At 47.9% G+C, this 70,708-nt stretch overlaps 2 protein-coding genes across 6 annotated transcripts; one reads left to right on the top strand and one right to left on the bottom strand.

Moving 5' to 3' along the window:
• Nucleotides 1–16,781: 16,781 nt before the first annotated feature.
• On the bottom strand, nt 16,782–37,019 carry PTPDC1 (protein tyrosine phosphatase domain containing 1). Of its 5 annotated transcripts, none has more exons than XM_058845346.1 (11): nt 36,970–37,019; nt 34,928–34,995; nt 26,446–26,538; nt 23,693–23,864; nt 22,913–22,993; nt 22,572–22,690; nt 21,679–21,816; nt 19,976–21,177; nt 19,099–19,284; nt 18,281–18,391; nt 16,786–17,471 (listed from the first exon to the last, which is right to left on the bottom strand). In XM_058845346.1, the coding sequence occupies exons 3-11, from the start codon at nt 26,528–26,530 to the stop codon at nt 17,355–17,357; spliced, it is 2,211 nt and encodes a 736-aa protein (XP_058701329.1). In that variant the 5' UTR covers nt 26,531–26,538; nt 34,928–34,995; nt 36,970–37,019; the 3' UTR covers nt 16,786–17,354. The 5 variants fall into 5 exon arrangements, with proteins under 5 accessions (XP_058701333.1, XP_058701332.1, XP_058701331.1 ...); XM_058845347.1 differs by having other exon boundaries at nt 36,965–36,989; XM_058845349.1 differs by lacking the exon at nt 34,928–34,995 and having other exon boundaries at nt 16,785–17,471; nt 36,965–37,007.
• Nucleotides 37,020–54,577: 17,558 nt separating this feature from the next.
• Nucleotides 54,578–57,717, top strand: BARX1 (BARX homeobox 1). The gene is made up of 4 exons (XM_058845313.1): nt 54,578–54,782; nt 56,589–56,874; nt 56,994–57,078; nt 57,553–57,717. Exons 1-4 carry the CDS (start codon nt 54,578–54,580, stop codon nt 57,715–57,717), a joined length of 741 nt encoding a protein of 246 aa, XP_058701296.1.
• Nucleotides 57,718–70,708: the final 12,991 nt, after the last annotated feature.

Raw genomic sequence — 70,708 nt, 5'->3', positions numbered from 1 at the left:
AGTCACAGGAGGTAATTGCTGTGCCTCTGGGCCTGAGCCCTGCTGAGGCTTGAGCTGCCACCTCTGCTGCTTGGCAGTGCAGGCACAGCCTGGACAGCCCAGAGGAATTATCCCCAGCAGGCTCAGGACACTCGGCTACTGAGCAGTCCTGCTGGGCTCCCTCCATGGGAGACACGTCCCAAAACCCAGCAGTGGCTGCAAAAGGGTGCCCATGGTGGGGAATGGGCAGAGGGGGAGGGCAAGGCTCCACTGCATCCTGAGAGGGCCTGGCTCTGTCCCCTTGGGCTGCAGGAGCTGTCCCAGCAGAGGGAGGGCAGGAGGGATGGAGCGGGGAAGGGATATTTGTGGCACTGCCTGCTGCTGTTTTCCCCAGGGCTTTAGGGAGGGTTTTCTCTTTGGGAGGGGAGAGAGCTCCCAGGAGCCCCAGGCTGTCTCACTTTCCTCTCCAGGGATGTTGCACAGGGCATAGAAAGAGGGTGGAGAGTGACCAGGAGCCAGCCCAGAGCCCGCCTGGCCCTTTTGCAGATTTGGCCATGTCCACTGTCATCTGGCTCCCAGGGCCTTACCCAAACCCCTTGCAGTGCCCAGTCCTCTAAGGCAGAAGGGGATCCCAGAATGGACTGAAAAGGGTTCTCATGTGTGCTCCATTGTAGATTGGGATCGTGATATGGATTATCTGGAAGCCCTGGTGGAAAATGCCTTGAAATTCTTGGAGGATGTTGGAGGCAAGTTCTCAATTCCCCTTTTTACTTACAGAATAATCAAGGTCAAGGTGGCAGGAGCTCAGCCACATGCCATTTCCCTTAAAATAATCTCAGGGGTGATGGATTCTGGAAAAACTGTCCCACTCCCTTCTGCAACCTTGAGTGATCCCACAGCATCACTGTCAGTGGGAGGAAGGAGCATTTAGCTGCCAATTTTCTTCCCATGTGCAATGCCAGTGTCTCCTTCCGTGTGCTCTGTGCAGCCATGGAGAAGAGCAGAGAGGGAAGGGGCCAGGCCCAGGGCTGTGCCCCGGGGCTGTGCCTTGTGTGGCTCCTTTGCTGGCCCCAGGGAGCCTGAGGATCTCCTACAGAGCCACAGGAGCTGTTCTGTCCTGCCTTTGCAGCCAAGGCTCTTGGAGACGGTGATGCAGCTTCCCAACCCACACCCAGGACTGAGCCTCAGGGAGATGGTGAGGGTAGGTCAAGGCCTTTCCCCCAGGGAGAGCTGCCAGCTCAGAGCCCAGAGCTCGGCCAGGGTGGCCTTGCTGCAGGTGCCAGGACAGAGCCGTGCACGTGTGTGCCCTCGGCCTGCGCGATCCCCTCACCGCTCCTGCAGCTCAGTGCTGCCTGTGCAGATCAGCAGAGATGAGAGAAGCTTCTGTGGCTGTTTAGTTACAGGTGTGTCTGCAGGGAGCGCTTCCCCAGATCTTGAGGTGGTTACTGCAGCCAAGCCCAGCTCCCATCCTAGCAGTGAGTAGTGTGTCCCTGCTGACCCCACAGGCTGGGGATTGGTTTTGTGGGATCCATTGCTGGGAAATTGAAATACTTTGTGTTAAGGTCCTCCAAAAAGAAAGATCCAAGATACTGGAACCAAAAAGTCTCTATCATCAAATGATTTCCTGAGACCAACAGAGAATGAAATGCAGGCAGCACAAGGTGGGTCCATGTCCCTCAGCCTCCTCCTGAGACTCAGCAGCCGGGGCCTTTCTCTGCACATCTGGACACGCCGTCCCCGGCACAGCAGGAAGGGATCCATGGCAGCCTCGCTGCCCTGCTGCTGCTTTCATGGCCTGCAGGGCTCTTTCCCAGCCTGGCCTGGCTGCAGCTTCTCCCCAGCCTCTGCAGGAAGGCATTTGGCATCAGCTGACAGGGAGCCCCAAGTGCACCACAGGCCATGCACACCGAGATCCCCTGCAATTTCCTGATCTTGGGGCAGATCAGGAGGGGCAGCTGTTTGCCAGAAGGAGTGCTTTGGCCCAGCCCCAACAGCCTGGACATTTTCCTGATCTTTACCTGTGATTTTGACATGCATTACCTCTTGAAGATGCTACCTCCCCAATGGAGAATATTTCCATCTGATCCAGCTGTCCTTCTTCCTTCCTCAAGTGATGGACCAACAGCCTAAGCAAATGGAGGCACTTCCCAGAGCAAGCAGTGGTTCATTGGCAGCCTCTGCTGCAGGAAGGAAGGCGATGCCAGGCACGGGCCCAGACACAGGAGGTAACTGCTGTGATGGGCTCAGCCCTTGGCGGGGCTGTGTGCCAGCAGCTCTCCCCCCAGGGCCGGCACCAGCCAATGCTGGAGGCGCCTCAGCTCTGAGGCCTCTGGAGCTCGTTCCCACCCCTTGGGAAATGGGACTTGTGCACCAACATCCCTCCCTCTGCAGGTGCTCCTGGAGATGGCCCTGAGCGCCCAGAGGCCCAAGGCACAGGAGCAGCCCCAAGTGGGAGCCCAGCTGTGAGCCCAGGGCCAGAGCCAGCCCTGGCACACAATGGGAATGATTCTCATCTTGGTTTACGTCTAGATTCGGATGCTGGGAAGGCTCCTCCAGTAGCCTGGCGGTATGAAGTTTTGAAGCCCTCGGGGTCACCTGCAGGTACGTTCTCACTGTCCCAACAAGAAATATTCATTGTCAACATGTCAGGAACCAGCTGACAGAAGTTTCTGTGGCTATTTAGTTACAGGTGTGTCTCCAGGGAGAATTTCTTCAGCCCCTGGGCTGGATGCTGCACACAAGCCTGGCTCCCATCCCAGCGGTGAGTAGTGTGTCCTTGCTGACCCCACAGCCTGAGCACTGCTTTTCTGAGATCCATTCCTGGGAGGCTGAAATATTTCTTGTTAAGTTCCTCCAACAGAAAAGACCAAACAAATATCAGACAAGAAATCCCAGAAGCCATTTGAAGTCATGTGGAAAATGCTGAAGGAAATGCTGCAGGGAGGACAAGGTGGGTCCATTTCCCTCAGCTTCCTCGTGAGACTCAGCAGCCAGGGGCTTTCTCTGCACATCTGGACACGCTGTGCCCGGCACAGCAGGAAGGGATCCATGGCAGCCTCACTGCCCTGCTGCTGCTTTCATGGCCTGCAGGGCTGTTTCCCAGCCTGGCCTGGCTGCAGCTTCTCCCCAGCCTCTGCAGGAAGGCATTTGGCATCAGCTGACAGGGAGCCCAAACTGCAGCACAGGCCATGCACACCCTGAGATCCCCTGCAATTTCCTGGTCTTGGGGCAGATCAGGAGGGGCAGTGTTTGCAGGAGGGAGTGCTTTGGCCCAGCCCCAACAGCCTGGACATTTTCCTGATCCTTAACCATGCCTTTCACAAGCATTGCCTTCTGAAGATGCCACCCCCCAGTGGGGAATGTTTCCATCTGATCCAGCTCTGCCTCTTCCTTTCTGCAGAAGTGGATGAAGAGGCTGTGCTGAAGGCAGCATTTCCCGAAGGAAACAGTGGCTCATGGGCAGCCTCTGCTGCAGGAAGGGAGGCCATGCCAGGCACAGTCACAGGAGGTAATTGCTGTGCCTCTGGGCCTGAGCCCTGCTGAGGCTTGAGCTGCCACCTCTGCTGTTTGGCAGTGCAGGCACAGCCTGGACAAGACCGGCACAGCCCAGAGGAATTATCCCCAGCAGGCTCAGGACACTCGGCTACTGAGCAGTCCTGCTGGGCTCCCTCCATGGGAGACACGTCCCAAAACCCAGCAGTGGCTGCAAAAGGGTGCCCATGGTGGGGAATGGGCAGAGGGGGAGGGCAAGGCTCCACTGCATCCTGAGAGGGCCTGGCTCTGTCCCCTTGGGCTGCAGGAGCTGTCCCAGCAGAGGGAGGGCAGGAGGGATGGAGCAGGGAAGGGATATTTGTGGCACTGCCTGCTGCTGTTTTCCCCAGGGCTTTAAGGGAGGCTTTCCTATGTGGGATGGGAGAGAGCTCCCAGGAGCCCCAGGCTGTCTCACTTTCCTCTCCAGGGATGTTGCACAGGGCATAGAAAGAGGGTGGAGAATGACCAGGAGCCAGCCCAGAGCTCCCCAGGCCCCTCTGCAGATTTGGTCATGTCCATTGACACATGGCTCCCACACCCTTCCCCAAACCCCTTGCAGTGCCCAGTTCCCTAAGGCAGAAGGGGATCCCAGAATGGACTGAAAAGGGTTCTCATGTGTGCTCCATTGTAGATTGGGATCGTGATATGGATTATGTGGAAGCCCTGGTGGAAAATGCCTTGAAATTCTTGGAGGATGTTGGAGGCAAGTTCTCAATTCCCCTTTTTACTTACAGAATAATCAATGTCAAGGTGGCAAGGGCTCAGCCACATGCCATTTCCCTTAAAATAATCTCAGGGGTGATGGATTGCAGAAATCTTGCCCCACTCCTTCCTGCAGCCCAGAGGGATCCCTACGGATCACTGTCAGTGGGAAGAAGGAGCATTTAGCTGTCAATCTTCTTCCCATGTGCAATGCCAGTGTCTCCTTCCGTGTGCTCTGTGCAGCCACGGAGAAGAACAGAGAGGGAAGGGGCCAGGCCCAGGGTTGTGCCCCGGGGCTGGGCCTTGCACGGCTCCTTTGCTGGCCCCAGGGAGCTGAGCAACTCTTACAGATCCATGGGAGTTGTACTGTCCTGCATTTCATTACAGCCAAGCCTCTTGGTGAAGGTGATCTGGCTTCCCAACCCACACCCAGGACTGAGCCTCAGGGAGATGGTGAGGGTAGGTCAAGGCCTTTCCCCCAGGGACAGTGGCCAGCTCAGAGCCCAGAGCTCGGCCAGGGCAGCATCGCTGCAGGTGCCAGGACAGAGCTGTGCACGTGTGTGCCCTTGGCCTGCGCGATCCCCTCACCACTCCTGCAGCTCAGTGCTGCCTGTGCAGATCAGCAGAGATGAGAGAAGCTTCTGTGGCTGTTTAGTTACAGGTGTGTCTGCAGGGAGGACTTCGCCAGCTCCTGGGATGGTTACTGCAGCCAAGCCCAGCTCCCATCCTAGCAGTGAGTAGTGTGTCCCTGCTGACCCCACAGGCTGGGGATTGGTTTTGTGGGATCCATTGCTGGGAAATGGAAATATTTTCTATTAAGGTCCTCCAAAAAGAAAGATCCAAGATACTGGAACCAAAAAGTCTCTATCATCAAATGATTTCCTGAGACCAACAGAGAATGAAATGCAGGCAGCACAAGGTGGGTCCATGTCCCTCAGCCTCCTCCTGAGACTCAGCAGCCGGGGGCTTTCTCTGCACATCTGGACACGCCGTGCCCGGCACAGCAGGAAGGGATCCATGGCAGCCTCGCTGCCCTGCTGCTGCTTTCATGGCCTGCAGGGCTGTTTCCCAGCCTGGCCTGGCTGCAGCTTCTCCCCAGCCTCTGCAGGAAGGCATTTGGCATCAGCTGACAGGGAGCCCAAACTGCAGCACAGGCCATGCACACCCTGAGATCCCCTGCAATTTCCTGATCTTGGGGCAGATCAGGAGGAGCAGCTGTTTGCAGGAGGGAGTGCTTTGGCTCAGCCCAAACAGCCTGGACATTTTCCTGATCTTTACCTGTGATTTTGACATGCATTACCTCTTGAAGATGCTACCTCCCCAATGGAGAATATTTCCATCTGATCCAGCTGTCCTTCTTCCTTTCTCAAGTGATGGACCAAGAGCCTAAGCACAACGAGGCAAGAGCAAGCAGTGGTTCATTGGCAGCCTCTGCTGCAGGAGAGAAGGCGGTGCCAGCCACAGGCCCAGACACAGGAGGTAATTGCTGTGCTGGGCTCAGCCCTTGGCGGGGCTGTGTGCCAGCAGCTCTCCCCCCAAGGCTGGCCCTTGCTCGGCCCAGAAGCAGCCAAAGCTGGAGGTCCATCTGCTCCAAGGCCTCTGGAGCTCATTCCCACCCCTTGGGAAAAGGGACTTGAGGAACAGCATCACTGCCTCTACAGCTGCTCCCAGAGCTGGCCCTGAGCACCCAGAGGCCCAAGGCACAGGAGCAGCTCCGAGCGGGAGCCCTGCTGGGAGCCCAGGGCCACAGCCAGCCCTGGCTCCCAACTGGGCAGGGCCTGCACTGGCTCCTGACAGGGCCTGGCTCTGTCCCCTTGTGCTGGGGGAGCTGTCACGAGGAAGGGACGGTCAGTGGTGGCTGTGGCTGCTCAGGGATGGCTTTGACTCGAGTCCCTGGAAGGAGCCCCTGCCCAAGCAGCTGCGCTGTCCCTGGGCTCTGCTCCCGGCCTTCTGGGCTCTGTTGGGTGGCACAGCCTGTGCCAAGGGGCAGCAAGGTGCCTGCAGATGCCAGCTCTGGGGGAAACAGACAATGTATGGGACATACCCACCATGCTGCCAGCTCAGCAGTGCAGCACAGCACGGGCTTACACTGCCCATTGCTCCCACAGATGCAACCAGCACAACACAAGTTCCTGATTCCCAAAAGGACATTGAAAGGGCTTCCTGTCAGGGAATCTTCTGTTGGCTAGAGCTAATAGCAGCCGTGCTTTGTATGGAGATAATCTTCATGTTGTGCTGCTTTGCAATCTGGTATGCCTGCAAGAGAAAACGGTGAGTGTTTTGTTCATCTTTCCCTCCAGCAGCTTCTTTAGAAAGCCTATTGTAGACAGAAAACATTTCCAGGGAGGCTGCTGTGGACTTGTGGGTAGTCAGTGGTTCCCCAAATAACTCTACTGAGAGTTCTGCTGCTGCCCAGGCCTTTCATTGCCCTCCTAACTGCTGGGCCTTGTCCTGGGGAGCCCGCTTGTGCTGCAGCCAATGCTGGCTCCCACGGAGGCTGCCTGGCCAAGAGCAGCCCCAGGAGCAGCAGGCAGAGGCAAAGCAAGGTGGGCAGGAGGAAGAGCGGGAACGAGATTGCCCTTGAAAGGAAGAAGCGCTCTGAGACCTGCTCCAGGCCAGGGACCCTGCCCAGAGCCATGCCCTGCTCGCCGGGCTCTTGAGGGGCAGCTCTCCAGCTGGGCCAAGCTGTGCCAGCAGCTGCAGCCGTGCTGGGGAGCCTTGGCCGCTCTGGGCCCTGCTGTGCAGGAGGGGCCCTGTGTGCCAGCGGCAGCTGGGGGCCTCAGCCACCTCCTCACTCCACAGGAGCACTTATGGAGCCCTCTGAAGAACCCTGTGAAGAGGATCCCATAACTGCTGTCTTTGAAGAAACCTGTTATACCCTGTAGATCCTGTTACCTCTCTGTCTCTTTTCTTTGCCTCCTTTGGGCTCTATTCTCTATGAATATAACTTTTCTCCAGTTTCCCAACCTTCTCTGGGCTGAATTCTCTGTAGATACAGCTTTTCTCTAATCTCCCAGCCTTCTCTGAGCTGAATTCTTCTGGGATCCTCCCTCATGGGGAGTTCCACCTATCTCAGTCCTCATTATTTGAAGTAAACTCTCGAGCTCGTTAGAATCTTGTTTCTCGTGTTTATTGAAGGATCCTTACAAAACTTAACAGGTCTCTCCAGGCTGGTTACAAGGTTAATCTTTGCAATTTGGTACATTTCTTTCTTCTGATGGTACAAACAAGGCCTTGTGGCACACTTCATGTCTGATACACAAAATGGCCCCGAACTACGCAGTTCTTTTATCTTTATACTTATTTTTATCCAATTAACAATAGACACGTATATTATTTTTCTTAATGACCCAATGACCCATCACCTCTGTGATGCACTGCGGCATTTTCTATCCAATCACTAACTATTACCCAAAAACCTGTAGGAGAAGAACATGAAGAAGAAAGAAGGGACAAGGGACAACACCCTAAATCCTCCATCTTGTCTCCTGTTCTCTAAACTACTTTTTCACCCAGTGATTTAAGAAACTTTCTAATCTACACACCTACTTTTCTTATCTAACTTTATCATTTGTTTTCATGTATCACTATGAAAACATGCTCATGAATTTCATATAATATGAAATTCAGTGTTCTCTTGAATCCCAGAACTAAACATTAAAAACAAGGGCACACAGTCTGTATTTCAGACTCCAACATCTGCCCCTCTCTTTAAAAAAAAAATAAAAAAAATCAACCCAAAGCTTTTCTTTAATTACTTTTCAAGAAGGGTTATTTTTCCTTCACTCATGCCTTATGCACCAACAACAGAACTGCTGCTCTGTTCCACAGAGTGCTCTGCCTCCAGTTTTGAACATTAGTTAACTAACTACCCAAAGCTAGAGAAATAGATCTAGGTTGTTTACTTGGCTAGTAGCTTAATTTGTCTAATTGCTCTATAGTTTCTGCAGAAGCTACTTGAATTGAAAGCTAAGTTGTTATAAATCTCTATCTAAAATTTCAAAAGTCAAACTCTTCACAATCAGGTGTAACTAAGATTGATATAAGGTTACATTAAGATGTTGCCTGTTTGTATAGAGCATGATTTGGAGTAACATTCATTATCTCATCTTCATTCTGTTTTAACACAGAAAAATTGGATGTTATACTAAAATCTATTTTCACTGAGATAAGGTATACTTTCTTTTGAGTTAACTAAAAGAAGTGATGCAGGTGAAATTGCATCACAAAATGATCAACAAAATGATACAGCTCAAGGGTGATACCTGATTCACCTTCATATTCAAGGACTTTATCTCTCGTGCAAGATTCTGAATCTTGACACAGTTCACACCATGCTTTAACAAATGAGGCTTTAAAATATTGACTTTCCCACTGTTTCACATGAAACCCAAAGTTCACTGTTCTTGCATGTTGGATCCAAGCTGTTCAGCTGTTAACTGTGGTCTTGATACAGTTCACATCTGCATGCTCGCTCTTCTGCTCTTTGGGCTGTCTGCTTGTCTCTGCAGCTGATGAGTTTTCATGTTCTTTGCTAGGAAGTTACTTTTGCTTTGAACCTGTGAATACACAAACATACACTTTCCTCCAAATTATTAATTGAAATAGATTTTTTAATCTTCTTGCTTCTGAACTTTTGACCAGAACCAAAGAATTCTCTCTCAAATTTGCTTGAGTACTGTTAGAACAATACCTGATAATTGATGGTACTGGCTTCGTAAAAGACTTGTTTAAAAAGGACTGTTCAAGAATTATTTGCAATAGATATAAGATCTTTATGCTTTTTCCAAAAATTTAAGATATATTAGGTTTTTATACTTCCGAGGCATAGCCTTGGTTCCCCCCCCTTTTTTTTTTATAATTAAGTAAGGTTTGTTTTTTTTTTTGGTTATGAAAATGAAAAATCATTAAATTAAAACACTTGCACATGTATACACATAGGAAATGACACTTTTACAGAAATCAAAAACTTATTAAGAAGATGCATAATTAATATTATGTGACATTAAACTTATCTAAATAATCTGTAATATGAATGGCTAAATGTACTAAATATATACTCTCATCCCAGAGTCTGCCACAGCTGATAAATCAATGGAAGATTGGAAAATCATGTCCGGATAACAATTTTCCAAGCCCAATGTAAAATCCAGCTGCTATATTAATTCACTAATTGCCAAGTCAAATTGACCTGAATATTGTTTTGATGCAGAAAACTTCTGGGTTTATTGGTAAATTCTCCATCCAGGTAAAGTCAAGGCTTGGCCAGAGCCTTAGGCTTCATCTGGAAAGATGTCTCCTAACTCATTTTCAAAGCAAGGGGTTTAAAAATAACAGCTATAAGATGCTTAAAACACAGCAAACTTTTAAAAGGCATTTGTATAAAACAAATTACCAGAAGCCTTAGGTACCAGACCAATTAAACTATGCAGCAGTTGGTTTAACCTGAAGCCTTTCTCATGGCAGCTGACCTTCAGCAGTGGTACATCTTCTTAAAATTTTGGAAATACTGAAAAATAAGAAAGCTATAACAATAGCAATAACAATATATCAACAATATAACAATATAACAATAATAATATAACAACAAACAATAGAACTCCTGATGAAGTCAAAGGTGTCACAGACTGCATTCACTTCTGTCTGCAAGCAGGTGTTCATCTCTTTAGGAAAATAACTATACTTTGCAATTTAAACAAACATCTTCAATAAAACATAAAGCAATTTAAATTTAAACCTGTTAAAAATTAATTGTGATAGGAGGAAGTAACAAAACTTAAAATCAAAAAATACCAAAGTTATAACTTAACTTAAAAACACTCAAACTCAAACATAGTGAAATTTAACTTTGATTAATTCTATTAACTCTTAATCTATATCAGACGACAACACAACTTAATCTTACTCTATTATTATAAAAAAAAGGTAACTAAAAGTTTAGTATACACATCTTTGAACACAATATAACAGGAATATTGGTTCACTATAGAGATTATAGGGATGTAACAAATTTATCATCATTCTGTGTTATCTGGTTTTGAGAATAACTCATAATAACTGTAGATGTTATTAAAAATACCAATTTATAACAAGAATTTGCTTGGTATATGTTTACATTTGTTAGGATTTTTAGAATGCAGTTTCACTAGAAAAAAAAATACAACACCACAGATTTGGTAATTTGCTATTCAGCTTTTGTAGTACTTTTCAAAAACATTAAGTCTAACTTTTTAACTAAAATTCAAAATCTAAATTGATATATATGCTGTTATACATGTTTTTTATAACAAAAGGACTCACATTAAAATTGCCTAATTAAAAAAAAAAAATACCAAGCAAATGGGTAATATATGGTTAACATAATTTTGAGATTACTGAAAACTGTATTGAACTAACTCCACAATACAGTTACTCAAATGAAAGGTTATAAATGAAAGAAACTTGCCATTCAGTCTTTTTTCTGTAGGGTTAATCATATGATCTTTCAACTCAATTTTAAAGAAATGCTTCTTGCAGAAACTGACTGTAACTACTGTAATAATGCTTGATGATCACTCCATATGATACAGTATTACATTATCAGTAGATGTATAGAGAAGATAACATTTTCAAAACCTTCATGTATTGGGAATACTGAAACAGAATAAAAATCTTTTAAACTTCTTGGGATGTATAAATATCATTTTCCATGCTATTTTGTAAAAACAAAACCAGCAGATATTATTAGAAATACAACATCTATATATATTTCACTATAAAATATCTATAAACTTTTTGATCTATTTTTGAAGGCACTTCATTCAATAGAGACTTCTTTTTAAATGTCAATCATGATTACAGCAATTTGCTGATTTACCAACAATACAATTTGCAAAGTTTCTAATTTTTGAATTGTCCAATTAAAACACTCTCTTTTTTTATCCCTCTCTGAGATGTCCAGCTTTCTGTTCTTTCTCTTTTGTTTTGTTGCTTTCTGTAGCTTCATCGAAGTTGCTTGAGTTGTTTCACCGGTGGTTGCCATGGCGACAGCGTTTCTAGCTGCTGTGTGCTGCCATGTGCTGCTTTTGAATCTGAGAAAAAACTCTAAAAACTTATATTTAGGGAGAAACTCCTTTTCAGGAGATAAATCCCTTTTTGGGTGACTGCTGTTTGTGCCAGAAAACGGACCCACGACCCTGAGATTAAGAGTCTCAGGCTCTGCCGACTGAGTCGGGCTGACTTCCCGAACTTTGCCGGCTCGGCTTCAGTGCCGAAACGCGCATGCGCGGCTCGACAGGGGCCCCGCCAATCTCCCCTCCGGAGGGCCGGGTCCTCCTCATGGATCGCGGCACTGCTCTCCCTGCGGGGCGTGCCTTTATAACTTTGGCCAGCCCCTTTTCTTTCGCTGTCTGTCTATGGCAGCGTTCTAATATTTTTTTTTCTAATCTCTCCCCCCTTCGCTCGGGGTCACTCCGCGGCGCGGCCATCCCGCCGTCTCCCGCTGCTCTTCGAAGCCTCTCCTCTTTGGGCAGCTTCTAACTCCACCTGATGGGCGGGTATTTTCGGGGTCGCCTGCTGAGCGAACACCCCCCTCCGTGTCCCCTCTTGGGCAGACACACCTTTACCAGCCTTTTTTAACATCTCTGTGTTATTAAATTCGTCAGAGGGCGGGGTAGGCTCCCTCCCTCGCTCTGGCTCCTCTGACGTGCATGGAGGGTGCAGGGGGCTGTTCTAAAGGCGTGGTTTCAGAAACAGCCTGGAACTTTCCTAACTTTTTTTTTTCCATCCCCCCCCGCGATTTCTTTTAACTGCAATAATTCCAAAAAGACTCTATATAAACCATCATATCTCTCCATGCAATTTTTTAACCTCTAACAATATAACAAACTGCTCACTCTGCTTCCTGAAGTAACACAAGCTTCCCGGTGTTCAGTTTTCCCTCGCATTCCTCCCTCGTCCCCCCACGTTCTCTGAAGGGACAGGGACAGGGGAACCACGCCGCTGGGGAATTATCTGGGTTTCCCGCGCTTTCAGAAAGGGCAGTTCATCTCCCCATATTCCCGGGGCTCCTATCTCTTTAAACATCATATTTATATTTTCCCCCATATCCTGGGTTTAAACAATCTCTCTTTATAAATATTCAACCCCATTATATAGACTGTATACAGCTTACCAGACCTGGCTATCTTCAGATTACCGACCAGCAGAATCCAATGTTCCGAGTCCAGGGCCCTTGGAAATTCGGAATGTGATAGCAGATGTTTTTCTCCAGACGGATTTCTTTCAGGAACTGGTTGCTGTGATCCTGCAGGTGTTGATTGAAGCTTCTGTGAGTTTTGGTCCTCACACAGGGCACCACTTGTTACCTCTCTGTCTCTTTTCTTTGCCTCCTTTGGGCTCTATTCTCTATGAATATAACTTTTCTCCCGTTTCCCAGCCTTCTCTGTTCTTTTTCTTTTGTTTTCAGACTCCAACAGATCCCACTGCCCCCTCTTTTCCCCATAGATATCCCCAAGCTGCCTTCACTCCCTTTTTTTCATCTCCCTCTGCCCCAGCCTATCCCGTTCCTTTGTTCTTGTAGAGACCCCAAGAACAGCCCAGCACCCTCCAGCCCCAACGGAGACCAACATGGCCCTTCCTCTGTCCCTGAGCCCCCTGGCCCTGCCCTCTAAACAATACTGAAGGTGAGCCCATCTACCAATGTAGGTGATGGCCCCTTCTTCTCTTCAAATAAATAGTTTTAGCTGTTAGCCCAGTGTCCGCCTGGTACCGCCAGCAAAGCCCACACAGCACCAGCCCTGGCTGAGCTCCATGTCCAGGAGCTGCCGGGGCTGACCACGGTGTGGGCAGGCAGGAGCCAGGCAGGGGCTGCTGTGACCAGCGGCGGGGCCCCAAGGGGCTGGGGGAGTCCAAACTGAGTGTCCCTGGGGTGAGGGCACATTTCCTTCAGTGGCACCACCTGAACCTGCACCTCCTCCACTGGAGTGCCCAGGAAATGTGGGAACCATCAAGACCATCTCTAGGGACACAGCCTGACCAGCAATGTCAGCAGACAAAACAAAGTCTCTCCCCACTTAACACCCACTTGATAGGACCTAACCAATGGGCCATCACCAATCCTGCAGGGTGCTGCACAGGGTCTGCTGCTCTGGGCAAGGGTGGGAAGGGAAGGGAAGGGAAGGGAAGGGAAGGGAAGGGAAGGGAAGGGAAGGGAAGGGAAGGGAAGGGAAGGGAAGGGAAGGGAAGGGAAGGGAAGGGAAGGGAAGGGAAGGGAAGGGAAGGGAAGGGAAGGGAAGGGAAGGGAAGGGAAGGGAAGGGAAGGGAAGGGAAGGGAAGGGAAGGGAAGGGAAGGGCCATGTAGCTGTGGGCCCCAATGGGGCTGACAAACAGCACTGGAGGCACAAGAACCCAGCTGCAACTACACTTGATTTCCAGGTCAAAATACTCGGTGTAGCTGGGCTGGGCTTCCCTGTAAGGCACATGGGGGCTTTGGAGTCCCCCATGAGGGGCACGGGAGGCTGGGGTCCCTTGTGTGACACACAGGGATATTTCAGGTTCCTTCCGAGGTATGGGGTTCCCTGTAAGTCATGCTGTTATAAATAGAAATCCTGATGTCTAAGTTATATGTTCTTTTTAAGGGGTTTTGGTGTTATAAGTCCCAAAAGAGTTCATTGTCAAGAAGTTCTTACTTGTTTTATATTCACGTTTGTACCCCCATTCCTTACTCCCTCCCAACTTGTCGGGTGATTTGGCCGCTGCTGCCCAGGAGGAACTTCTGCATTCCCATAAAGACTTGCACATGGGTGCATATTAAAATCATATTACCACCTGGGAACGGAGATAGCTCTGGACAACGAGCCTCTCTCAAAAAACATCCAGAGGACCACACTGCGGAGACAGCGGGGACCTGGGGAGACTGGATGCACCGATCTCAGTCCCGCAAGCTGGTCACCATAACCTGGGCAGGACTCGAGAGAGAAGACACCCCTAGACATTCGAGCCTGAGACAGAGCCTCCAGGCAATCCCAGCGAGGATAGAGGCTCCAGTCCTGCCGACAGTGGGTGACGACAGGCCTGTGTGATCCTCCTCCTCGACGTCGACCACGGGGAGCAGTGGTGGCGGCACGCACCCCGAGCCCCCACCTCTAGGCCCAGTTCTAATAAAAGCTTATTAATGGGAGAAGAAGGTCTCCTGGCCCGTTAATTTACATCAGTGCAAGGGATTTGGAATCCTATGTGAGGCATGCAGGGGGTTTGGGATCTTTCCCAAGGTGTGCAGGGTGATGGGGTCTCTCCTGAGGTACATGAGGGGGATTTACGTTCTTATTTGAGATGTGGAGAGGGCTGTGGGCTCCCATCAGCCTGCTGGTGCTTTGTGTCCCTCCTGCTGCATGCAGTGGGGCTGGAGTCTCTTCTGAGGCACTCAAGGGACGGGGTCACACCCGGGATCTCTCCTGGGGCAGGTCCGGCTCGGAGCTGCCACAGCCCAGGGGTACCCAGGGACAGCCGCCGTGCTGGGATGGCGGTGCCGAGGGGCCGAGGTGACGCTGCACGGGCACGGCTCAGGCAGTGCTGAGCACCCCGAGATGAGGCGCCACAGCCCGCACTGCCTCCATCCGTGCTGGGAACACAGACAGCCCCGCCGGCAGAGCGGCGGCACCGGGCCCCAGCCAGCTCTGAGGGGAACAGAACCGATGGCAGAGGAGCCGTGGGGCCTGCCCGGCTCTCCGGGCCTGTGGGCAGCCCGGGCGGGAGCGGCTCGCTCTGTGCCGCGCTCTCCCCACAGAACGGGGCTCCGAGTGAGCACCTTGGGAATGCTGAGGGGGATTCGGGGCCACAACTGGACATGCCAGGGAGAGAAACAATTCATAGGAGACTTCTTTAGGCCTTTCTAAAGATGAACTGAGAAACAACTTCAAATCCCAGGCTATATAGTGTGTTCTAATGAGTGCAGATTTTTTGAAAACAATTTGTTTGCAACTCCCTGTCATGCCCGTGGTGCTGTCCCAGCCAGCACCAACACCCAGGAGCTCTGCTGTGTGCAGCACAGCTGGGACAAGGGAAACGAGTTCACATCCCTACAGATGCCCTCTCTGCCTTTAGAGTTAACATGCAGTAGCAATATTCCAGCAAGTGCAGGTATTTTTACACCCTCAGGATGGTGTGCTCTTGTGGTCCTTGTGGTGGATCAGAGAGGAAAGCCAAATTTGATGGACTAAACTTGACTGTAGGAGAGGGATAGCTCAGCAGAGGGCCTGGGGACACAGTGACTGGCACACAGCAGGAAGACCCCAGACTATCACAATTCAGCTGGGAGGGTATAAAAGCCCAGGGGTTCTTGGTTCAGGGTCCCCCAGAGGCACCAGCTCAAGCTGCCACTGTTGCACCATGATAAAATTGTTTGAAGGATCCAGTGGTCTGACAGTCTGCTATGGAGCACATTCTACATTTCCAATCTTTTGGGCATTTGGGAGCTTTTGATTTTGCTTTGCACCTAAGATAAATAAACCCCCAAAAGTGCACAAATAACTCCTTTACCATTTCCTCCTTTTGTTTTCAGCTGATTTTTATATTGTTCTATTTGCTCTGCTACCTTGTCCTCATCTTTCTAAAATTCATGGGCCTAGTCAAGTCCAGCCTGGGATGGTGCACACATTTTGTTTAGTTCTCTAGTAACTTATCCCCAGCAATCGTGCTGACCACAGCCATTTAAAATACTGCAAAAACCTAACCCTGGCCTGCAGTATGTGAATCACACTCCAGTGTGTGAGATGGCAGAGCATCAGGGCAGGCACTGAAGAAGAGGGTATTCCGTAGAATAGATTTGTTTAATCTGACTGCTAATGCTAACACAGAACTGCCTGTCATGTTGCCTTGCCTCTTTGCTAAGCTGGATTTGTGTTTGTGATTCACATGTGATACTTTCCTTTCAAATGTGCCTATTTTAGGGTGATTCTGCTAAAGTGGCTGTTTGAATTTGAATTTGATATAAAATTATCCAACAGTTGAGGCATGTATAAATTGCCTATATTTCAAACTGGTCTATTTTTAACTCTAAATGTTAGTCATTTACAGAAACGAATAAATTTCAGAAAAGGATAGATTTTTGTTGAAACTACTTAAATCTATCCAACTAGATGAACTGCTCATTCTGCAAACTGGCATTCCAGTCCAGATCCTAAGGCTGTGACCCAAAACTCTGTTTGGATGATGACCCAGCTCTTTCTGTTTTATTAGATTAAAATGCCTCTGCAAAGTGTATTGCAGCTAATCATGCTTTGATTAATGTTTTTTTTTTAGCATTATTATATCACACTTCCTTCTGTAAGTATTTGCTGGATGTAAGTATGGACAGAATCATATCCTCATAAAGATTTCATGATGAAGTGGTTTTTTACTTAGGAGCAATAAAGGTTTAGCAAATAAAGTAAGATGTTATCCTTATTGAAAGCACTTAAAATGCCTCAATCAATTTTCTGTTAAAAACAATTTGAAGCTTTCTCAGCCAAAAAATTCTAAATTAGGGCTTGATGACTACTGCTTAGCAGAGTGCATTTCTCTACTGCAACACCTCCTAGAAATACTTTGGTTGCAATTATTTAAGAGATCTGAAGGAAAATATTGTCTGCTGTCAGTAACAGATCTCAAGATCTGTCAATCTATCCATTATTACTGTTGGTCTTCAAAATTTCTGAAAGGAAAAGCAGTTTCACAGGTTCAATCAATATTTATTTTCTGCAAAGTGAAATCAAATATCATTAATGTAAACATATGTAATACATAATTATTAACTCAATCCATTAAACCTTTGGGGATCATGGCACTGAACTTATGGCAACCATGTAACTTGAAAATAGTTTCTTGCCAATAACAGAGGTTTCTAAATCAATAAACACATTTGAGAACAGGAGAACCCTTCACAATATAAAAGAACAGTGCTTGAAACCAAATGCTACAGAGAATGGTCACATGGAACTGTTTTTAAAACTATGTAGACTGAACAACTGCCACTAAAACTGCGTCTACAAAAATAAAATGCTTTGTTAATAACTTCTGTTACCTAAAGTTATGTAGATCATGCCAGGTAGCACAAAATACAGTAGCTGGAAAATGCAAAATGATTTGGTAAGCCCATTTAATGCTTCAGCAGAGCGGTGAAGAAATCAAGAAGTATTCTCTGTTCCTTCTTTAATACTTTTCCTTTTTTCTTCCAGTGCTTGTTTCAATACAGTTTTCAAGGTATTGTAAACATATGGCCCATTCTCAGAATCGAAGCTTGTCTAAAAGAGAGAAGTTTCAGTGAAGTTGTTAGAGATGCTATGCAGCAAAACGCAAAGTAGATGCACAACTTTGAGATTTATCAAAAATCTTTGAGATTTATCAAAGAAAATATGTGTTTTTGATGGAGTGCTTAATGGTAAGTGTTTTCAGTTTAATGCTGACTAGGCATTAAAATAAAGCAGAAGAAGCAGAAATGTGGTGATTGTTTTAACAGGCAGATTTACAAGAGATGGGGAAGCAGCATGGTGAACATTCCGTTCAAGCTCAGATTTCATTGGCTGAATCTGAGAAGAAATCTGAGCTGAGCAATAGCTTCACCTGTCACTGTTACAGAATGAGCCCAAAGCAGAAATTAGTTATTCACATCCTGTGCTACAGGCCTGGAACAGAACTGATTTGCAGTGTAATTTCAGAAAATTATTTAATCTGATGGAAAGATTTCACATAGTACAGAATCTACCAAAGCCTTTGGTAAGTTACTCCCAGTGATTAGTCAGTGTCACTCTTTAAAATTATTTTTCCCATAATTTGAAGACGTCCATGAACTGGCAGTGGTCCAGAAAGAGAAAAATGAGACTCCAGGATTAAGACTGTAGTGACAGAATTTAATTTTGTTGAGAATATTTCTAACCCTTTATGCATGTGATTATTAAAAAATGTAAACTCTGAAATAAATAAGCTTCACACTGAAGTGTGAAGGAATTGCTGTAGCCTTTCTCACAGTGGCCTCCCTCTGTTGACTGATTCACCCTTCATGATTTAAACCAAGTAAATACAATATCGTGGACAATTATTTGGGATTACTTGCCTTGGTGAAAGCTTTAATAGCACGAGCAAGTAAGGCCTCCTCCACATCAGCTGGCAGCACTTGCAGGTTCACCACGCAGTGTAAAATACAAAGGATGGTCTGACACTGCTCCTGGTGGGGAAAAGGAACAGCAGCTCATTAGAAGAAATACTTCCATTAAAAACAGCTTAGCACCCAGATTTTGTTAACAGCTGTTTAAGCACCAGGTTGTGCCTTCCTGTGCTGAAACCTTCATGTGCAGGATTTGGTGGGGAATTCCCACCAGCCCAAAGAGCCTCTGCATAATTATTTCTGTCACGATGGGAAAACTCTTCTCCCGAGTACCATAATTCCTTGGAATTTCTGTGAATTTTCAGATTTCCTCCATGAGCCATAGCCTTCCTGTGAATTGGCATAGGAAAGATGAGATTTGATCTTTTCAGCCCAAAATGTTGTGCAAGTTCAGGGCTCTTTTCCCCATCTTGCACCCCTCTCTGTTCTTCCAAGTCTCTGTAACCACTGGAAGCTGTCAGAGAGACACCTGAGCAGTGCTTGCAAGGAGGAAGAAAGACAGGAACAGATCTTTGTGGCTGCTCCTTCCCATCCCTTTTCCAGCTTAATTAAGGGGCCGGAGCATGTCACACAAGCAGCCTGCTCTAGGTAACTCTGTTTTGAGCAAGACACTTGGACTGGAAGATACCCAGAGATATCCAGACAACTCATGCAATTTGATGCACAACGAATTCTCATTCTGATTTTGAAAGAGACTGAAGTGGCTTTTTTAAAGTGCAATTCCCTTGCCTAAAGTTAAAGAATGAATTTTCAGATCCAATATGTACCTTTCCCAACAAGTAGAGTGCATCCTGGGATTCTGTGCAATTTTTTGCCAGCATGTCAATATCATCTTTGGATATAATAGGTTCTTTCAGCTGTTCTATCCACGACCACATCAAGCTGCAGAGGATAAAAGGGTCTCTCTCAGTGCAGATTTTATCCCAAGCTCCATCTCGAGAATTCAGTTCTTTCTTAAAAACAAAACAAAAAAAAACCCTGAAAATACATTATCTATTTACCTTTGCCAACATTCTCTTTGATTGTAGCAGTGTTTGGCTGCTTATGTTCCAACAAAAAAAGACTTAAGAGTTACCCAAAAAGTTTGTATTTTTTTTCAGAGTACCAACATTCATCAGCAATAATATAAATGATCCTTTAAAACAGAAGGATGACAGCAGCAGTGCAGCTGAGAACCTTACAATACTCCACTGGAATACATAAATCAGCTCTGCATTCCAGCTTCAAAGCAAATGCTGCTAAGAGGATTTTATTTTGACGATAAGCAATTAAGTTTCTACTAAATTCTTTCTCTTTTACTCACAAATCCTCTGATTAGTTCTGAGAAAGCACTGATGAAAACCAACTCAAACCCTTAAAACCTGTACTACTTCTGTGCCACCAGCAGCCACATTGCAACCAGAGATAATGGCATTCATTTCCTGCAGTTAGGAAACTGAACATAACCAGAACCTCCACCCTCCTGCTACAGACCAGAATGTTTAAGTGCATTTTGCCAGCCTGTGAAAGAACTGACCTGGGACCTCATAAAAACTGCTGTCCCAATAAGCCATTTCAAAGCTCCACACATCATTTTTGCCATTCCAGAAATTCACTGAGGTGAAATATGCAGAGCCCATAGCATGAAATTGAGTTAAAAATTACCTGCCACATTTCCACTTTCTGCTTCACTTCATCCTCTCCCAGAAATTCATTTATGTCTGCAAGTGCTTTGGCTGCCAAAACTCTTCGGGCTTCCAAACTTAATTCTGACTGCACAACAATGTGTGGAATTGTCTCTGACACCTCTCTGCTACCCTGGCTTTCGTATCCAATGGTAAAGTTCACTTTAGAAGAGGAAGAAGAAGAGTCAGAGTCCTCGGAGGTATGGACTCTCCTGCCATATATGTTGGTCTTGTGGTCCTTCCTATGATCAGTCTTGTTGGCAAAGCTGTGCCTCAGCATCACAGGTTCTTTAGGATTGTGGATGGACGCGAGGCCTGAAGAAAAGGTCCTGCTGCGTTGTACTTCTTTGGCAGAGTTCCTTCTGTGATAGGAGCCATCCCTTTGTCCATCCAAACTAAATCTCCCTTGACTCCAGAACATGCACGTGTTATGCACTAATGCTTCTTTGTTTAACTCCAGCTGTGGCTTTACCTCACCTGTGGCAGAACATTCCTCCCCACTGTTCTGCTTGGGTTTGTTCACTAACATCTGAGCAGGCACTATCCAGGCAGTGTCATCGTGTTCCTCAGGAAACTCAGTTCTCCTTAGGTCTGACTCACTGTAGCTCAGACGCCTTCTCAGATGAGTAAAAGGCTGAAGGCATTCGACATTCCTTCTTTCACAAAAAGAATCACATTCGTGTCCCAGGGAGCAGTGCGAGTCCTGGGCGTCGAGAGCAGAGGAGTGGACGTGGGACGAGTCCGACGCGTCGCTGTCGTGCCTGGCCAGCTCCCGCTCGAGTTCCGTGGGTTCCAGCTGGGACACGGTCTTCTCGATCTCAGCTGAGAGGTCTGGGATGTCCAGCAGCTCCGCCTCTACCACCTGTCTGTTCTCAGCCAGGTCCAGCAGCAGCTTGCACACCAGGTGGATGAGTTTTGGCACGTGTTTGAGGTGCCTGCTCTCGTAGCCGTGCAGCAGGTGCCTCTGGCGGGTCAGGTACTGGGACAGGGTGACTGCGTGTGCCTTGGGCTCACAGCACGCGAAGACGTTGCGGAGAGGGACCAGGAACTGGGAGAACTCCCTGACACACAACAGCTGCCCCCGTGTCTGGATGGAATTGGGCCTTTTGGCTCTGACAAACAGAATCGCTTGGTCAGCACTCATTCTGGTGGCAAAAACTAAGTAGCAAGCTATTAGAACACCTGGAAAATATAAACAGGGATTAGTGAAGGAACTGTCAGACTAAAACAAATAGTGGAAATATGGGATAGAAATTAATACAGGTATATACACAGTGTCCTCTATTACATGATGCTGTTACTTTAATGTAATTGCCTGTGAAGAAGGTGCTCCACCAAATCTACCTGATCCAACAGTGAGTGGCAGGTTTGTGAATGTGTTAGAAATACTGGACAATGAAAATGTACTAGGTGTGTTTTTCCCCTCCAAAAGCAACTGTCACATTTGAATGTAATGGAACAATTATACAGATTAAAAACTTCTCCAACCTTACAGGTCTTTGGTTTTAATATACTAAAACTAAATTTCTCTAGACATCGAGGACTTTTGGACAAAGCAGTTTAGCACTTTTAACCATTTTGTAGAGGTCCACCTTGCAATTATAGAGAATTATTAATTATATTAATAACCCATTTATTGCTGGTTTATAACCAGAGATGGCTGAAGTTCCTAGAGGCACATACCTGTCCTCCCAAGTCCTGCGTGGCAGTGAACAGCCACCCTCCCCTCCTGCAGGGCGAAAGACATCACCTTTACCATGTCAAGGATAGTTGTCAGAGATGCCACTCCATAATCCTTCCATCCAAAATTATAAAAATAAACTGAAATAAAAAGAGAGACAGTGATTTTTCTGCCACACTAAATGTGAAAGGTGTAGTACTATTTGCAGAGGAGAGATTACTAGTAAGAAATTACAGTGCTAAAATTTCATAATGGAGCTTCAAATCTGACTACATCTTGTTTGCAAGAGATTATTTCCCCATTTCAGTGTATGCTTGCTATTGAAACCTAATAGATACATGAAGCTAGCAAAGATTTGTTAAACTCAAGTTCAGTTAGAATATAAAAGGTGTAAAAAAGCAGTGATTCATGCAAAATTACTGAGCTATATATAGAAAGAGGGCAATTTTTTATTTTCAGAAATAAAAGCACCTCTTCAGTCAACAGCTGCTTCTTACAGACAGAACTTTCTCTCTTCTCACCATCACATGGAAATACAAAAGTTCTGTCAGGAGCAGTGTCCTCACATGAAATAACTTTTATAGTCTAGGTAAGAAAACATGAGTGTACCAGAATTTAACACACCGTTAATGGCTCAGGTATTGGTGAATGCAGAAGAAAAAGAAAAAGGGAACAGCTGTCCTTCCTTTAGAAAACTTGAACACAAACCCTCCATCTCTCTCTGTATAATACACAATCTTCAATGTGTTATTTGCTCTTCATTGTATCTGCCAGGTTTCACGTTTTCTGCAATGTTTCCTACACAGCTGTGTTTAGCTCACAGGAATTCCAGTCAAAATATCCTTAAATGCCAAAGTCAATAATTAATGAGGAACAGCAGCAGGAGGGAACTTACTGCCAGCCTCCATAAAGGCTTCAGGAAGGTAGGTGAAGCCACTCTCCTGCTCCAGGGGGTTCCCACAGCTTGCGTGCTCCCCAGGACGCTGAAGGTTAATTATGGTTTTTATGCCACATCTTAAGGAAGGAATAGATGAGTCAAAGTATTACAGACAGCCAAAATCTCATTATCCCTGATTTTCTGAAACACACATTTATTCTTAGTGGAGAATAAATCTTTACCTGTAGAGTGTTAAAATGAAAGGATCTTTATCAACAATCCAAATCTACGTTGAAAGAGAAAATGGATCAGGAATGACACCAGTAATGCTTACAATACATAATGACTAAATTTGTTACCTTTCAAACTGCTCAATAATGTTGTACTTCTCAATTAATTCTGTTGAGGGTCGAGCCATAGCCAGGATATTATCTGTTATCCTGAAAAATTAGAAAAGTCAATAATAATGTTATCATGAAGAATTTCCTGGGTATGAGTCTTCCAAAATATAAAATAAAAATAGAGAGAAATACCTTGGTGATTAATTAGAAATTATTTTTAAAAATTCTACTATGCCACAGTGTTAGTGATAAATCTTGTTAAACTGATACAGATAGAACATTATCAAAAGACAATTACTGGAACTGCTTAAATGCCAGGACATCAATAAAAATGCCTTTGAACAGAAATCTGGACTCAGATCCCTGTTTGTGCCTTTAAGGTTTCTAAGTGCTGTTGAAGCATTTGCTGGTGGAAAAAAACCAGTAAGAATGTCAAGATACATTTCATGTGACTCTTTCTGCACATGAACATCCTTCTGAGCACATGCCCACATTATTTCATCTGCAGGAAATACTTTTACTTTTCATTTCTATTATTAACATGTATAATTAATTTGCATCCCCATCCTTAGTAGCCCAGAACAGCTTTTTTTTATAATTCATGACAGACAGGTATTTATTCTTTTGGATCTGAACCAAACTCACTGGAAGTCAACAGGAACCTTTCATCATCTTTCCTGGGCTGTGTACAACAGCCACTACGTCAGGTTCTAATTCCAGCTAAAACTCTCATTATGTTTTACCCTTAGCAGCTGATGTTTCAAAAGCCCAGCTGTTTTGCTGTGTTGAGCTGCTCACCAGGAGGAGTAGAGCCCCTTGATGGCCTGCTCCTTCTGGGTCCAGCGTGCGGGGTTCTCGTACTTGCAGGCGCGGCCACCGCAGGCCATGGAGCACTGCATGTGCCCGGGGATGACGTGGCGCAGCCGCTCCCCCATCTTCGTGTATTTGGCCGTGGGGCGCCTCAAGCTCCCTGCGACACAGGCAGAGCCACGTTAGCCAGGAGCTCACCGAAAAATACCACTTCAACCTCATGATCAACTCACAAACACCATATCTAATCCAGGCTCATTGTTCACGAAAGGATTCTGAGGGGAAAAAATTGCTGCGTTACTGCCAGTTATTTTTTCTGATGGAGTTAGAGGTGAGCGACATCCTTTGCAGCTGAAAAAAAGTCACAGTCCTCTTCAGCCCGAAATCCAAAATAGTTAACCATGTCCTCATGTGTGCTTCTGTTTTACCTGTTGTTTATAACTGAGCTGTTAGAGTAAAAAGCACGTATTAACAGCTGAATAAGAAATCAGTGAACAAAATACAAAATACAGGAAGAAAATTAAACCTTGCTATTTTAGCCACATAAAAAAAAAAAATACAGTTAACAGAACACAAGTATAGTAATACCAAGAAAATACTCAGAACTGCCTCAATGAAAAGTACTTTACTTTTTTTTTCAGGAAAAGTTGCATCCAGCTCCTCGGGGCTGAGCGATGACAGTGCCACCATGACCCGGTGCGTGGACGAGGAGAGCAGCTCCACCACGGAGCTGCGGCGCCGCTGGCTGAGGCGGAGAAGGGGATCAGAGGAGGAATGCCTCCGCCCCTGGAAGAAATGGCTAAAGATGCTGACGGCCGAGCGCCTGCGGGGGGAAGGCTGCATGGCTGCCCGGCCCCAGCTCCGCCCGGCGCCGCAGCCCGGGGCGCTCTGAGCGCAGGGGAAGTTGCTCAGCGCTGAAGTTGCGGGAGCGGAGCGGAGCATCCCCGAGCTCGCTCGGCAGCTGGTCCCCGGGCTGAGTGTCGCCATGGAAACGGAGGATGCAGGTGCTGCTGCCAGCCAGCCCCGGGCTGCTCCTTTCCACAGGGATTGCGTCTGCTCGGGACAAACTGTTCCACCGCTTGATGAAAATAGTTGCGTGTCAAGTAGGTAATTTTCAAAAGGCGCTGGGAACAACCAAAGTGTTTGTCAGAAACAATGGGAGTATTTAGTTCCTGCTCAATAGCAGGCATTCAGAAGTCACTAAGACACAAAATACTCCATTCAACGGAACAATCGAAATGTAGCTGGAGGCTCTGCCTCCTGAGAGATCTGTAAGGAAGCACATTATACTCCCCCACCTCTTGGTTCTTCATTCCACAGCCACCTCTCCTCCTCCACTTTGCTGCTCCAAAATGCATCATTAGCTGTGTAATGATTTGGATTAGTGTGTTCCTGCTGAAATGCTTCAGTACGTGATGAATTGTACACTGTTTGCCTGGACCATTCACATCTAACAAAACACAATTTGTTATCCCAAACAAAAGGCTGGGTTTTTTTTCAGGGCACAGCTTTCATATGAAGCAAAGCTGTTAACCCTGCAGCCTGAGAGAAAGCAGATCATTAGGAGGAGAAGGTGTGTCAGCTGAGTGCTTCACGCTTCTGAAGGCCAGTATGAGGTGGCAAATTGCCTCCCACTTTTCTTCCAGTGTGCTTAGCAGGAGAATGAGGTGGCTGGAAAGCCTGCAGCAGTTGAAAAAGCAACTGTGTGGAGAATGGATTATAGTGATGTAAAAAGCCTCTGACATCCCTATGTATGTGCATCAGACTGCACTGGAAAGGGAAAACAAGAAAATCCACTTTAAATTTGTCAATAAACAAATTAATCTCGTTGCATTTTCCTAAAATACATATGTGTTTCCTCTTGTACCACAAAACCAGTAAGTTGTACAGAGGAATTTGCGTAAGAGGAAATTAATTTCTGGGACAAATTCACCAGGCAGAAATCTGCTTCTTCCTGAGGCACTGAGCAGAAGCTGAGGGCCTAAACTTTGACTGCTGCTCCCCAGCTTTTACAGAGATGTGACAATGTTTGCTGTGGGTACCAAGCCTGAAACATTAGCAGTGATACCATGTATGGAAAGGAAAATGGTCAAAACCTTGACTCTTCATTCATCAGTGGAGCTGATATCAACAGGTGAGGAAACATGTAAATTTGCTTTTATTTTGGGGGTTGGGTGGAAGAGAAAGGAGATGAAAAACGCTGTTTCAAGTGCTACCTGTACTGAAGAAATGTGAAAAATATTTTATAATTAACTACATTCCTTTCTTGCATTTAATTCTCTTTCTCTTCCCAGAAACTTTTCGGTATATATCAAATTATAGTGGAGACAGAAGTGAGGAAAATAGAATGCTGCACATCATTATTTTCCTACTGAATCTTGCAGGTTTGCAAACAAGCACTCATCCAAAATGGTAAGAAAGAATTGCATCCTGTAAAAATTTAAATAATTAGAAATGGGAGTTTTGTTGAGGTTTGTATTTTCAGAGAGGTAGGCAGTTTCTCAACACAAAAATAACATTGTTTCTTCCATTAAGAGATCTGACAAAATGAAAATTACAGAAAAGATCAACATATTATCACCATGATATGCTGATGAAGTAATGCAGTCTGGTTTTGTTAGAGACATTTTAAGTTTATAAATATGGATAATATTTCTGGGCTTTTAAAAATTTTGTGGGTTTTTTTCCCAGAATTGTTCTGAGCATTTATTATGAATGGCACATCAGAGACAAATTCCTACCTGAACTCATATTTGCCAGATAAACACTGCTCTCTATCAGCGAAGAGTATGGTTGTTCATTTTGCAGCAAAACTCCTGCAGCCATTGCAGTACCTGTTGAAACAATAAAATATTCACTGAAAACAGAAGCTCAAAAAATTCAGAATAAAGCCACATGCTCCTGGTTATGGAGTCACTGAAGATTTTGGCAGTCAGGCATGGGGTGGTACTTGATAGACAGATTGTCCACAATCCACGGGCTGTTGCTGCTCTTTTCCTTGCACTCTTGGAGTTTGGAATCACATCTGTGATAATTCTCCTCTAACAAGAAAACTGAATCCAGGACTCTCTCAGGCAGAAACAGATTTTTTTCTCTACTGTTATTTCTAATACAAGGTAGGTCCTGCTCTGAAGACCTTCTGGCAGAAAGATAAATCAAGCTGTAAGTATGAACACAGTAATCAACCACTGTGATGATTAAATAAACCCTTTGCATCGTTCTTGAGTGGAAATTCTTACTCAGTATAAGATCACCCTTCTGTTTCTTTTATCTCCTTAAGAAAATAGCTGCAAGCCTAACAAAAAAGAGCATTTTTTATACCAAACTAAGCACATCTCTGCTGCGTCATTAACTATAGAAACTTTGCCAAATAGACAAACCTTAGGTTCCCAAGTCTGTAAAACCAATATTAGCATTCAGCAGCATAAAAAGGGTTTTGAAAGACACATTTGCTAAAAAAAAATAAAAAAAATAAGTCCTATGGAGATTAAGTGATTCAACGGGCCAGTGTGGTGCTGAATGCTTGTTGTTCATCATCCAGCTTTTATCTCTAATCCTGCAAAAGTATTTTTGTAGTAAATATTTAAATAAAATTTATTCATTCAGATGTTACACTATCTACTACATACTTGAATAAATTATTCTTCCAACAATGCCACTGGACTTCATTCCACAACTTCATCCAGTGCAGCTCTGTTCTTTTGAAGATGCTTAACAGATCACACATCTCTATTAACCCTTTCACAGAGCTGCACCAGCCCTCTCACAGGGATGAGAAATACATTTGTCAGTGAAAGACAAAAAGCATCCTGAAATTTCAGAGATGCTCAGCAATGCATCTCTAATGTAAGTACATTAAGAAGAATATTAATTAAGAAAACTCTTAATAAAGATTTAGAGTGCCTGGAGCAGTTTCTACTCAGCTACTTGACTTCTGTATCCTGAAAAGTCAATCCTTTAATAAAGTACCTTCATATAATTGCATTCTATTTGGAGAAGCTCCAAAACCTCTACATTTATTTTTCCATGGATTTTGAAATCAGTAAGTGATGGCTTCCATTATCAGAGGAAACTTTGAACCTAAAGAAAGAACTTAATTTTATCCCCAGATTTTCATTTTTGGAGTTAATAATACTGAATTAACAAAAATTATTGGTTTCTATTCCTCAGAAAATTCTCTTAAAAATTCTTAATAGCTTGTCCAGATAACATTTGAAAAAGATATCATATTGGCAGCAGAATCACCACCACTATGACTATTTAGTTCTCCTGTTCTCCTATTTCCTTGCACTCAAGTGATGAAATAAAAGAGATTAAATATCAGGGATATTTCTATCATCTACAATTCTTTTCCTTTTTTTTTTTTTTTTTTTTTTTTCCCCCAGGAATCAGGCTGATAAGAACCCTTAACTGGAAAGGGATGAGATAGAGGTTTATGCAGAAGTCACTATACCTATAGTATGACAAAATACTAGCAAGATTCTTATAAGTGGCAGAGGCGAGCTCTGTGTTTCTTTATTGTCTAACCGATTTTATTTCATTTACACACCAAATTATAATTCCTGTGCTGCCCAACTGACTTGAGTATTTTGTCTCTGCCTTCCAGTTTGCTAAATTTGACTGACAAGCTGTTTTAAATTGCTCAGTGTGATCAATGGGAACAATTCTCTTATATTTACTTTTGAAAAAGTTTGTAATATTGTTACAAATGGCTTTACATTACATTCAGACAGATGCACGGTGATAATCTGGGACAGGTCAGTGCTGATGTTCCTACAGAGGGACATTACATTCCTGCACCAATAAAAAGGCTGCTAATAGTAAAAATAGTGCTTAGGTAAAAGCAGCAGCTCTCTCCTGCCTCGCCTCTGTACCAGATATTTTTGGTTTTTAAAGACGTTCTTCAGCGTTTTGCTCATCCCCTGAACGCTCGGTAGCTGCGGAAGACACAGCCTGGAGCTCTATCCTAGGTCACGGTGCTCATGCGCTGCCTGAGGATCCGAGTCACATCCCTTGGGGCAGTCACGATATTGCCTTAATCAGCTCTGCTGCCTTATCTGTGCCGTGCATTCCTACTGCCGCGAGAGCAACGAGCCGCCCCTTAATCCGGGCTCCCTGAGCAAGTGGGAGGAACGGTGTCTCCCGGCGGTGCAGTCCCACCTCCGTTCCAGCACGGGCAGCGGTGCCAGCCAGCGAGTGGGAACATCCCGGCTCCTGACACCAAACACCGGGAAATGTGCCTGTGCTGTCGGCGGGCAGGAGGAAGAGCAGGACCACACTGCCCAAGGAATCTCTCGGAATCCTCATGCCAAGCGCTTGGGGTATTTCAGGAGGTCCCCTCCAGGTGTGGGTTTGATACATGCTTTGGCGTCTGTATTCAGTTTTGAGTTGCGTTTTCTTTCCCCCCACTTTCGAGCCGAACAGTTTCTAGCAGAAGGGGTTTTTGTCTCCTGTTGCACTCGATTCACGTGTTGCATTTGGTGACACGACAGCTGCCGAGTCCCACTCGCTGCTCACACGTGCAGGGCTGCCTTTCCTGCAGGGGAAGCGGGGTGAGCACCTCGTGCCACCGCGGGTGAGGTCGCTCCGGTCATCCTCCTTCTCCTCAGCAGCGAAGCCCCTTGCCCACGGCCATTTCCTCTGGAACAAAGGCACTGCTCTCTGTAAGGACACAGTGGAGCAGTAGAGTGCCACGCAGACAGCAGGACAGCTGGCACCTCGGGGATCCCAAGGAGAAGTTCCATGGTCCTTCCAAAGGCTGCCTTCCACAGGCAGCGTCACTCACTGGCTCTCAGGAGCCCGCTGCAGGATGGGCCCAGCAAACCAGCAGTGGGGTTTGTAAATGAACAACTCTGCCTTGTCACAAAAAACATTCCTTTCTGGTATTTCAGGATCTGGAAAGCAGTGGCTTCCAGTGGCTGGGTTGAATTTTTGCTCCAGACTGCAATGAGAGGAGCAATGTCCATTATTGCAGCAGCCAGAAAACAATTATACAGCCAAAAAGTGAAGAGACAAGATGTTGGTCTCGCTCTATCTTGGCAATGAGGATGGTTATTCAATAAATGCAATTACGACCTTTTACTTCAGAACACGTTTCCAAACAGAGAGAAGAGCTTGCATTCCCAGCTGGAAGGATTCCAGTTAGGGCAGTATAGCTGCCAGCACGGACAGTAATGCCATTGTAAGGCTCCCCACTGCACTCCTGTGCACCTATCCACAAATAGTGAGGGCCCAAATCTTTAATTCCTGTGGCTTTGGTAAACAAGGATGCCACGGCAGACCACACACTTAAAAAGGTTACCTGTTTGTATTAACATGAAAAAATTTTGCTAAGTTTTCAATTTTAAAATATCAGTATATGGGAAAAAATTATTTTAAACCTCAAATATATTCATACAATAGAGGTAATGCTGATGCTTAGGCCTGTCACATGAAATTCTGAGGTTATTTTTACTGTTTTCTTGTCTTCTAAAGTGAATTTGTTCTCTCTCTATTGTAGTCATGCATAACCTAGCAGCCAAATTTTTAAAGGAACATAGCTCACTGCAGGTAGGGGCTAGGGTAGCTTAGTACCTAAGCACTTGGCTAACACTTCTAAAATTTCCTGTGGCCTAATTCTGCAAGTACTTGAGAAGCTTTGCTTTTGTGAGCAGTCCCATAGAAGTCAACAGAATGTCTAAATATAAGATCATCGGAGATAAAGTTTCACTGACAAAATACAAAATCCTGTAAACTGCACTAATGGAGATGTTTCAGGCAGATAACTAAAAATAACTTTGATGATTAAGACTAAGTAAAAATAGGACAGAGTAGTGAGTTCTGGGTATATTTAATGTAGTGGTTAAGAGCTACTAAATGATAACTTTGTCTCTCAATTCAGGCTTTGAATCTGATGCTTTAAGATTGGCAGATCATGAGAGTTTCTAGCAAAAAATCTTCTCAATTGGCTGAGACATGGTTAGTCACTGGTACAGGAAGCACTGGTAAATGAAATTGTGTTTTAAATTACCACAGACTATCTAATTTTAGCGTTGCCAGGAATAACAAAGCATTTCTAAAGGTTTGTAAAAATTATGATAACTGGGGGGTTTTGCTAAACTTCATTATTTTGATTAATGAAACAAGATGCAAAGGTTCTTGCTCCAATGCCTGTACCAGTGAAAAAGCTCACTGGGAACAGGTATTTCATGAATGCTTAAGCTACAATTTAACCATGGTCTGGAAGGCAGTTTTAGCACTGAGAACGCATCTCTCAGTAGGCACACACCTCAATTCCCAAGGTGCTTTAAAGGCTCAATTATTTGAAATTTGAAATGTTTACTACCCGTAAGCAAACACCAAAATATTGCAAAAGCAAATGAACACACGGATAAAGGACAGAGAGAAATGTAGTAAAGGTAAAAATGTAAACAAATTTTCATATAGTTTAGTTCTACAGTATTTACACAGCAGAATGATACTACAGCTGCTGTGAAGCTCCAGGGGTTTCACTGGAACCACAACTAGAATGGATTTGTTATTTCTACATGCCTTTTACCCTCTTTGGGAAAAAAATATTCCCCATCTGTCTTCGTAGAAGGTGAATGTCATTTAATCATCAAGTTTGATATTTACAAAGGACTCCAACTGCTTTTGTGTACAAAGAGACAAGAGAATATAATTCATTAAAAGATTATGTAGGTGCTGGTGATTCAGTGTTTGCTATTCATACATTTTTTGACATAAATAGCAAGAAACTGCAAGCCAAACTGATGGACAAGTCTCTGAATTGACTTGAGCCATGTTATTTAAATAACTCTTTCTGTGGCAGTGCTAACCTAAGAGTTAACACAAGGTATTTTAAACTACCTTGAACAGTCTGGCAGGAAGTAATTACTAGAGAGACTCATCAAGGAGATGGCGTAAAGTGAATATTAACTGTTCTACAAACAAAAATGGTGGCTCTGAGACCCTTGATCATAAACATCATGTTTACCAAGAGACTCTCAGACTCATCACACTGACTACACGCAGAATGAAACACTGTAACTGTCAGCATTCTGACGGCACTCAGAATTGCACATCCAAAGATTATTTCTGCGAATTAGAGGAATTATTTTTAAATCTAATACAGTCAAAACCATAGTAAATTCACATGAGTTTTAATAGTTTTATGTAACACCTTACCTGTTACCCTGCAAAAAGAATGAGTGATTGCTGATCCCTTCATTGCTGCAGTATCAGCCACAAGAAACACGCTGCAGGGGAGTCACGTTTTACAGAGGAGAAGCTGAATGAATTCCCCTGGTGTTTCCTGTGGCTAATCGGATCGGGGATGGTAATCTGGGAGGAGCCAGCAACGATCTTTTCTTAACCTAAACTGTGCAAGGAGTGCCCCAGAGACTATGCAGATAATCATCCCTAAACTCCTTTCTGCGTCTGCCTGGCCTTTAAAGGGATTGAGGCAAACAGGCCGCACCAGCCTGATGTTCTAATAACTCCGCTCTTCCTGTTCACCTCATTTCCTATCAGCAATAAGTAAATAGGTAATTATTTCTGTGTGTCTACATGTATCACACAAATAAACACAGAGCTACAGAGAGAATTTTGTAAAGTGAGATTAATTACAGTTAAACTGACACATTGATTTTGAAATGCCAGGAAAAAAGAATTATATAGAAATGTTCCATTGTTATCTGGGTTTATCATTGTTATCTGCACAAAACATTTTTTTTCTTACCCAGTAAAAGCATAGAATGTCACTTAAGTATTTTTAGAGAGTATAAATTAACTACATTAAAAGTAATACCTCAAAACCATAAAAAAATAAGTTCATATAATCAACTGTAACCAACTAAAATCCAAGGATTTTGTTGATTTAACTAAATACTAGATAAATAAAAAATGTAAATAAAATAGGATACAATACCTTATTCTACCTTAAAAATAGATCTTATCTCCAAATAAATTCCAAAAACTAAATATTAGCTGATGAAAATAAATGGGCTTTCATTTATTCCCATCACTTCCTTGCATGTCTTCCTAAAAAATCCCTAGTATTAATGAAGCTAGGGATTAATTAAAAATACCTCCCAATTATTTAGAAACAAAGTAACCTTAAAATTAAAATCCAATCCAAACTGTTCTGTGATTCTAAGTTTGTGGGGAAAAAAAAAAATAATAAAATGGGACTTCAAAAGATCTGTACAAAATTTGGGAAAAACCACTAAGGTACCTTGGCTACTTAAAAAACTGAATAGATTGTGGAGCCTAAAACCCTCTTTTGCACACCTTTCTTTAGTGTGTTCGTAGAAGTTTCAACCCCAATGGAGTCAAGCAGCCACAGCTTCCCCAGCCTGCCTGCAGCTGCAACTGGGGGATCCAGAACCTCCAAAAATGGATCCATGTGGATTCCCTGGGTGCCAAGAGCTGGTGTCCAGGGCCAGGGGGCCGGGCACACTGACACATACACACACACTTGGGCACTGGTGAGAGTCAGCAGAACAGTGCTGACTTCCTGGGAATGAAAGACCCTCAGCAGGAATCTCTATTGGAAATGTTGGGTAGAAAGAATCGGAGGTCAGCTAGAATGAAATCTATATTGTACAGTGAAATAAATCTGCTCTTTGCATTTTGTCTGTGGTTTGAGGATTGCCCTTGGTTACCTGTCTGGATCAATTCACGCAACAGGAACAGCCCCACAGCAGCACTCCTTGCTTTCACATTGTTCACTCACTACAGAAGTGGCCCTAGAAATCTGAGTCTGTGATTTATGAGTAAAGGGACACATGTATTTTCCAAGTGTCAGCTCACAAAAATGTGTTAACAAATGGAGCATCTGGTAAAACATTTTGTAGGAGGAACTGGAGGAAGCTGGCATCATTTTAGTTGACTAAAGAACAAAGAGCAGCTTCAGATAACTAATAAATATTAATTAAATTCTTAATATAAGCATACTCTTTGGGGGAAGTTCTGAATGTTCACATCTGAGAAGCTGTCACTGACATAGACCTAAGTTTTATTTCCATGTGGGTAATATAACACTATTTACCTATCTGATTCCAGAGTGGGGTTAATCCTTGGAGGGTTTGGATTCCTGGTGCAACAGCCTCTGCTTTGCTGTATCCTCTTGTAGGTGTCAGAGCTTTGCTGGCTGCCCTTTCATCTGTTCCTATATTTGTACTCCTCAGTATTAATGACACTTTGTTCAGCTGAGGAACTGATTTTTTTCTAGTGCTCTGCAGAGTTTGGCTAATCCAGGCATCAGTGCCAAACATGTTTGTTCAAACAGGCCGTATCACTGTATTTGGATCAAGACAAGGCTTTGTGCTAACTGAGGGTGACTTTTTGGGAGAATTAACCAACAGGCTGAAATAATTTGCCATTTCCAAGGAAAGAATACACAGAATAGGTGTTGTATAATGACTGAACTAGGAATCTTCATGCCTCTAGGCTTGGCATTTTCCTGTTTCAACAAAATGAAGAATCCCAAGTCCTCTGGAAAATTCTGCTGAACTATGATTGCCATTTAAAGATACTAACATGCTTCTTAGAAAAGCAGAACAGGATCATTTGGTTTCTGGTAGCTTATTTCTCCTGCACCACAGGAGCTGCCCCATGGCTACTTCACAGCAGACGTAGCAAATCCACCTGTCCCATGCCCTTAGGTACAGGTTTATCAGATCAGGCAGGTAGAAAAGTGTCTAAATTGCCTCATTTGAATGTCTGACCGCTGCCTACACTGCAGTGTTTTCAGTGGTACATAGACAGAATTAAAACATCACATTATCCTAAAACTTACAGATGACTAAAACCTAAGATTCATTTTCATTTAATACAAACTGTGTGTTTAGATTCCTAGCTGGCTTTGGGCGTTTCCAGCTTCTCCTTTTGCTTTTTGCTCTCCTCATAGTTTTGATCATAAAAATCAATTAATGTTGCTTCCTTTTCAGCCTGTATTGAAACACTGCAGGGGAGGCTTTAGCTTTGTGTAACTTTACAAATATATACACATTATTAAAGACTTTCTGTAAGTTCTGCTTTTAGATATTTTACAAATATATATATATATATATGCAGATACAATTTTTTTCTGTCCATTAAGCATAATGCTGTACCACCACAAATCAATCACAAAAGCAGAGTAAAAACCTTTGGTAGACCCCAACTTTACCAGCAATGTTACAGTTTTGAGAGAAATGTACACATTTAGCTACTTAATAAGATCTCACAGCAGCAGCCCACCTGTGATCCCTGTCCTCTTTCATCTCTACTTCTGACAGTCTCTCTTTTCCCGTTGGTTCCACTGTTACCTAAAATTGCCAGTAAAGGACAAAATGTAGTAAAATGTTAGGTAAAGGCAGCAGAGTAATATGAAAATTAAAATTCAAAAGACAGTTGCAAAACTGAAGAATTGCATCAGGTGTTATTCACAGGTCATTCAATGGACTTACAGTGTAAAAGGTGACTAAACACCTAGGAAAATAGTGTAGAAGCACTTAAACTAGATCTTGCTATAAAAAGGAAAGCTCTGATTTATGAGACATATCAGATTTCCCAGTTCCTAGACAACTCCTCTCACTTATAATTTTACTGCTATTACACAAAATAAAATAGTCATAATGGTATAACTGGATTTACAGTGAAGTGTTTACTTAAACGTGTGGAAGAAACACTTTTCAGGTCGGTTTATGTGTCCAGCCAAGCAAGTACATCACAAGAGAGGATTACAATGCTAATTATATCTGAGGTGATAGTCTCACAGCAGCTGGCCCTGCAGACTGTCTCTCTCTCACTTTATCTTGCCGTAGATGTGCAGGTGCTCTCTATGCATGAACTACTGATGGAAAAAAGAGATGGAAAAATCACAGAATCCCAGAATGGTTTTGATTGGAGGGACCTTAAAGCCCATCCAGTGCCACCCCTGCCACGGCAGGAACACCATCCACTGTCCCAGGTTTCTCCAACCTGGCCTTGGGACACTTCCAGAGATCCAGAGGCAGTCACCACCTGAATCACAACCTGCAAATGCTTTCAAGCAATACAGAAGTGCAAACACCTTTATTTTGTACACATTATTTTGGGATTAATTCCTCCACAGATGTGGAGCTTGGTGTTGCTCAGTGGGATGAAGGACTCCCAAAAACATGTCTCTGAGAAAAGCAAAAGTAAGGGATCTGTGCAAAGGGAAAACACTGAAGTCTAGATTATCAATATATCGGGTAACCATTAATCTTTTTGTTATTCCACTTAAGAGTGTAGTGACAGTCTGTAACCAAAAGCAGTAATAGCTACATCTGAAAGTTACTGTTGAGTGTGTGGACTGACCCATGCATTGAGGTCCCGCAAGCAGGACTCATTGAGCTGTGTTTTTCAGGGTGATTGAGTGATGATTAGAGGTGGGGTACAACCACTACAAAACATGCAGACACTGCTGAGAAGTGGAACTACCCTGCTGTCATTCATGGTCCTCTCTCTTCCTGACAGCTGTGGGCCTTTGTGAAAGTAAATCTACACAGATCATTTATTATACTGAATGCATTTTGAGGTTGTGATTCAGGGGGTGGCAGCCCCATTCCTGGAAGTATTCAAGGTCAGGTTGAACGGGGTTTGGAGCACTCTGGGACAGTGGAACGTGTCCCTGCCTACGACAGCGGGTGGCACGGGATGCACCGTAAGGTCCCTTTAACCCCAGAGCAGCCTGGGCTGCTGTGACTCGCTTCTGTGACTATTCAGCAGCGGGTGGCAAGAGGGGCTGTGTCACCGCATATCCCCCGGGGGACCATAGACCGTTCTCGGTCACTGCCGGTGCCGAGCACGGCCCGGGAGCGACAGGAGGAGCCCGAGAGCCGTGCGGGGCCGCGGCAGGGTCTCTGTGGGGGTGAATCCTTAACGGAGGGGCCGGGCCGAGCAGCGAGCGCGGGGCGGCCCGACCGCCCGGAGTGCCCGGTGGGGCTGGGCGCTCTGAGGGGCGCTCTGAGGGGCACCGGGCGTTGTGAGGGGCACCGGGCACTCTGAGGGGCACCGGGCGTTGTGAGGGGCACCGGACGCTCTGAGGGGCGCTGAGAAGGGCTCGGGGCGCTGTGAGGGGCACCGGGCGTTGTGAGGGGCGCTGTGAACGCTCCGGGCGCTATGGCGCTGTGAGGGGCTCCGGGCGCCCTGAGGGGCGCTGAGAAGGCTCGGGGCGCTGTGAGGGGCTCCGGGCGCTATAGAGGGCTCGGGGCGCTGTGAGGGGCTCCGGGCGCCCTGAGGGGCGCGGCCGGGGCAGGGGTGCGGACCCACCTCACCTGCAGGGCCGCTCGCGCCGCTCCACCGGCACCGCCCCGCGCCGCTGCGCATGCGCGGGGAGGGACCGGGGGCAGGGGAGGCGGGACCGGGAACGGCAGGGTCGGGATCGAGAAATAGCGGGATAGGGAATATCGGGAAATAGCGGGATAGGGAATATCGGGAAATAGCGGGATAGGGGATATCGGGAAATAGCGGGATAGGGGATATCGGGAAATAGCGGGATAGGGAATATCGGGAAATAGCGGGATAGGGAATATCGGGGTCGGGAACAGCAGGATGGGGGAACAGAGGGATCGGGAAAGGGAAACGGTGGCGACGGGATCGGGAGAAAGCGGGGCCGGGAAAGGCGGGGTGCGGCGGAGCGCGCATGCGGGATCGGGGATGGCAGGAGGGGGATGCAGCTGAGGGATGGGAGCGGATTCGGGAAAGGCGGGATCGGGGAAGGCAGGAGGGGGATGCAGCTGAGGGATGGGAGCGGATTCGGGAAAGGCGGGATCGGGGATGGCAGGAGGGGGATGCAGCTGAGGGATGGGAGCGGATTCGGGAAAGGCGGGATCGGGGAAAGAGAGCAGCAGCTGCTGAGGATCTGGGGCAGGGGTGTGTTTGGGCCTGTCTGTGAATATTTTCACACCTTTTCACTGACACGGTTTAATGTTTAATCGTGGGCCATTGGGTTTTAGTGGTTAAAGGTGGGGAATTTAATTGAAAATGTCCAAATGACCGTGTTTTCCATGGTCTGGAATGGTGCCTACAGGTGGAGGTGTGGTTGCACTGACACCCCGAAGCTTTCAGCTTCGTCCCCCTGCACCATACATCTGCTACATCTCAGCAGGGATTTTATCGAGGAGTTGCCACACAGACATCGGTCAGGGCTTTGGGAGGCTTAGCTGAAGTTTTTTGATAGGCATGAAAGGCATTTAGGTCTTGGACACAGAGCAGAATAGGTTTGTAATGGTTTATTTTAATACTGGACTTGAATATACAGTCGCTGATTAAAGGAGGAGCAAGAGCCATAAAGCTCTGCACACATCAGTGAGCTGGGCTGGAACATCTGTCCAAGGGTCAGAAGGGTGTTCTCGGACTGAGTGCCTGCTAACACGCTTGGGAAGTCTAAGTTGTGGTTTTGAAGGTACTTGCAGAATTTTGGCAGTGTTCTTTGCCTGTCTCATAAGCCACGTTAGTACATTAGCACCTAGAATTAGCCTCCCTAGTATATCAATTACTTGAACACCAGCAGGGTTTACATACTTTTAATTTACATTTTTTTAAAGGTAAAGACAGGTTTGAGAACTTTGTGGAAATGCTGAAAAGAATTCTGTCACTCCTTTTTGCTAAGCTGAAGGAGGTGTCAGCATAGGATACACGGCTTTTTTCTTAAAATGTCCCATTAGTACCAAAGTGTCTTAAATATATCTTGATTTTTGGCAGCATAACATATTCCTACAATAATATTGATTTCTAAACTAAAAAAAAAATTTTGTGTGACCCTTCTGTCTTCCTCTAGAAGATTTGAATAGGGTTTCTCTGTGTTTGCCTATGAGAAAATGTTATTAAAATTCACGAGTTTCATTTTTTAAATTAGCTTCAGGGCACACATTAAGTGTTTGGTCCCACAGAGCGAGATTTGTGCCTTTGCCATCAATTATGATTCTCATGTGTTTAGGGTTTGGCTGGCTTGGGGTTGGAAGGCTGAGCATGGTGATCAGGCCATGTGATCTGTTCCCAAAATTTGTGTTTATCGTTACATAATTACATGAATAAACAATCTTTTGCATGCTTCACAAAGAATTTGTAAAATTCATAGAAAAAAGCACAAAGCTTTCTTTGTTTTGTTGTAAAGATGCAACCACAAAGGCATGAAAATAAATGCTGGTTTTGCTCTTTTTTGTCTGAAATAAGGAAAAAGTTGAGGTTTTCAACAGTGTTGGGCTTGTGGTGCAGCTGCACAAACACTTGTGCCAGTGCAGTGCTGCAGAGGGGGCAAGGCTGCTTCTGTCACAAGCTGAGCGGGGACGACCCCGCAGGAGCGTGGCACAGAGAAATCCATGCTCCAGGAATGCTCAGAAATGTATTTGGAATCATGTGGGGTTTTTACTTCAGAGAATGAATCGGAACCAGCAGAAAACTCAGTGAAGGTTGACCATGAGGTGCAGGCTCCCAGGTACAGTCAGGAAAAGGAGCTTGGTGAGAAAAACTCCAGGGGTGAAAAGGGAAAGGGGGGATTTCTTGCTTCCCCAGAAGTGTGATTTGGGGTCGGGTGATGATCCTGAGAGCACGATGAGACTCTCTAATGCTGCAGGGCCGAGTTGGAGCCTGACACTGAAGGAACAGCTCCAGAAAAACTGAGCCTGCCGCCCCAGGTCTGCCCAGACCTTTCCTGGCTGGAGCTCATTTCACATCAACCCGTGCCACCGTGTGGCAAAGGAACACGGTGCACTGCTCCTCTCTCAGGTTCAAAACACTTTGTGGAAGATTCTGCCCTCTTTCTGTGCTCCTGGGATTGCTGGGGGTAGAGGGGCAGGGCGGGAATGCGACGTTCCTGAGCTTCGTCTCAGTAGCTCCTTGGAAATCCCACGGGTTCTGCACTGTGGTGTTATTCCAGCACAAAGTGTGCTTTGGAGCCAGGCTTTCTGAGCATTTCCCGATTCCAGCTAAGCAGGTAACTGAAGAATAGCTGTATGGGAATAATCCATAAAGTGGGGTATAAAACCTTTCATCTTTTGCCTTCATTTTTCCATCCAAATTGCTCAGGATTTTTTCTTCCCTTGCACAAGCACCAGATTTTGCAGCTTTCCAGTGCTTTAAGGGAGAGAGGGACTTTTTATCTGAACAGATAGTGACAGGATAGGGGATAATGACTTTAAACTGTCAGAGGCAGGTTTAGGCCAGATAAAAAGAAGAAATTCTGCCTTGTGAGGGTGGGCAGGCCCTGGCACAGGTGCCCAGAGAAGCTGTGGCTGCCCCTGGATCCCTGGCAGTGCCCAAGGCCAGGTTGGATGGGGCTTGGAGCAACCTGGTCTAGTGGAAGGTGTCCCTGTCCATGGCAGGGGTGGAACTGCATGAGCTCTAAATGTCCCTTCCCACCCAAATCATTCTGTGATTCCATGATTCTGTGATTGGAACACACTGTGATTGGATTCCACTTTTTGTTTCCGGCCACCCCACTGGCTCCCAGAGGATAACAGTATTCTTTTCCAGCATAAACATCTCTTTACAGAGATGATTCAGGTTTTTTCTGGGAGCCTTTCATTTGCACTGTTTATGTAGGCACATTGTGCATTGTACAATATCTTTTGTTTGCCATGAACATCAGCGTGATGGGAAGGCAACAAAAGACTTTGAGGGATAATCAGCAGATGTAAGGAAACAATGCCAGCAGCAGGAGAAAAATAGCTGGAGAGGCTGCTCCTGGGGCTGGACATGTCCTCAGCTGGATGTGGAAATGCTGTTGGGAGTGTGGAGAGGATCCCAAGTGAAGGCAGGTTTGTGTTCAGATCCACAGGCAGGAGCTGGTGGATCTTCTGGATGCTGAATAACCTGCTGGAACTCTCACCTTTCCTGGGAACAATGAACTATCCCTGCTGCCACAGGTTTTCTGAGGGATTTAGCCTGGGCAGGATGTTGGTGACAGCTCCTGTCCTTTGTCACACAGCAGTGTGTGATCTGTGATAGAACCCACTGGCTGTGGTGTCAGAGCAGGACAGGTTCAGCAGGTGCAATCCTGCTTTCTGTAGTGGCCATTTCATATCCTTTCATTTGGCTTTCTGTGGATTTGGTTATTATTTCTCCTAAAAATATGCAAGTGTGTCTCTGCCAAGTTACAGTCTTCTGATTCTGTAGACTTTTCTTGTTCTTGCTACTTTTTTTTTTTTTCTTGGCCTTTTTGATGGGCCTTTGTATTGAATTTCCTTTCACTCACCTTTTTTGGTCTTTATATGATTCACAGTTGTTAACTTCTAGACCTTAAAGCTGTGCTTTGGTCCTTACAGCTCTGACAGTTTACAAAATCAAGTGAGAAGTTGTTCAAAGCGAGTTTGTTCTCACAAAAGGGTAGATGTGTCTGTAGTTTCCCTTCCCCACACTTGTCATTATAGCAAGTTTTGTAATTATGAGCTAATGATCACCCCATGTTTTACAACAGCACAGGTAAAGTAATGGGAAATGGGCTGGATGTTTTCAGCTTCAAGTGGCTGTACTTCAAAATAATGATGAACTTTGATGAAGAAATTTGGAAGTCTGCAGCTTTGACTAGGGTGAATTCTTTCTCAAATGAGGGAATTCAGGAATTTTGAGACCCTCTTCTCCCCCCTGTGCATGGTGTATGTTCTCCTTGCAGAAGGATGTTAACACACCAATGTGGCAGGAGAGGAAGGTGTAACCTACTGTGTTTATTTCAGGAATCTGCTTTCATCCTTCACCTGGGTGTAACTGTTTGGCTTTCGAAAATGAATACTTCAATATTCTGCACTTACAAAGCCTACAATGGTTGAAGGCATATATTGCAAAAGTGGAGTGTCCAGATTTTAAAACAGATTTGTTTTGGCTGTGGGCTTGTCTACCATCCATGGAGATCTGTGCTAGTAAAAACAGATGTGGAAGCTGTCTGTGCAGAGGGTGAACTGAGGAGCCTATGCAGTCATGCTGGAACAACGTGGACACTTGGTTCCTTGGGGACATGAGCAGCACAACGTGAAGGACCTGCTTAGTCACAACCAACTGTTCTGGAAGTGACTTTTCTGACTCCACAGGGTGATTTTGTTTTTAATAAAAAAATACAGTGCTTTAAAATTGTAATTACACTTGAGGAAACTGCATTTGATTCAGGGATATTATGGAAGCAATAAAGAGATTTAAAAGAAATCAGCAGTTTTCTGGCAATTATTTGCTCAGCTCAACTATTAATATTGGTTTGTTTGCCAGAACATGATCAAAAACATTTGGCAGGCAAGACTTGGTCAGGAAAGTGAGCCAGTAAAATTGAGCTGTCATCTAAGTACATACAGAAAAACTGTTCACTTGGCATGAAAAACAGACTGTTTACAGAAATAATAAACATGCCCTCGAAAATTATGTTCCTTCTCTCTAAAATCACGGAAGGTCACAAGACTTTGACCTTACAGAAGGAGCATAACACTTTATGAGACTCCTGTCAAAGCACATGATAAAAAATAAATACACTGCAATAAAGAAGTGTCAGGCTGATGGCTCAAATGTGCCTTCCTGCTGTATCCTGTCTCCTTCCCGCAGGATGTGGGGTGGCTGCTGCCAGGCCACGGCAGCCCAGCTGGAGGGGAGGGCAAAAACACCTTCTCCTGCCATACCACTCCATGTAATTAACTTGTGTTTCATCTCCCAAGTAAACCTTGCAAACAACGAAACTTGTCAGAGTGAAATAGATGTTATTGAAAAGCGTAATTTGCAAAAGCCCTTCTGGTGGTTCAGCTGCTGGATAGAGCCCCAGATGCTGGGTGTCCGTGATTTGGCCTTGGCTTGGTGATTTCTCTGAGCCCTGAGGATGGAGGAGTGAACTCTAGGGAAGGATGGTGATAGCTGGAGGAGGTGTTCAGCCCCTGGCCAGCTCCCCCAAGGGCAGTGGTCTCACCTGTTTGCTCCTCAGGACTTGCAGGTTCACTCTTTATGTGGATTCCTCCTTCTGCCCCCATAAAGCTGTTGGCTTAAATGTTCCAGTGTGGACTCTGGGCCTGGAAGGGAGACACACCACTCTTCCTTGCACCCCAGGGAACCAGGGTTATCTAATGGAAGAAAAGGAGGCTGAGGGGAGCCTCTCACTCTCTGTAGCTGCCTGAAAGAAGGTTGTGCTCAGGTGGGTGTCAGCCTCTTCTCCCAGGGAACAAGCGCCAGGACAAGGCACAGTGCCCGCAGGGAGCACTAGGGGAGGTTTAGATTGGGTATTACAAAATGTTTCTTCACTGAAGGGGGGTCAGGCTTTGGAACAAGCTGCCCAGGGCAATGGTGGAAGTGTTGAACAAAATGTGTAGGTGTGGCACTTGGGGATGTGGTTTAGTGGATGAACCGTTGGTCTCAATGATCTTTTTCCAACCTTAATGGTTCTGTGACTCTTCCCTCCCCGAATTCCTTGCACAGCGGTACCTTCATACTCCTCCCGCTGCCTCTGCTGCAGTTGGCTCCCACTCTGCAGTGCCACAGGGGCACAGCCAAGGGCTTTGCAGCTCAGCTGAGGAGGGGCTGTGCTCACCTGTGGCAGGGGCAGGAGCAGTGTGAGCTGCAGAGCCAGGGAAGCACCAAACCAGGGCTGCCTGGAGCTTCACACTGCCCACAAAGGCATTGGTGTCTCACTGAGCAAGATAAAAAAAAGTCAAGAAGCTTCAGCTCCCTTTTTGAGGGCAGTTCAGACTTATAGTCATCACTGCTGTGCTTCCTGGAGATTTTGTGGACTGACATGATGTCATACAGCCATTCTCCCGTTTTCCAGCATCCCTGGAGTTCACAGGGAGAAAAAGAGCTTCCCCACTGCCTCCCTCAGTTGCCAGGGTCCTCCTCTCACACACAGCACGAATCTAGCCAGATGAGCTGTGTTTTGGAAGTCCCCCAGTAGAGCTTGTACATGTGCAGAACATAAAAGATACTTAAATTTATAAAGCCTGAGCTCTCTGCGTGCTGAGGGTGAGTGTGCAAGTATTTGGCTTTGGTCTGCCCCAGCCACACAAAACAGTTTAATCCAGAAAAAACAATCTAAAAAAAACTTCATTTGCTGGCAGTTTAGATTCTGTTTACTTATAACTCACAACCTCGAAACATAAGAATTAAGCTTAATTGTTCATAAATTATACAGCACACAGCACATACTGTTGTAATCTGTGCTGCACATATCTATATTGAAGTATTAACACCAATGTTTAAACAAAATACAAAGTCACCACAGGCAGCCTTAAACCTCAGCTGTACAGTTTCGCTGAACTATTTTGGCTATAGACATGATTTTTCACCCCTCTACCCTCATATGGTATTAATTCAATTGTTTTAGATGTTATACATGCATAAGAACTAGAAGGGATTTCCTCAAACAACAAACACTGAGGATAAAAAGGTCGATGTTTATAAAAATGTCAAACTCCAAGGCTCTTCCATGAGTTGTTAGAGGATTGCTCTCAGTGAAGACTCAGCCAGTCATTCAAGAATCCTCCAGTGAGGGAAGCTAATCCTGAGTTTTCACTCCTAAATCAGTGGTTAGGTCCCACAGCAGAAGTGCTGAAGGGAGAGCAGGGAAATTGGACGTGGTTTAAAAGATCCCAAAAATTCTTGATCACTCTGGTGTTGTGTTTGTGCTTAGCAGCTCCCTGGAGGCAGCTCCCACACCGTGCCTTTGGTGTTTCTGCAATGGTCTGTGGTGGCCAGGGGCTGAAAGGGACCTCCCTGTCACAGCTGAGCTGCTGCTCTTCCACAGCAGGACGGGGCAGACACGAAATCTTTAAAAGATACTGCCTTAACTTCATTAAAAGAGGTTTTTCTACATCTGTGGTCTTTATTTGCAGCTCTAAGTGTGTTCTGGAAGGCAATGCTCTGTCACAGGTTGATGTGGGAGAGCTTGTGGGGTCACTGGGCCATTCCCTGGGGAGCCTGTTCAGCGCCCCAGCACCTTCTGACACCCAGCTAACCCTGCCTGGCACAGCTCCAGCCACTCTGTCCCTGCTCACAGAGAAGGGAGCCGCTGCCTGTGCGGATGTCTCGGTGCTGCTGGGGACGTCCCAAGGCTCCAGTGCCCTCCCCAGCCTCCAGGAGCTCGCTCCAGGAGCTCCAGATGCCTCCTGTGCCGAGGAGCCCAGCACTGGGCTCAGCTCTGCAGCTGCAGGATCCCCGGGGCTGGGAAGAGAGGCCAGAACTGCTGGCAGTGCTCCCCCTCGATATTCCCTCTTCCTCTCGCCCTCTGCACTCGTGTTCTTCCCGTTCTGCAGATCCCTACTCTGCATGTCTTCATGGCGAGCCGGGGAGCCGCTCTCAGCTTGAATCTCACACGAAAACACGGAATGGCTGCCCACCCATCCCCTCCGCCCGCGGTCCCACCAAGCCCTGGCTGCCGGGACAAGGCTGCTCTGGGAGCTGGGACCCCCACAGCACACACTGAGCCCGGGACACCGGGAACAGGGACCCCCATAACACACCCTGAGCCCGGGACACCGGGAACAGGGACCCCCATAACACACCATGACCTCGGGACACCGGGAACAGGGACCCCCATAACACACCCTGAGCCCGGGACACCGGGAACAGGGACCCCCATAACACACCATGACCTCGGGACACCGGGAACAGGGACCCCATAACACACCCTGAGCCCGGGACACCGGGAACAGGGACCCCCATAACACACCCTGACCTCGGGACACCGGGAACAGGGACCCCATAACACACCGTGACCTCGGGACACCGGGAACAGGGACCCCATAACACACCCTGACCTCGGGACACCGGGAACAGGGACCCCCATAACACACCGTGACCTCGGGACACCGGGAACAGGGACCCCATAACACACCATGACCTCGGGACACCGGGAACAGGGACCCCATAACACACCCTGACCTCGGGACACCGGGAACAGGGACCCCATAACACACCATGACCTCGGGACACCGGGAACAGGGACCCCATAACACACCGTGACCTCGGGACACCGGGAACAGGGACCCCCATAACACACCCTGAGCCCGGGACACCGGGAACAGGGACCCCCACAGCACACACTGAGCCCGGGACACCGGGAACAGGGACCCCATAACACACCGTGACCTCGGGACACGGGGAACAGGGACCCCATAACACACCGTGACCTCGGGACACCGGGAACAGGAACCCCCATAACACACCCTGAGCCCGGGACACCGGGAACAGGGACCCCATAACACACCGTGACCTCGGGACACCGGGAACAGGGACCCCATAACACACCATGACCTCGGGACACCGGGAACAGGGACCCCATAACACACCCTGACCTCGGGACACCGGGAACAGGGACCCCCATAACACACCCTGAGCCCGGGACACCGGGAACAGGGACCCCATAACACACCGTGACCTCGGGACACCGGGAACAGGGACCCCATAACACACCCTGACCTCGGGACACCGGGAACAGGGACCCCCTCGGACCCCGATCTGCGACACTCGGGGGACACCTGGGGACAGCAGCGGCCACCTGCGCTCTGTTCTGCCGCCGCCAGGGGGCGCTGCCGCCGCGGGACACGGGAATGGGGAATGGGGACATGGGAATGGGGAATTGGGACACGGGAATGGGGACACGGGAATGGGGAATGGGGACATGGGAATGGGGAATTGGGACACGGGAATGGGGAATTGGGACACGGGAATGGGGAATTGGGATATGGGAATGGGGAATGGGGACACGGGAATGGGGAACTGGGATATGGGAATGGGGAATTGGTATATGGGAATGGGGGACACAGGGATGGAGGACATGGAAATGGGGAATGGGGACACGGGAATGGGGAATTGGGATATGGAAATGGAGAATTGGGACATGGAAATGGGGAATGGGGACATGGAAATGGAGAACTGGGACATGGAAATGGGGAATGGGGACATGGAAATGGAGAATTGGGACATGGGAATGAGGAATTGGGACATGGAAATGGGGAATGGGGACATGGAAATGGGGAATTGGGACATGGAAATGGGGAATTGGGGCACAGGAATGGGGAATTGGGACACGGGAATGGGGAATTGGGATATGGGAATGGGGGACACAGGGATGGGGGACATGGAAATGGGGAATGGGGACACGGGAATGGGGAATTGGGACATGGAAATGGGGAATGGGGATACGGGAATGGGGAATTGGGACATGGAAATGGAGAATTGGGACATGGAAATGGGGAATGGGGATACGGGAATGGGGAACGGGGACATGGGAAATGGGGAATGGGGACATGGGGACATGGGAATGGGGAACTGGGACATGGAAATGGAGAATTGGGACATGGAAATGGGGAATTGGGGCACAGGAATGGGGAATTGGGATATGGGAATGGGGAATGGGGACACGGGAATGGGGAACTGGGATATGGGAATGGGGAACTGGGGCACGGGAATGGGGAATTGGGGCATGGGAATGGGGAACGGGGACATGGGAATGGGGGACACAGGGATGGGGGACACAGGGATGGGGACATGGGAATGGGGAATGGGGGACATGGGGATGGGAGACATGGGAATTTGGGACATGGGAATGGGGGACATGGGACATGGGAATGGGGACACGAGACAGGGGAATGGGGGATAGGGGGATGGAGGATACAGGATGGGGGATATGGAGTGAGGGAAAAGCAGACACAGAATATGGGATGTGGAAATGGAGACTATGGGATAAAACCTGTGGGACACGGTGGAGAGAATGGGAGATATGGGGGGCAGAAATGGGGATACAGGAATGTGAGATACAGGATAGGGATGTGGGAATGGGGATAAGGGATTGGGATATGGGAATGGGAGTGTGGGAATAGGAGATACAGAGTGCAGGATAGGGGTGCAGGATGGGGATGTGGGATACAGGGTGTGGGATGAGGAACTGAGATGGGGGGTGGGATGGGGCTGTGGGATAGGGGTACAGCACAGAGCTGTGTGATTGGGGATGTGGGATGGGGTGCAGGATGAGGGATGCAGGGTAGGGGTGTGGGATGTAGGATGCAGGGTGCAGGATCAGCCCAGCCCAGGAGAGAGGCTGGGGAAGAGGCTCCAAGCCCAGCAGGACGAGCACAGGCTGTGTTAAATCGCTCCATCTGGAGCTTGGCAGATCTCTATCAGTGGGTCTTGGAATGTCGTATTAGTGTCCAAAAATTTGCAAGTGTCATAATATATGTATGGAAAGGGAAAATGTTTAAACTTCTTAAGCAGCTGTGGCCATATATGGGTTTGAAATGTAGTTCTGAGCACAGTAAATAGAAATTTGCCATATCAGATACAGGACTGCAGTGTAAGCAATGTGAAACTCAGGTCTCATCTCACCTCAAGTGAATGGCAGATCTCCTTCCGTGTCAGCAAGGGTTTCTCCCTTAGAATTTAAAATACCTGCTGCAGGGTCAGGGTCTTTAAATCCTTGTGAGGGTCCCTGTACGTGTGTGAAAGGAAAATAAAAGACCTAGTGGATATGGCAGAATCACTGAGAGGAATGGTTTGGAAGAATCCTTCTTCACTTAATTCTTTTGTATTGTTTGGCCTTTAGTGAGAGCTGTTTTATGGTACTAACTCTCTAACTCAGGTGGTTTAACCACCTGTAGTGGTGCTTGTGAGGGACAGGGAAGCCAGCTTTAATATGATTTTAATATGTATAAAACATCTTGTAATTTTTTAAATAAAGTGCTCCAATTAGCCATTATTGTGTTTAATGATTTAAACATCTCCCTGCTGATCTATAAACCCAAATTGTCCAGATCTGATGTAGCACTCGAGAACTGGGAACCAGAAGTGACTGGAGGCAAACCATAAAACTGAAGGGTGTAAGGATTTCATTCTGTTTCTTCCCTTTTAAAAACCAAAGGCCCAAGCTCTGCACAGATGTAGTCATTAACTTAATTTTATGAACCATAAACAGTCCCGTTGCAGTCAGCCGTGGGCACAGGGAGCAGCCTCAGCACACAGCGGGTGTTTACAGCACCAGGCTAACGGGGTGTCAGCAAAGCATCCCTCATTTCCACACAGATGCAGGGCTTGGCTGGATTTCAGCTCACACAAGAGTGATAAGGACAAATCATTGTTTTCTGCCTGAAACTCTTTTATCACCTAGAAATGAATGGTTCAGCCAGATGTGCTGTTCCAGGTGGAGTATGGTTATTTACTGAACCAGTGCAGTGATGTTTAACTTGCCCTTTTATGTGTGTCCCATCATTTGCAGAACGTGTCACCTGCAGTGTCACCTGCACAGCTCCTGCCATCGCTCTGGTTGTGGCCAGGTCAGGTTTGGTGTGGGCTGGGGCCTCGGTGCTGGGCACTGACCGCAGTCCCAGGCCGTGGCACCACCCATCCACAGCAGGCCTGGGCAGAGAAGGACAGAGGTACAGCTGTCACCAAGCACTCATCTCGAGTGTCACTGCACTCATCTCAAACTGGGACCCTGGTTTTAGGGGAAGCCACCACCCTCCTGGCAGGGCTGGGGAAGGAGCTCTGAACCTACAGATCTCTTCATGGCCAGGAATCAATCCATAGAGAAGAGGCTGTACCAAAAATACTGCCTGGCCTGAAATCTAATCACGTGTGCGGCTGGTTACTGGTTTCTATTTCCAAGCATTTCATCCCTTGTCCGTGAACTAACTGAAAGTAAAAATAAATAAATAAAAAATTAAAATCCTTTACGTAAAAAGGCGTGTATCTCACTGTTTGTGCTGGTTTGGGGCCCTGCACAATGAGAGGATTCGGGGAGGAAGTGCCCCAGTTGGGTACATGTGTAACACTCAGGTGTGTGATACCCGATGGCAGCGGTGGGGACAGAGGTGGCACATTTGGGGAGCTTCTCATTCTGCTGGCTGCTGTAATGGATATAAATGAAATGTATTCAGGCAATAGTAGTTTCAGGGATGATTGGACAGAAATGGAGAACACCCAGTTTGTGAGAGCTGCTTGTAGCAGGGAGGAGGATGGACGCTGGACCTCGAAGGGCAGGGAATAAAGGGGCTGCAGTTCTCACCCAAACCAAACCAGATCCTCTGAACATGGCTCTGAAAGATAATGCCACAGTCTGACTTTCTGACAAGGCCAGGTGTTCAGGTGTTTGCAGAAAATAATTTTTAGAGGGATACGTGTTTAACGGCCACTGATGAAGCTTTACCCAGCCATTAAACATAACTTATTACTCAGGGCTGAGCTATTCCCTCAGCCCGAGCTCTCCTTCCCAATTAGCCCGTGATGTCACGTTTTCCACTCTCTTCGTAGCACTTTGTGGATTTCCTGAATATTAAGTGCCGTGAGGAGGGAGCGGGTGGGGGAGGTGGCTGTGCCTGTCTCCCCTCCTCGGGCCCCCGAGGGAAGGGCAGGGGCTGCGGGGGGATGTTCCCGCACGGCAGCGGGGTGGGACGGGCAGAGCCCCGCAGCCTGGGCAGCTCCATCCCCGGAGGGCTCCGGGCACCGCCTGCCCCGGAGCTGGCATCGCCAGGCGCCATGGGAGAGACAGGGACATTTTATTAGAGGTTTAGAAGAGATGATGTTGAGAAAACAACAAATTGGTTGTGTTTAAAATTCATTGAGAGCTTTGATGCAAATAAAAAAAAAAAAAAAAAACAAACAAACCAAAAAACCCCAAACCCAACAACAACAACAACAAAAAAATAAAACCCACAACAACTCATTTTTTAATTGATCCAAGCAGCGCTGCGGAGCGGCCCCGCGGTTACCCCGGTCCCTTCAGCAGATCGGGATGTGACCGGGCACAGCGGACCCAGGACACCGAGACTGGGCTGGGAGAGCCGTGCTCAGCCTGCGCTGCCCTCGGCATTCACAATATTCTCCCGGCTGCGATATTTCCCCAGGGATGCAGGAGGAGAGGAGTTTGAGTTTCGCTGTTTTCCCCGGGACGGCTGTCGGAGGCGGGAGAACTGCGGGAATTCAGCAAAATTCTTCTCGTCAAATCGGGGATGAATCAGCGGAGCAAAAGTATTCCCACCCCCGGGAAGATTTTAAATCACTACGTGAACTCGTTTCCTTTTTCGTAACAAAATTTTCACGGGTGGAACTGTCATCCTTCTCCGAGTTACTCAGCCGAAATAGAGGCATCAAAATATCTGAAGTGTGAAAGTAAGCGAGAGGAGCATTTAAAAACGCATTCTGCTTTTATGCAAAACGAAGGTCAGAAGAGCCCCGTAATGGGATGGATGCATCGATAGTTACTGAAACCAGTTAAGAGCATTTGTATAAAAATTATTTTTCAGAAAAGCTAACCCTAGAAATAATCTGTTTCGAGCAGTCATATAAAGTCTGTACCTGGTGCAAGAAAAAAAAAAAAAAAACAAAAAACCAACAAAACAAATAAACAAAACCCCAAACAGCAACGAAACTAGAATTTTAAAAAGCCCCTCGGTAAATGAGGAGCAATTTTGTAAATAAAGGTGATTCCATTCTGGTTTCTGAGAGGAAAAAAGTGCATAAAATTTGGGGCCTGCAGCTTGTCCATGGGGTTGATCCCTAAAACCCCACGTATTTTGCTGAATTCCCACTCTAAGACGCAGGTTTTTATAAAACTGGTTGCATGAATCTACCCCCCAAACTGATGTAAAATAAAAGCACGGGTTTATGTGCTCTGTAAGAGTACAGGAAATTAGGCAATTTTCAGGCGCTGTAAAAGTAGTAGTAGTAGTAGTAGTAGTAGTAGTAGTAATAATAATGATAATAATGATAATAATGATGATGATGATGATGATGATGATTATGATGATAATGATAATAATAATAATAATAATAATAATAATAATAATAATAATAATAATAATAATAATAATAATAATAATAATAATAATAATAATAATAATGATGGCTGATGTCCTTTTCACTACAGGATTTGTTTTGCAACGATTTTAAATTCATAACTGTGAGTGCGGCCGGATGGTGAAATTCACCCTCTCTTTCTTCAGTGCGGCATCGAAATCTTTCAATAGGAGCTTTTTCAGAAAAGCGAATTCTTATTTTATTTTTTCGGTGACCTCGGGGGATGGAAGCCTGCTCCTGGGGAAGATGTGGGATCCGCCGACCTTCCGTGCCCGCCCGGCTGCGGCTGCTCTCCTAAACAGCCTCGGGGCAGATGGGTCCCAAGGAACATAAAAATTTAAATTATCAAAGTTGGTACCGTATGATGGGAAATGATACCGGATCTGTACCGGGTGGGGATGGAAGTATTATTATTTACAGTTATTCTTGAGTTTTGGTTTATTTTGAAGAAACAAAAAAACACAAGAGAAGCGTGCATAATTTCTTTTACGTGCACTATTTGTTTGTGAGCGCACCTCACCTCGGGGGTGAGGTTGTTTAAACATTCCGATATGGATTTGCCTGCTCGCTTGAATGTGTCCAAAATTCACCCACTTTACTCATAATCATTCTCCACGTTCCATATTAGCTCCGATGTCCTTTTTGGCCTCGGCCGTCGGGAATCAGCACCTTGGCATGGGAACACCTTGTGAGGACACATGGACAAAGGATGGCCGGACCAAAAGCCACGTCAGGAAACGGGGAGGGTTTTGATTTGGGATTTTTGATTGTTTTTGGGGCCCCGTTGGTGTCGGTCGGGGCTCCCCAGAGCGCAGGTGTGCACAGGGACACGGCTGCCCCGGGATTCCCGGGAGGAATTCGGGGAAGTGGGAGAGGGATGGAGGCGCCCAGCCCCGGGACCGCGCAGCATCTCGGTGGGCTCCGGTGCCCGCTGCTCCTCCCGGGAGGGGAGAGGCGGCTCCGGGCACAGCCCCCGCTCTGTCACCAACTCGCTGGCAGTGCACCGAGATGATGTCTGAACAAATGACAACTCGCTAACAGCAGGGAGCACCGGGCAGATCATGCGGGCTCAGCCCGTTGGTGTTTCACAGAGCGAGTGGCGTAATCTTAAATTGAAGAAACGTGGAGCAACCAGAACAAATCCGCGCGGAACTGCTCCGTACGAGTCGCAGTAACCATATGGAACAGGTTATGTGGGCAGGCAATGAAGTACAGAGCATAAATTAATTCGTTGTTGTCGCATGCAGGGGTGAGTAGCACAGAGGAACGGCAGCAGTACTCAAATAGCGCTGACAGGAGCAGCGGGGCTGCCTCGTGCTCGCCGCAGTTCCCCGAACGCCCCCGCCTATCCTGCCTCGAGATTTAATTCAAGATACAGGGCCGAGGTCCCGATGGGCCGGGGGTCCCTGCAGCCGCATCTGCCGCGGCCCGAGGAGCCCCGGGGCTGTTGGCCGGCTCTGGGGCCAGACGGAGACCGACGAGAGGCGCTGGAGCCCGCACGGCTCGGGGGAAGCTGGCTGGACACGGGGCCGAGAGCTGGGAGCCGTCCCCCGGGCTGTGCTCACGGCCGGCAGCCGCGGGTGACTGCCCCGGCCGTCCCACCCTGCCGGTGCCTTCCGAACCCGGGCACGGCCCCGCAGCTGCTCCGCTCTCCCCTGCGCATCCCCCGCTGCACCGCCAAAACGGGCAGAACCCCCTTCTTTCGGCCCAAAATCCTAAAGAAGGAGGCTGAGCTTCCCTTGCCGGGGGGATGAGCCCCGCTCCCGTCCCTCTGCGTGGGCCGGCCAGGCTGGGCCCGTGGGTGCCCCCCGAACAGCGGCGGGGCCCGGGCACGCGTGGGCAGCTCCGGCCGTGGGCAGGGGCCGAGCGCGGCCAGAGCCGCCCCACGCCGCGGGACCCGAGACGATGGAAACGATCCCCCCGCAATCCATTACCGCCGGCATTTTCGGGAGGGATTTGGGCGTTCGGGCTCCCGCACACGAGTCTGGCTCCAAGCACGTCAGTAACGAGCAGGGGCGGCTCGTGGGTCTCTGCTGTCGTGCGTGACACAGGCTAAAGGGAATAGAATGAATCACGTTGTACCCAGCAAACCGTTCGTGTAAATGATCTAAAAGTCCAGGGAAAGGCTCTGTTTCGCGCTGAGTTTTGTTCCCTGAGCAGCTCCTTTCAGGTGTTTACACCGCTTTGGCCGGGGCCGGGAGGGAGCCCGGAGCTGAGGGCACCGGGCCGGGCCCCTCCGCGGGCAGCCCCGGCCGGCAGCGCTGCCCCCGCCTGCCCTGGGGCTGCCTGGGCTCCTCCGGGCCCGGTCCCCGCCTGCCCTGGGGCTGCCTGGGCTCCTCCGGGCCCGGTCCCCGCCTGCCCTGGGGCTGCCTGGGCTCCTCCGGGCCCGGCCCCCGCCTGCCCTGGGGCTCCGAGCCGCCCATGCTGCGGGGCAGGGAACGAGCGGGCCGGGCCGAGGGGCTGGGGGCCCCCGAGGGTCCGTGGGGCTCCGTGTCTGCCTCCATCAGCCGAGGCGCTCCAGAACCGCGGGTATCCCGTCGGGGGAAGAGGATGGAGAGGGCGATGAGGACTGGGGGTGGGGGGAATGGGAAAGGGACGGAAGATTGGTGTGGGGACGGGAACGGGGATGGCGATGAGTATGGCGACAGGGACGGGGATGGGGCTGGAACCGGGGACAGGGATGGTGATAAGGATCCCCGGGAGGGGACCGAGGCTGCGCTTCGAAGGGGCCAGGGGTTGTTTGGGTGTCTGCTCTCCCGCAGCGAGCAGAACGGGTAATTTGCTTTATATGGAGGGGGATCAAATGCTGGGCTGTAACCCCCGCTCCAGGTACTCGCCCGCCCCGGCCCCTTCCTTCCTCCGCAGCCCCTCCCGCGCCCTCCCCCGCCGCACTGACGGCCCCGCCGGGCCCTGCTGTATAATAGGCCACCGCCGCGGCCCCGGGGCGGAGAGACAGACGCTGCCCGGTGCCGCGCCCCGTGTGCAGGCGGCGGGGACGGCTCCGGGCCGCCGCACAGGGCCAGGGGAGGGGGCGGCGGGGCGATGGGCAGAGCCCCCGCTGCCCGGCTGCCGGCCGGGGGGCTGCGCTAGCTCGGCCCCGGCGGCCGGGGATCCCCCCGCGCCCCGGGGGCGGCCAGGATGCAGCACCCGCTGGAATTGGGCGCCGCGCGCTACTTCCCGGCCGAAGCCTTTCCCGACCACCGCTCCCACCGCTACCGCAGCTTCATGATCGAGGAGATCCTCACCGACCCCCCGGACGCCAAGGGGGCCGCGCCGGCCGGCGAGCTGCTCAAGTTCGGGGTGCAGGCGCTGCTCTCTGCCCGGCCCTACCACAACCACCTCGGTACGTCCCGGGGGGCTCCCCGCGCCTGGGGGGCGGCAGGGGGCGGCAGGCGGGGAGGCATCGCCCGCCGATGGTCTCCAGCGCCTTTGGGAGCCGGGTTCCTTGGAGAAAAAATTAGGAATTCTGCCTACAAAAATTGCAGCGGGGCTCTGCCGGCCGTGCGCATCCCCGCCGCGCCGCGGGCGCTCCAGCCGGGAGCAGCCGAGTGCTTGGGGCCTAAAAGCGAGGAAAGCGGCTCCGCGGCTGCAGCCGCCCTCGCACAGAATGGCCTTTGGATTTCAGGGAAGGTTGTTGTTGGTAGTTTTGTTTTGGGGGTTTTCCCGTGTTTTTGGATGAGGTGAGAATTGCTGGAGCCGGGCAGCGGGGTCTGTGCGCGGCTGCGAGGGCGGCAAGAGGCCCTGCGGTCACAGGTTTAGCTGGAAACCCGGCTTTATCTGTAAACACAAAAATGTATAATACACAGAGATATAATATATAGCATATACATACACGCTATGTTTATATAATACTAATATAGAAAATGGAAGACATAACACTATTATCCATATTATAATATAAGTTGGGGTGTTTGTTTTTTTTTTTAAACGGGTGCCAGCATTCTCTGTCCAGTCGGATATAGCATTCAGGACAAATGCAGTTTCTTAACATTCAAATAGGTTTGGGGTTTTTTTTTATTGTTATTTGTTTTATTGTTATCATTTGGGGGAGTTTTTTGCGGTTTTTTTTTTTTCTTTTTTGTGTTTTGGGGTTTTTGTTAAGGCTAGTGTTTAATGTATTTTGAAGGCTGTTATTTAATATATTTTAAAGGCCGATATTTAAAAGTTTGATGGCGAAAGCTTTGACTTCCCAAGCCATCTTCATCTGCGGAGCCGTAGCTCTTCATCCATTGACCCGAACAGAAAAGGAGTATCCCAATTTCATTTTCTGCATTTAAGAGAAAAAGAGGAAAGCGTCAAGCCCCTGAACAAGGGAGCAACATGCGTTAGAATATCTAGAAATTACTATTATTTTCAAGATGAACTATTCAGAACTACTCGGAATAGCGGATCAGATACAAGGCTCTTCACACCCCTCACGGATCAGTTCCGCAGGGACAGGCGGGAGCAGGATCGGGCCTTGGAGGGAGGGAGGCGATTTCAGGCAGGCCGAGAAGACCCCGCAGAGGCTCCCCCGAAGTCCTTCCCCCTGTGTCGCTGGCGGGGAGGCCGAGCCGAGCAGGAGCGCAGCCCCCGGCCCACGCAGGGTTCGGGCCAGGGAGCGGAGCGGGGGAGCCGGGACGGGCCCAGCCGGGTCAGACCGAGCCCAGCGAGGGAATCGAGCCGAGCAGGGCCGGGCTGGATCCGGGAGAAGTGAATGGAGCCGGCCGAGCGGCGGCCCCAGCCCAAGGGAGCGGCATCCTCGGGGATGGCTCGCTGTCCTCTCTAGGCTGCGGTTCACAGAGTGGGATAGAAATTATTATCAGGTCGGAAATATCCTGAAAACTCTTATGAAGGGAATCCTGGGGCCGTGCCCGCCCCGCTGGTCGCCGAGTTCAGCCGGGTCCGGCAGCTGTTGGGTGACACCGACGGGAGCGCTTTGGGGTTGAATTATTTTCACTTGTAACCCCCAAGTAACCCATTGATTAGCATGAGCTGGTTGAAGGGTAAAAGGTGTCCCTTTAGCGCGGAGGTGGCGCAGCCGGGGGGCTCGGGACCCGAGGGGAATGGGCCAGGGTTCCTGGCAGGGGCTGCTGCCCGGGATCCGCCGCACCCTGCAGCCCCGGGGGTCCCTGCGCTGCCCGCCGCTCACCGCCGCTCTCTCCCGCAGCGGTGCTGAAGGCGGAGCCGGCCGCCGTGTTTAAGTTCCCGCTGGCTCCCCTGGGCTGCTCGGGGCTGGGCTCGGCGCTGCTGGCCGCCGGCTCGGGGCTGCAGGGCGGCTCCGCCTCGCCGCATCTCCCGCTGGAGCTGCACCTCCGCGGGAAGCTGGAGCCGGGGCCCCCGGAGCCGGGCAAGGCCAAGAAGGGCCGCCGCAGCCGCACCGTCTTCACCGAGCTGCAGCTCATGGGGCTGGAGAAGCGCTTCGAGAAGCAGAAATACCTCTCCACGCCCGACAGGTAGGCCACGGCCGGCCTCGGACTCGGGGCGCGACGGGGCTCGTTTTGATTGAAAAAGTCGGGAAGCTACCATCGAGACCAAAGCTGCCGGCCTGACCTCCTCTCTCTCTCGCCCGCAGAATAGACCTGGCCGAATCGCTGGGGCTCAGCCAGCTCCAGGTGAAAACCTGGTACCAGAACAGGCGCATGAAATGGAAGAAAATAGTAAGTGGCCCTTATTAATAGTCCTCCCCTTGGGCTTGTCGTGTCCGCGTTCGGCGGGGATCGAGCCCTGCCCCGCGGGCCTCGTCCTTCCGCACACCGGCCCCGGGATATTTAATAACAGCGTTAAGGATAATTATAACAGCAATGATGACCATGACGGTAATAACAATAATGATAATAATAATAATAATAATAATAGTAGTAATAATAATAATAATATGTCCCTGGTCTTTAATACCGTGCCCCTGGTCCAACATCTCCTGGGCCCCTGCCGGCGCCCCTCCCGCTCCTGTCCGAGCCCTCCGGTGGTTCCGCTCGGCCCCCGGGGCGGCGGGCGGGGGCCGCAGCCCGAGAGGACCCGCAGCGGCGGTTTCGCTTCGGGGCACGGGAGAGAGAGGGCTTGCTGGGCCCGGGCTGATGGCAGCTCGGTTTTACCGGGGTGTCCCCTTCCTCCGCCCCCTCCCCGCCTCGCAGGTGTTGCAGGGGGGCGGCCTGGAGTCCCCCACCAAGCCCAAGGGCCGCCCGAAGAAGAACTCGATCCCCAGCAGCGAGCAGCTCTCGGAGCAGGAGCGCGCCCGGGATGCCGAGAAGCCGCCCGAGAGCCTGGGCTCGCCGGCCGAGGTCAGCCAGGAGGAGTGAGGGGAGCCCGGCCCGCAGGGCCCCGCCGGGCCCCTCCAGGGCACGGAGAGCAGCTCGGACAGCGGCTGCGGCCGCCTTCGGCCTCGGGACATTTGGACGCTTTGACCGCACGCCGGTCCCACCTCCGCTCCCCTCCGGCCAGGAGCACACTGGATCCCACCTTCCACATCTACTCGCTGTCTAAAACCCTGTGGTGCCCCTAGTTATTCGAAAACTGCATTTTATGATCAGTTTTATTAATGCGAAGATATTTACTTTATTTCAATAAAGTATTTTATGAATTATTGCTCTGGGTAACGTAATGCTTTGGGGTTGATTTTTTTTAAAGATTTGTTATTTTTTTTCTCCCACGGAGGCAGGTTAGAGATTGAAAACCGGTTTCAAGGCAGGTCTACAGAGAAAGTGCAAAGCGCAGGGGTACCGGGAAGATTCTCCCATCGTTTTCCACGACGGTTCGGCTGCCCGTGGCCGGGAGAGGCCAGACCCTCGGTCTTTCCTTGGTCAAATTCGGATGCTTTCGGATTTTAAAGATACGTTAGTTGCTGACAAAAGATTAATTAACTTCTGCACTGCACATCCTGAACGGTACTTTAAAAAAATGCTCTTCACGAGCTCCTGCGATGCTGCACGAAATCCTGGTGCTTTGTTGTTCGGGTGAGGATTTTTTATTTTATTTTATTTTTTTCGCTTGTTTTCCCCGAGTGTCGTCTCCACGTTTTCCGTTGGGATGTTAAATTACAGAGCATCCACCGAGACATGCAATTACCGCCATTTTGCTAAAAAACAAAACAAAACAAAACAAAAAGAAGCCGAAAAAAAGAAAAACCAACAAAAAAAACCACCCAGCAAAGCAGGGAAGGACGAGAGGCGGAGAGCGAGGGCCGGGGAGCGGCGGGGCAGCCCCGGGCTGAGCCGCTGCTGCGGGGGCGCCTCCCAATTAACGGCGGTAATTAGCGGCTCGGGGCTCGGGGGTGCCTCCGTGCCCCGGCAGGGTGCCCTTAGGGCCGGCAGGACGGGAGCCCCTGTCCTGGGGCAGCGGCTCCGGGAGGCTCCAGCCCGTGCTCGGGGCACGGAGAGCGCGGCCCCGGGGGAGCGGAGCACGGGAGCAGCACCGAGAAGCTTTAACCCCAACCAGCCCCTCGAGGAGAATCTGAACTCATGCCGGTCCTTCCCAGCTTTGCTGGTTTCTCTCTCCACGGCCCGGACCGGGAGGTGCCCCGGGTCCATCCCGGGTTAAATCAACCCTCGGGATGAGCGGGGCAGGACACGGCTGGGTAAACAGGAAACAACCTCGTGTTCTTACACTGAAATGACTTAGGTATTTAACCAAACCATCGGTTGGAGATGTTTTATTTAACCTGAGGATGAAGATGGATGCCGGGAAGAAGGAAGGGGGCGGCGGGGCTGGCAGAGCCGGGGCTTTGCGGGACAAGCGGGGCGTGTGGCTTTGTCACTTCCTTGTCACCCCTGTCTGTTTCTGGTGCTCTCAGTGCGCGTGAGAACAGCGCCCGGTTTTAATTAAAAGGGAGATTCGCTGACGCATTAACCTAAATGAGCAGGACACCAGGCTGTGTCCGTCACTTGTGTCACACAGAGGGCTGGAACAGCCGGGCTTCACTCGCTGCTAGCGCCTTCGCGGGAGAATGTTAATATTTTCTTTTCACAGCTGAGCAAGTGACAGTAAAGCGATTATCTTTTCTCAGATCATAAGGTGATTTTTTTTTTTTTCCAGCACACCAAGGAGTAAATAAAGTTAGGGGTTTTTTTGGTTCGAATTTTTCCTTCGTAGACAGCCGAGAGAGGGGTTCGGGATGCTCTGGTTAAGCCGCGTTTCTGCCGAGCCGGAGCCGAGCGGGGTCCCCGTGTGGCCGTGTGTCCCCTGTGTGCCGGGGCTGCGCATCCCTTCCCTCCGCACGGGACTCACGGCTGCATCCTTCCCTTGCTGTGCCGCGGCACGAAAACCTCCCGGGGGGCTCGGGAGAACCTTCCCTCGCCCTGGGAGATGCCCGAGAGCCCCGTCCCGCACGGGGGGGACACAGCGGCGGCCCCGCACGGAGCGGGATGTGTGCTGCGGACGGACACACGGACAGACGGACAGACGGACACACGGACACACGGACACACGGCCCCTCCGGCTGACCGGCTCCCTCCGGAGCCGCCTGGGCACGGGTTTAATGAGCGATTCCTGCTCCGGGAGGAGCCGGGTACAGCCCCGAGAGGGTGTGAGCCGGGCTCAGCAGCCTCCAGCCTCCTCGGCCATGCTAAGGAAACCCAGGGGTCCCTCAGGCACGGAAGGAGCCTGTTAGAATTACCGGACAATAGACCCGACTAATGGAATTTTTTTTTATTGGTTGGTTTGGTTTGTGTTTTCCTGTAATATGTATATTTACATACACTCACACACATATATTTAGATAATTTTTAACGATTTTAAGCACTGCTTTCTGTCAAAATTTAATTTCCCACAGCTTCTCCAGGTGGGCTGCCTGCTGGGCTGGCTGGAGTGGCAGCAGCTGGGAGCAGCAGCAGCAGGGTCCCAGCGAGGTGCACTCAAAGGGGTGGAATGAGATGATCTCTAATGTCCCTTCCAGCCCAAACCATTCTGAGATTCTCTGATTCTGTTTGAAAAGCGAGGGTAAATGGCACCAGCCGTCAGTGACAGCCCTTCCAAATGTGTTTGGTGGTACCCCAAGCAGGGCTGGGGCTCCCCTTGGCCAGCCGATGAGTGACCACAAGGAAATCTCAGCAGGCCTTATCTGCACACAAGTTTAGTGCCTATGGATAATTTTGGACAGTGCAGCATAATGGTTTCACTTTCTAATGGCCTTTTAGAGCTGTGCTGAGCCCGTGTGGTGCTGCTGGGCTGCAGTGGGTGGTACCCACACCCACCACACCTGGGCAGCAGAGCTGGGCCAGCCCAGCACTCGGAGATGTCCAGCAGGAATCCTGGGGAAGATACGGGTGACTTTGTTCAGTGCTGCAACTCCTCCTCAGAGCTCTGTCCTGCCTGTGGGAATGACCTCACTCTGCAGCACCCCAAAGCCGATGGAAAAGCTGCTGCCCCACCCCGCGGGTGGGTTGGCAGTGCTGTGTAATCCTGGGGCCAGTAAAGGACATTTGTAGCTAATACACCTGATGGTTATTCTCTGTCTGTGTGTAAATAAGCTGTATTACCACGTGCATTCATTCTGGCAGCGATGCATCCACGCTGGGGAACTCCACATTTTAATTACACCTGTATTGGTGAAACACCATGTGTTTTCTTTGCAAACAAAGTAGAAGGGTGTTGATTGAAGGCTGGAAAAATGTGTCCTTCGATTGCTGCTCAGGTCACAGGTAATCAGCAAATGCTCTGATGGTTTTCTTAACAAAAATACATTTGAGTTTCCAGTTCAAACATCCCAGATCCTCTTTTTATGATGCATCTCAAAGAAACTTGAGCAAAGTTCTGCTTTTTCATCAATGCCAATTTAAATACAGCTTCACAGAGCCAGGGCATTTGAAGATGAATGCCATGGGTGTTTATTCAGAGGCAGTGCTTGCTCTGCCAGCAGACCAGACACCAGGACGGGGCTGTGAGGGGGGCAGTGGCCTTGCCCTGACTCTCTGCTCCACACCTGCAGGCAAGGGGAGGTCTGCTCTGCCCTTCTGGAAGAAAAAACTGATCCTAGAGCAATGCTTTGTGGGCACTTCTCACAAATAAAAAACCCAAAAGCACTGACTTGATGCTTCCTTTTCCCCTCCAGAGGGTGGGAGGTGCGGAGGGGGTGGAGTGGGGATGTGGATGGGAGAGTTCAGTGGGATGAGGAGGGTTTGATGAGAAATGGAGGGGGATGTGGGAGGAGGTACAGGGGGCTGTGAGGGGTGTGGGGGGATGTGGGGATGATGGAGGAGTAGGGATGCAGGGGGCTCTGGAAGGATGCAGGGTATGTGGAAGAGGGTGATGTTGAGGGATGTGAGGGGGGGATGCAAGATGAAGGGGGGTGTGGGGGGATGTGGGGCTGGGGGGTGAGAAGGCTGGAGGGGGATACAGGGAGGATGGAAAGGTGGGGAGGGAGATATGGGGGCTGGAGGGGTTATAGGGAACATGGAACAGGATGTGGGAGGATGCAAGAACATCTGTGGGAGGCTGTGGGGTGGATGGGAGAATATCAAGGGAGATTGTGGGGTTATAAGGGGGGGTGCAGAGACATTCTGTGGGGCATGGAGAGGAGGGAGGGGGATGCTGGAGCCTGAACCCCACCCCCCCCCATGCACTGATAAAAGACATCACCCAGCACCGTGTGTGAGTGCCAAGCTGAGGCTGGGGTGGGTCAGGCCCTCTCGGATCTGGGGAGAAAAAAAAAGTTAATATCTATCTGAGACTTGTCCTCACCATTTTGGTCCAAAAGGAACCTAATGCAGGGGTTGATACAACCTACTGAGTTCAGTCAAATTCTCTGAAGTTCATTAACTAACAGTTGATGTCCTGTTATTAGATGTTTGTCTTAAGCCTAATGTTTGGTTGAGGTCACTACACACACACTACATTTGGTTGTTTCAGCTGAGTTGTAGAGTAGATAAAATCTAAATGCTAAACTCCTCATTCTCTGAAATTTGGCCCAGCAATGTGTAAATAAAGTTCTGGGCAAGTCTGCATTATCCACACTAACACAGCTTTCTCAGCTGAGCCTTGCCATGAAATCTGTAGGAAAAGGAGGAAAGTTTGGGGCTGGGGATGGTTACCTTTAATGAGGCTGGTGGTGACCACTGGCTCAGCAGGCAGCAGCTTTCATGGCAGACTTTAAAAATGCATCCCCCCTCTGTGTGGATGGAAAAGCCCTGGTGGTGTATGGACTCCTCAGTTTACAAACAGAGTCCATTAGAACATGGCAATGTACAACATGGGCTCTTCCTCTGCAGGATCCCCAAATCCATTGTTTATCCTGCACCTATATTAACAAACCACAAAATGAGCTCGTGGTGTTTTCAGAACGTGTTTCTTTTTAGGATGGGAATGTGGAAACCTTCCAAAATTGAAATGGGACATAAGGCCAATGAGTAAGGGACAGATTTGTGCCTCGAGTTTGAGTATTAGCTGGAATGAGAGAATTCCATTTTCTCCAAACTGTTTTCCCCTCGGAGGTTCAGTTCAGAGAGCACTGGGCAGAGCACACTCGCCCTTTGAAAAGACACTGAAGTCAGTGGGTTTTATTTAAAGGAAAATACCACTGGAGGAAGAAACCCTTGGGTTATGTTGAAGAGCTTGTCAGCAGAGTTCAAGTATAGATGTGCTTACAGCACTGTGGCCTGGCTCCTTCACACTCCACAGTTGCTCAGGCAGTGGAAATGACCCAAACCCTGTGAATTTACAGCAATTGTTCCCAGGCTGATGTTCCATGGCTGCCTGCACAACACCCCCAGCCTCAGCACATCCCACCAGGAGACAGCAAATAACAGGCAAACAGAGCCCAGAACAGGACAGGCAGCTGTGCAGGAGAAAACTGAGTGTCTTGGGAACTCTGACATCTGTCTGGAGACACAGGAGTAGAAGAGGAGAGCCTCAAACGCTACACTGGGCCATTTTACAGAAATTACAGCAATTTTACATGGATTAGATCAATTTATTATGAATTATCTTCACCAGCTCTGAAGCTTTCACTTCGTGAAGAATGACTATTTTGTCAGAGAAGAGTTCTGGGTAAAATTCTACATATAGCAGGAGATGTCAGCAAAGCACAAGTCTGACTTTGCCTGGCAAGGAAGGTGCTCCCAAAATGCACTTTTTTCACCACAGTGAGCTCTCAGTGAGGGAGAAGCTGGCTGTTCATTTTGAGCTAACAGGCTTTTTCCTTCTCTGCTGCTTGACAAGGTCTTAGAGACATCCCACACTGTTATTGCTGCTAGAAACACTTTCTTTAGGTATTTACTAAAGATTAAACACAAGGAATATAAATCCCAAATATTTTCAAATAATATTCTCTCTTAATTGTATATTTTGCTAAAACACTGAAGTGAATAACATCTTGTCTGAGTTAAAATAGCCTTTAGTAGATGCTTAAAGAAACGAATCATCTCTGTGTCTTGTCCTCTTCTCCCTTTTGGGAAAGTGAGAGCTGAGTTACTGAATATTCCCATTTATTGAACAGAAATTCTCACAGGGCCTGTTCAGGCTGTGCAAAATGCTGGATGTCTGTGCCAGTCCTTGCAGATGCTCAGAGCCTCCTCTCATTCCGGCTCTTTAAGGCTTAGTGCTGCCACAGGTAAGGTTTAAAGGGTCCCATAGGGTTTTTTTTGTTTTTTTTTTAGTTCTGTGGTGTGCTGTGAACTTTCCACGTTAATGAGTGTGTAAATATTTCATATTCAGATTTTGTACTGTTAATTTTAGAAGTCACAGAGTGCTGCTTGTTTCCTGGCATGTCTCACTGGGCAAGTGTTGGTGTACAGACCATGGTGTAAAACAGAACAGAGCACGTTGAGCTCAGTGGTTATTTGAAATTAAAATACCTTATTCACCAGTATTTGTACCAGTAAAGTACAAGTGTTTAAATATTTGCAGAAAGTGCCTCTGAAGCAGCTGTAAATACGGCTGAATTTGAATTTCAATGAATATTTGCAGATTTTTGGCTAAGCTGTGGTGCATGTAATGCTGCATGAGGACAGGTTTGTAGGTGCCAGTGCTTTACAATTACCTGTGTGCAAATTGCAGCTAAACCCACTGGATTTAACTCTTATTAACTCAAAGGGAAGAACACAGCCCAGTCTGAAAAAAAACCCTAAAGCAAACCCCTTCAAGAAAACACAGAGAACATCAGAAGCTTTAGATAAACACACACATTAGTGCTCTGCAGCTTTCACTGGCTCCTGGGTGGAAAACAAGCCGTGTGTATTTAACCCTGTCGTTCCCAGGCAGCAGAAGCAGCGTGCACAGGCTGAAAGAGAGCCTGCTGCTCAGGGATGAGTCCTGCAAGTCCAGATCTCTTCCCGAGGCCCCAAGGAGCTCCTTCACTGGGTGGAAGGTGGGCTATTTGCAGTGACTTTCAGAAAACATCACTTTAGCTGAATTTTGTGCTCTCAGTGTGCAAATGGGCCCAGCACAATCAGGACTCAGGAAGGAGTACCTGCTTCCAAAGGTTTGGAAAGGATGTTGGGAAATGTGCTCCAGTGACTTCCATGGCACCTGGCAGCTGCCTTGATACACAGAAATTCCAGTTAGTTTTGCTCCTCTTCCTCTACCAGGAAATATCTGGCTGGCAAAACTTCCACAGATTTCTATGATGATCTCTTGCCTGTCTCCCTAAGGCTGCTGCCATCCTTGTTTCTTTTATGAAGGGATATATAAAAGCAACTGACATCCTGACAGACCTTTCTGTGGTCATACTGAGACATGATCTGTTGAATGTGGAAAGGAAATAGCAAGAAAAGATATTTCCTCCTTTATAACCAGGGAGCCCAGAATTTGCAGCACCCAACACTGGGTCAAATACTGCAGCATACATTGAGTTTTCTGCCCTATTAACATTAAAAACCACACTGTGTTTTCTTAGGCTTGGATAGATGCATTCTACAAAAATCCTCTTCTTTGATTTTATGTTTACAGATCTCCGTCTTGGTTTGAAAAGTCAGGTGTCTGCTAAGGAAGGCAGGAAACTCCCTTGAAATGGAAAAATTACCTCTCCCCTCTAAATTACTATAAACTTGAAATCAAGGGGCTTTCAGGCAAAGATATGGGAATAGGAATAAATTCTTTACTAGGAAAATTAAAATAAAAATGCAGTAGTACCAAAAAACCCTCACTGACAGTCAGAACACAACCTGACCCCCTGTTGGTCAGGGTGTTGGTAGCAGTCCCATTAAATGGTGGCTGCAGTGCTCCTGGAGTGACAGATGTGGTTCTGTTGAAGCAATGATCCCACAGAAGGGTGTAGCTCACCTCTGAAGGTCCTGTGGTGTAGGTGGGTCCTGTTCCCTCTGGGAATCCAGTGGAGAAAGGCTGCCTGTGCTGTTCTGAGTCTCAGATTGTATCCAGGCAGGAATTCTTGGCTCCTCCCCTGGCTGGAGCATCTCACAATGGGCTGATGTCATTTTATCAGTCCTGCAGTGAGACTCAATGGCCCAATAACAGAAGATTTCCCCCTGGAGGGAGGATGGGTGGTGGGAGAGATAAAGAACACTGCCCCACCTGGTTTTAACAGCTGGCAATAGAACACAGACTTGTGGTTACATCTTGCATTGAAACCCAAGACAATCTCACTATTTCCAAGTGAATTTTTCCTGATGATATTTTTGCTATTGGTATTCGTGGTCAGTGTGTCCTTAGTGTCCACAAATTCTCCCCAATACACATTCTGTTCCTACACTCAGTGCAGGTGAAAGCTCCAAAGCAAGCACAATTTCCAGGGTCAGAGATTTTATCCATAGGTCTGTTGTACCTGGAAGATGCAACTTCCCCTCCCAGGAATTAACTGTACTTTAATCCCGAATCCTTCTATGAACTGGTTTTATAAAGAGACAAGAGGGTTGGAGATAACAGTTGCTCTAGAGAATATAGGTTTCATCCTGTTCTTTTCTAATAATAAAGATTTTTCCCTGCACCGCCCAAGTTCTTGAGCTGGGCCTGGCACAAATCGTTAATTATATTTGGATCCCTCTTGTTTCTGTTTCAGTCCAACCCTTAAAACTTGACCTGTGATGAAGAGCAGTTAGAGGATGAATGAGACAATTCCAGAGATTTTATAGGGTTATACTCCCCTTTTCCACTTCAGTCCTGTACTTTCCATCACTTGTGGCTCCAGGATTTCCCAAGGCACAGGTTACATGTGTATTAGGTTCTAACAGGCAATTCTCGTGTTTGTTTGTCATTCTCAGCCAAGTTGTCCCAGGCGAGGTGCCAGATTGTCTGGGAACAAGTTCTGTTGCCTGTGCAATGCACCAAGAGCTGCTTCCCATTGTTTGCTTTGCTAATTACCACCTGCTAATTTCACTTGTTGCACTTAGCCCAAGTGTTGCCTCTTCTCTTTCTCCCTCACTCAAATCTTTGTTTCGTGGAGCTCTGCCATCATTCCCTCAATGTTTTCAGCCCGCTGGGCTGTGCTGAGCTGAGCTTCACTCTGGTGTAAAACGTGATGGGTTTCATTTCTGGCTGAAGAGCATCAGTGATGTCTCTGTCAGAGATGATTTTTTATGTCCCTCCCAACCCAAGCCCTTCAGTGATTCTGTGATTTTTTTGTGGGCATGTGCAGTGCTTTCAGAACCACTGCCCATCACGTTCCTTTCTGCCTGCTGCTTTTCCACAGCTTTCATCAGGAGCTTCCTCAGTGTCCTGGATGCGCATCCGTGCTACCTAAATTCCCTAAATCAGAGTTTTTGGAGAGAATCCCAGTCCTTGTGCCAGCTCGTGTCATCAGGTTGCCCTCTAATGGTTTGCTCAGAGAACTCAGGCTTTCTGATCACCCGAGGAATTTTGCTTTGATTCCCATGGAAGAGGCCTGAATGTTTAATTCCAGGAGGTTCTGGAACTGCCATTGGAGCTGAGCTGTACAGAGGGAAAGGTGGAAGCCTCCATGGGGATTGTGGTTGCAACCCTGCTCGTTTCTAAAGCTGGTTTTGATTTCTTTTAATTAACTGTACGTGTTAAGAGTTGGCATTCACAGATGTCAGGGCTCATTGTTGAAAAGTGTGGACTGTTTAAAAATTTGGACTCAAGACAGAACAAGAACATTTTCCTATATGACCAATGTTTCATCCTATCCCTGAAGATTCCCAGTGAATTCAGAAATGTTTTGTAAAGCCAAATGGCACAAAACCCCTGTGAAAACCAACCAAAAGGGAGGAAATATGGAGAAAAGTTTCTTGCATAGGTAAATGTGAAAAATGTCCCTTCCAAATGTTTGAAAAATGTTGGGGCATTATTGTGGTTTGATTTGAATATTAATTTAGTTGGTTTTTTTTACTTTTTAAAAAATCTTTGCTTTCAAACTAAGTAATATGATGCACTAAAAGACTGCTGAGGTAAATAGGAAATTTTTGCCCACTGGAATTTTTTTCATGCTCAGTTCAGCACTGTTTTGAGAAAAATAAACTTGGGGGTCTGGTAGTACCCTGTGCTCTCCACGAATCCATTCTGACTGCACTCAGGTGATATGTCCAGGTTGATTTTTCTCAGAAGATATAAATGAGGGTCTAAGGAAGAAGACTTTTCCTTTTCCATTAGAAGAATGCTGGCCAGCAAGGCTGAGACTGCTGGACAGCAGAGCAGTGGCAGGAGCTGTGTTGATGAGCTGGGCTGCAGCACTGAGGGTGCATTTGAAAAACCAAAATTTTTCACAGCAATCCAGTCCCACTCCAGACACCCCATGTGTCTGGCAGAAGGCCCCAAGCCCACGGTGTTCCATGGCAGGTTTGGTGGTCTGGAGCACTGACAGGCTTCACTCATTTCAAGTGTCTGGTCTGGTCTAGAGAGGCAATCCTGGGGTGTCTAAATAGGTAAGCTCGACCTAAACCAAATCATGGATGTGGTTAAAGAAAGCAGAAGGAATCAGTTAAGGTGGCAGTGCTCTATTCATTTTTTATTAATAGCCTGCATAAGTTTCAAATCTGCTGCAAACATAAATCAAGGTGGAATTTTGCAGTGCAGGGACACCCCAAAGTAGAGCTGGATATTAGTGTATAAGAAAAGAAGGAAGGGCAGGGGTGGGGGGATTAGAAAAAGGCTCCCCAGGCATTTAAAGTGGGATTCTGGTTTGTGTTGGATCCTTGTCCTTTAAGCTTAGAGCATTCTGGTAACCTGAAGGATCAGAAGTGTCCTCAAGCCCTTAAATAGATGACTCGGAAATACTTGAAATGTGTTTCATTTTATGGTAAGTTTAATGTTTCTAATCTCAGTGCAATTTACAATTACAATAAATATCACGAAAAATTAATGTGGCCACTTCAAATACAAAGGAACGACAAAGTGTAATCTGAGAAAATTTTATCAACATGCAATTTCCTTAACAAAAACATCAATGTATCATTTCAGAATGCCAAGAAATATTTATCTTTTGGGACAGCAAAATCATTTGCAGAACATTTTAACTGCTAAATAAATATTTTACTGGCAACTTCTGAGGCATCATAAATGCAGTCAATATAAACAAAGCAATGTGGAAACCAATTCCAGCCCCAGTTCAGATGGTGCTGGGCTGGTTCATGGCAACACAGGACTCTGGGATGCATTTGGCTGAGCCTCTGTGCTTGGAAAGATCTGATTTCTTCCTGCTATTATAAGCAAGTTTGCTTAGTTTATTTGGAAGTTCTGGCAGCAGGAGCCACAGCGAGCTCTTAGGAGTGGTGATGCAAGCAGTTAGCATTTAACTGAAACTCTCTTTTAATAGTTAAATTTGATTTTTTAATTGAATCCAGTGCCTATGAAAGCCAGGGGATTTGCAGCCTTGGAGGGACAATTTGTCTGCGTGGCTGCAGAGCAAGAACATCAGGGCTGTGGGAGCTCCAGCTTCCTCAAGGGTTTTGGCCAAGCGCTTCACCACTTGGTTCTGCTGGCCCTGTCCCCTGCTCTGTCCTCTCCCAGCTGGAACAGCTCCACAAAGCTGCATTTGGGAACTTCTCTGGAAACAGAGCAGAGATTGCTCCACTGCACCACTGAGGAAAAAGTTGTTTCTTACCTGGACTCCCCCTGATACACCCAAGGACAACATCGAATCCTGGACTGAGCTTTCCTTTCTGTGTGGGCACTGCTCAGCACTCACCCCCTCTCAAGTGGTGTTTCTGCTGGGGTCAGGTGATAATTGTCTGTTTTCCAAGAGAGGAGGTGTTCCTTCAGATTTCTGTGCCACTCTTGGTGTACAAGATGGAGCAGCGATTAACTTGATGGAATATTTACTGAGCTGTGTTATCCATCTGTAACTCTGCATTTCAGCCGTGGTGTGCTGATCCCCCTGGGGACCTGTGTGTGCTGATTCACACATTTGGTGTGGCTGGGACAGACCATTCCCAGCCATAGCATGGCTGAGGAAAAACTGAGGGCTCTGGAGGCCGTGATGGTGACTCCCTGAATTTTGGGATGGCCTGATGATGCAGCAGCTCCTCCACAGACGGTGGTAGGGCTGTGTGAGAATTCCCCTGGAAAGCAGCACCGAATCTGCTCAGGGGCCAGCAGGGAGAACTCCTGGCAGGTGCTGGAGCAGCAGGAGCAGGGCTCGGTGTGTCCCCTGGCATTGCTGCTGCTGCAGCTCCCCAGCAGGAGATGGATTCGTGCCCCTCCGTTCCTCTCCCGGTAGCTACAGGAGCAGAAGTTACAGCATTACACGGTGACATTACTTTAACCGCGGCAGAAAGCTCCCTATTTGTCATGCAGGTGTTAATTGTCCCAATTAAGGAGCATACCTGGGGCACTGATGTGCTGGCAGCGCCGATAGTGAATGGCTGGTTTTGTTTCAGGGCTCCACAAGTGGGATTTTCCACTCCATCTATAATTGTTACGTGTGAGCTCCCGCGGTGGGATCCTGTTGTGCTGCCAGGACCTGCCAAGGGGCTGGATGTAAAGAGAAATCACATTCCAGCACATTGATGGTGTGAGCAGTTTCCCCCAGCATGACTGAAATCATCATCAGAATGCTGTATAATGCAGGGGAAGATGAACACACACCTATTTCACAGAGCATCTTTCAGACGGGACTGGGAAATACATCCTTGTGTGCTCATACTTGTGTAAATAATCTGAGGCAAGAGAGTTTATTTAGTCCCAAATCCATTTAAATGGTGTATATTGCTAGGGTTTCTTGGTAGTAACTGCAACATAATCCTTGCGTAAAAGGTGGTTTTTTTTCCTTGATTAATTGAACGCACAGGAAGAAGCCAACAATACTGTTCCTCACAAAAGAAACAGCTATTTTTAGGCATTTGCTTAAATTTTAGGTTGCTTTGTCCCTGTTAAATCTCAGCCTTTACTTTGGCAGAAATCCCATTTTGAAGCACCCTCCCTCCCACGGAAAGCAGCAGGGCTCAGGGTTTT

This window comes from Poecile atricapillus, chromosome 9 (genome assembly GCF_030490865.1).
Source record: "Poecile atricapillus isolate bPoeAtr1 chromosome 9, bPoeAtr1.hap1, whole genome shotgun sequence".
NCBI lineage: Eukaryota > Metazoa > Chordata > Aves > Passeriformes > Paridae > Poecile > Poecile atricapillus.
This window is presented reverse-complemented; position numbering and strand designations above follow the sequence as displayed.

What these genes read in the sequence shown, in the direction of transcription:
- BARX1 (XM_058845313.1), top strand. Translation starts at nt 54,578, where the DNA reads ATGCAGCACCCGCTGGAATTGGGCGCCGCGCGCTACTTCCCGGCCGAA. An exon ending in GCCCTACCACAACCACCTCG is followed by an intron (nt 54,783 to 56,588) that starts GTACGTCCCGGG and finishes TCTCTCCCGCAG; the next exon opens with CGGTGCTGAAGGCGGAGCCG. An exon ending in TACCTCTCCACGCCCGACAG is followed by an intron (nt 56,875 to 56,993) that starts GTAGGCCACGGC and finishes TCTCGCCCGCAG; the next exon opens with AATAGACCTGGCCGAATCGC.
- PTPDC1 (XM_058845350.1), bottom strand. Translation starts at nt 24,691, where the DNA reads ATGGCGACACTCAGCCCGGGGACCAGCTGCCGAGCGAGCTCGGGGATG. An exon ending in AGAAAGTGGAAATGTGGCAG is followed by an intron (nt 19,285 to 19,975) that starts GTAATTTTTAAC and finishes TTTGTTTTTAAG; the next exon opens with AAAGAACTGAATTCTCGAGA. An exon ending in CACTCTACTTGTTGGGAAAG is followed by an intron (nt 18,392 to 19,098) that starts GTACATATTGGA and finishes TTTCCCCACCAG; the next exon opens with GAGCAGTGTCAGACCATCCT.